The sequence below is a fragment of the Canis aureus genome, chromosome 19, assembly GCF_053574225.1.
Source record: "Canis aureus isolate CA01 chromosome 19, VMU_Caureus_v.1.0, whole genome shotgun sequence".
Taxonomy (NCBI): Eukaryota; Metazoa; Chordata; class Mammalia; order Carnivora; family Canidae; genus Canis; species Canis aureus.
In genome coordinates, this window is record NC_135629.1 from 48,478,688 (window position 1) to 48,550,776 (window position 72,089).

Sequence of the window (72,089 nt, forward strand, 5' to 3'; positions counted from 1 at the left end):
CAATCCATGAGCATGGAATATTTTTCCATCTCTTTGTGTCTTCCTCAATTCCTTTCAGAAGTGTTCTATAGTTTTGAGGGTATAGATCCTTTACATCTTTGGTTAGGTTTATTTCTAGGTATCTTATGCTTTTGGGTGCAATTGTAAATGGGATTGACTCCTTAATTTCTCTTTCTTCAGTCTCATTGTTAGTGTATAGAAATGCCACTGATTTCCGGGCATTGATTTTGTATCCTGCCACGCTACCGAATTGCTGTATGAGTTCTAGCAATCTTGGGGTGGAGACTTTTGGGTTTTCTATGTAGAGTATCATGTCATCGGCGAAGAGGGAGAGTTTGACTTCTTCTTTGCCAATTCGAATGCCTTTAATGTCTTTTTGTTGTCTGATTGCTGAGGCTAGGACTTCCAGTACTATGTTGAATAGCAATGGTGAGAGTGGACATCCCTGTCTTGTTCCTGATCTTAGGGGAAAGGCTCCCAGTGCTTCCCCATTGAGAATGATATTTGCTGTGGGCTTTTCGTAGATGGCTTTTAAGATGTTGAGGAATGTTCCCCCTATCCCTACACTCTGAAGAGTTTTGATCAGGAATGGATGCTGTATTTTGTCAAATGCTTTCTCTGCATCTAATGAGAGGATCATATGGTTCTTGGTTTTTCTCTTGCTGATATGATGAATCACATTGATTGTTTTATGGGTGTTGAACCAGCCTTGTGTCCCGGGGATAAATCCTACTTGGTCATGGTGAATAATTTTCTTAATGTATTGTTGGATCCTATTGGCTAGTATCTTGTTGAGAATTTTTGCATCCATGTTCATCAGGGATATTGGTCTGTAATCCTCATTTTGGTGGGGTCTTTGTCTGGTTTTGGAATTAAGGTGATGCTGGCCTCATAGAACGAATTTGGAAGTACTCCATCTCTTTCTATCTTTCCAAACAACTTTAGGAGAATAGGTATGGTCTCTTCTTTAAACATTTGATAAAATTCCCCTGGGAAGCCATCTGGCCCTGGACTCTTGTGTCTTGGGAGGTTTTTGATGACTGCTTCAATTTCTTCCCTGGTTATTGGCCTGTTCAGGTTTTCTATTTCTTCCTGTTCCAGTTTTGGTAGTTTGTGGCTTTCCAGGAATGCGTCCATTTCTTCAAGATTGCCTAATTTATTGGCGTATAGATGTTCATAATATGTTTTTAAAATCATTTGTATTTCCTTGGTGTTGGTAGTGACCTCTCCTTTCTTATTCATGATTTTATTAATTTGAGTCTTCTCTCTCTTCTTTTTAATAAGGTTGGCTAATGGTTTATCTATCTTATTAACTCTTTCAAAGAACCACCTCCTGGTTCTGTTGATCTGTTCCACAGTTCTTCTGGTCTCGATTTTGTTGAGTTCTGTTCGAATCTTTATTAACTCCCTTCTTCTCCTGAGTATAGGATCTATTTGCTGTTTTTTCTCTAGCTCCTTTATGTGTAAGGTTAGCTTTTGTATTTGAGTTCTTTCCAGTTTTTGAGTGGATGCTTGTATTGCGATGTATTTCCCCCTCAGGACTGCTTTTGCTGCATCCCAAAGATTTTGAACGGCTGTATCTTCATTCTCATCAGTTTCCATGAATCTTTTTAATTCTTCCTTAATTTCCTGGTTGACCCTTTCATCTTTTAGCAGGATGGTCCTTAACCTCCACGTGTTTGAGGTCCTTCCAAACTTCTTGTTGTGATTGAGTTCTAATTTCAAGGCATTATGGTCTGAGAATATGCAGGGGAGAATCCCAATCTTTTGGTATTGGTTCAGACCCGATTTGTGACCCAATATGTGGTCTATTCTGGAGAAAGTTCCATGTGCACTTGAGAAGAATGTGTATTCAGTTGAGTTTGGATGTAAAGTTCTGTAGATATCTGTGAAATCCATCTGGTCCAGTGTATCATTTAAAGCTCTCATTTCTTTGGAGATGTGTGCTTACAAGACCTATCGAGTATAGAAAGAGCTAGATTGAAGTCACCAAGTATAAGTGTATTATTATCTAAGTATTTCTTCACTTTGGTTATTAATTGATTTATATATTTGGCAGCTCTCACATTCGGGGCATATATATTGAGGATTGTTAAGTCCTCTTGTTGAATAGATCTTTTAAGTATGATATAGTGTCCCTCTTCATCTCTCACTACAGTCTTCGGGGTAAATTTTAGTTTATCTGATATAAGGATGGCTACCCCTGCTTTCTTTTGAGGACCATTTGAATGGTAAATGGTTCTCCAACCTTTTATTTTCAGGTTGTAGGTGTCCTTCTGTCTAAAATGAGTCTCTTGTAGACAGCAAATAGATGGGTCCTGCTTTTTTTTTTTTTGTATCCATGTTTTACTTTAATAGAAAACTGACCCATAATTCCATAGTATAATAAAACTCTTGTTCCAGGAAGATTTATCCTCAACCCTCACCAAGTCCCCAAGGCTTGCATTGCCTGCTAGAGACCTCCAGGCCTGTAGAATCAAAGTCTAACCCCTGGCCTGGCAGGTATAACCCCACTGCCTAGGTTGAGTTGATTGGAGTCGTTTTAACCTAAAAAAGAAAAGGCTAAATGTGGGTGACAAGATAATTTGTATTTTTACAGAAAACAGATTACAAGAGGTAGAAAAGCTAATATAAAATTAAAACAGATCGTTAACAAAAAACCTGATGGTTTCTTCAATCTTGGAAACTAAAAGCAAAAGGATATGTGGGTCTGTCCTTACAGTGAGGCCTTTCTGTGGTCTGTTCTAGTGCTAGAATATCAAGATAGTTTTCCATTAAACATTTTCTCCAGGAAGACAAATACAGCTTTCAACATTAGGGTTATACAGGAGATTGTAATTTTTTTTGTAGTTTGAAGACATAACCACTGTTACATTAGTAATGATGGAAAAGTAGACTTTTCTTATAAAAATCATAAAAGTTGGACAATTGCCAACTACCTGTTGGCTGAGAAGGGAAGCTAATCTGCGGACTAACTAACTTCCTTTCACTGGTGTTGTTTTCTACAGAAATAGAGAATAACACTTCCCACAGTGCCACTCCTCCTGCTTTTTTTTTTCCTCCTGCTTTTTTATCCAGTCTGAAACCCTGCGCCTTTTGATGGGGTCATTAAGCCCGTTCACGTTCAGAGTTACTATTGAGAGATATGAGTTTAGTGTCATCATGATATCTATTCAGTCCTTGTTTTTGTGGATTGTTCCACTGAACTTCTTCTTAAAGGGGAATTTTAAGAGTCCTCCTTAAAATTTCTTGCAGAGCTGGTTTGGAGGTCACATATTCTTTCAGTTCCTGCCTGTCTTGGAAGCTCTTTATCTCTCCTTCCATTTTGAATGAGAGCCTTGCTGGATAAAGTATTCTTGGTTGCATGTTCTTCTCATTTAGGACCTTGAATATATCCTGCCAGCCCTTTCTGGCCTGCCAGGTCTCTGTGGAGAGGTCCGCTGTTACCCTAATACTCCTCCCCATAAAAGTCAGGGATTTCTTGTCTCTTGCTGCTTTAAGGATCTTCTCTTTATCTTTGGAATTTGCAAGCTTCACTATTAAATGTCGAGGTGTTGAACGGTTTTTATTGATTTTAGGGGGGGATCTCTCTATTTCCTGGATCCTAATGCCTGTTTCCCTTCCCAGATTAGGAAAGTTTTCAGCTAGAATTTGTTCAAATACATATTCTGGCCCTCTGTCCCTTTCGGTGCCCTTGGGAACACCAATTAAACGTAAGTTTTTCTTCCTCAGGCTGTCGTTTATTTCCCTTAATCTATCTTCATGGTCTTTTAATTGTTTGTCTCTTTTTTCCTCAGTTTCCCTCTTTGCTATCAACTTGTCTTCTATGTCACTCACTTGTTCTTTCACCTCGTTAACCCTCGTCGTTAGGACTTCTAGTTTGGATTGCATCTCATTCAATTGATTTTTAATTTCTTCCTGATTAGCTCTAAATTCTGCAGTCATGAAGTCTCTTGAATCCTTTGTGCTTTTTTCTAGAGTCACCAGTAGATGTATAATAGTGCTTCTGAATTGGCTTTCTGACATTGAATTGTAATCCAGATTTTGTAACTCTGTGGGAGAGAGGACTGTTTCTGATTCTTTTGAGGTGAGGTTTTCCTTCTAGTCATTTTGCTCAGTGCAGAATGGCCAAAAGCAAGTTGTATTGGGAAAAGGAGAAAAAGAGAGGAGAGAAAGAAGGAAAGAAAAGAGAAAGAGGAAAAAAAAAGTAAGAAAAAAATGAAAAAAAAAAGAAGAAAAATAGAAAGAAAAAGAAAGAAAGGAAAAAAAGGGGTGGGGGAAGGAAACAAATCAAAGAGCAAAACAAAACAAAAAAAAGAACCACCAGGGAGTATCTTCTGATTCTGTGTACTTAAATGTGTGGGAAATATCAGAAAGGGAGACAGAACGTAAAGATTGCTAACTCTGGGAAACGAACTAGGGGTGGTAGAAGGGGAGGAGGGCGGGGGGTGGGAGTGAATGGGTGACGGGCACTGGGCGTTATTCTGTATGTTAGTAAATTGAACACCAATAAAAAATAAATTAAAAAACAAAACAAAACAAAACAAAACAAAACAAAACAAAGAACCACGGGGGAGTATCTTCTGATTCTGTGTACTTTAAGTCCTTTGGCTTCCCCTGGAAATTGTCCGTCTAGCTGGTCTTCTGGGGGAGGGGCCTGTTGTGCTGATTTTCAGGTGTTAGCAGTTGGGGAGCTGCTGTGCCCCTGCCTGGTGCAGGGCTCATTGGGGGTTGTTTACCCCGTGAGGCCCCAGGAGCAACAGCCCCAGTGGCGGGGCCAGCTCTGGAGCCCTGGATTCAGCCCCCGCAGTAACTCCGGAGCTCTCCTTCTGCAGGGCCTGGGTGCTCCGGGGCGGGGCCGCTGATCTGCTCAGCTCGGGGCAGGAGCGTCCTTGCTGTCCTGGGCCCTCCCGGCCTCTGCCTGTCCCGGGGGGAGGCCGGATCCTGGGCTGTGTCCCGGCGCCCTGTGCTCCGGGTCTGCGCTGTTGGATTCGCGCTCCCGGGCCGCGCAGCCCCCTCCGCGGAACCGCCGCCCAAGCCCCTCCGAGCTGCTCCTGGAACTGCGCAGCCCCCTCCGCACGGAGCCTCTTCCTCTGCCCGAGCCCCTCCGAGCTGCTCCCGCCCCGCAGCCCCCTCTGCGGAGCTGCCCCCGAGCCCCTCCCGGGGCGCAGGTGCCTGTTAGTGTCCCGGGAGCCCGAGGGCACCCCCTCCCTCCTTGGGACCTGCTCCAACTCCCTGCGAGCCCCTTTTCGCCCGGGAAGTTTTTTTTTTTTAATTTTTATTTATTTATGATAGTCACAGAGAGAGAGAGAGAGAGAGACAGAGACACAGGCAGAGGGAGAAGCAGGCTCCATGCACTGGAGCCCGACGTGGGATTCGATCCGGGTCTCCAGGATCGCACCCTGGGCCAAAGGCAGGCGCTAAACAGCTGCGCCACCCAGGGATCCCCCACCCGGGAAGGTTGGTGCAGCTCCTGCGTCTCCGGGACGGGGCTCTCCTGTCCTGGGGACACTCGCCCCGGCCTCAGCCCGGCTCCTCGCGGGCCCCCTCCCCCTTGGACGCCTTTTGTTTCTTTATTTCTTTTCCCCGTCTTCCTACCTTGATAGAAGCGCGAACTCTTCTCACTGTAGCATTCCAGCTGGTCTCTCTTTAAATCTCAGGCCGAATTCATAGATTTTCAGGGTAATTTGAAGGTTTTCTAGGTAATTTGGTTGGGACAGGTGATTTGGGGACCCTACTCTTCCGCCATCTTGCCCCTCCTCCGCTTTTGGGTTTTCTACGTGCAGTATCATGTCATCTGTGAAGAGGGAGAGTTTGGCTTCTTCTTTGCCAATTCGAATGCCTTTAGTGTCTGTTTGTTGTCTGATTGCTGAGGCTAGGACTTCCAGTACTATGTTGAACAGCAGTGGCGAGAGTGGACAACCCTGTCTTGTTCCTGATCTTAGGGGAAAGGCTCCCAGTGCTTCCCCATTGAGAATGATACTTGCTGTGGGCTTTTTTGTAGATGGCTTTGAAGATTCTGAGGAATGTTCCCTTTATCCCTACACTGTCAAGAGTTTTGATCAGGAATGGATGCTGTATTTTGTCAAATGCTTTCTCTGCATCTATTGAGAGGCTCATATGGTTCTTGTTTTTTCTCTTGCTGATATGATCTATCACAATGATTGCTTTAGAGTGTTGAACTATCCTTGCATCCTGGGGATAAATCCCACTTGGTCATGGTGAATAATCTTAATGTACTGTCAGATCCTATTGGCTAGTATCTTGTTGAGAATTTTTGCATCCATGTTCATCAGGGATATTGGTCTATAATTCTCCTTTTTGGTGGGGTCTTTGTCTGGTTTTGGAATTAAGGTGATGCTGGCCTCATAGAATGAGTTCGGAAGTATTCCTTCTCTTTTTATCTTTCCGAACAGCTTTAGTAGAATAGGTATGGTTTCTTCTTTAAACGTTTGATAGAATTCCCCTGGTAAAAGACATGAAGAGAAATCTCACAGAGGAAGACATAGACATGGCCAATAAGCATATGAGAAAATGCTCTGCATCACTTCCCATCAGGGAAATACAAATCAAAATCACAATGAGATACCACCTCACACCAGTGAGAATGGGGAAAATTAACAAGGAAGGAGCCACAAATGTTGGAGAGGATGCAGAGAAAAGGGAACCCTCTTACACTGTGTGGGAATGTGAACTGGTGCAGCCACTCTGGAAAACTGAATGGAGATTCCTCAAAGAGTTAAAAATAGATCTGCCCTACAACCCAGCAATTGCAATGTTGGGGATCTACCCCAAAGATTCAGATGCAATGAAATGCCGAGACACCTGCACCCCGATGTTTATAGCATCAATGTCCACAATAGCCAAACTGTGGAAGGAGCCTGGGTGTCCATTGAAAGATGAATGGATAAAGAAGATGTGGTTTATGTATACAATGGAATATTACTCAGCCGTTAGAATCGACAAATACCCACCATTTGCTTCAACGTGGATGGAACTGGAGGGTATTATGCTGAGTGAAGTAAGTCAATTGGAGAAGGACAAACATTGTATGTTCTCATTAATTTGGGGAATATAAAGAATAGTGAAAGGGAATATAAGGGAAGGGAGAAGAAATGTGTGGGAAATATCAGAAAGGGAGACAGAGCATAAAGACTCCTAACTCTAGGAAACGAACTAGGGGTAGTGGAAGGGGAGGAGGGCGGGGTGGGGGTGAAAGGGTGATGGGCACTGAGGGGGGCACTTGATGGGATGAGCACTGGGTGTTATTCTGTATGTTGGTAAATTGAACACCAATAAAAAATAAATTTATTATTAAAAAAATAAAATTTGAAAAAAAAAAAAAAAGAAAAAGAATTCCCCTGGGAAGCCATCTGGCCCTGGACTTTTGTGTCTTGGGAGGTTTTTGATTACTGCTTCAATTTCCTCCCTCATTTGGCCTGTTCAGGTTTTCTATTTCTTCCTGTTCCAGTTTTGGTAGTTTGTGGCTTTCCAGAAATGTGTCCATTTCTTCTAGATTGCCTAATTTATTGGCGTATAGCTGTTCATAGTAAGTTTTTAAAATCGTTTGTCTTTCATTGGTATTGGTGGTGATCTCTCCTTTCTCATTCATGATTTTATTAATTTGAGTCTTTTCTCTCTCTATTTATTAAGGCTGGCTAAAGGTTTATCTATCTTATTAATTCTTTCAAAGAACCAGCTCTGCCAAGAAATTCTTTGTGTCAAAATTCAACACTCTATTTTTAAAAATATTTTATTTATTTATTCATGAGAGAGAGAGAGAGAGAGAGAGAAGCAGAGTGAGAAGGGGTCTTGATCCCGGGTCTTCAGGACCACGTCCTGGGCTGAAGGTGGTGCTAAACTGCTGAGCCACTCCGACTGCACTCAACACTCTGTTTTTATGTTCATCAAAGTGTTTATTCATTTGTGTCCCCTCCAACTTTCAGGTTTCTTTGCAACACAATAGACGGGATTTAAATAAGTCTCTGTGTATATACATAAATGTGTGTGAATGTGTTTATTTGAGAAAAAGATGTATACAAATATACACACACATATACATACGCACATTCCTAACCTTGAACATTTCCTTTGGACTCAACAAAGTGCTTCTACATGTTTCATTTATTTCTTACAACGTCTTTCTGGAGTTAGGGTTCATTCCCCCACATCACCTTCAGAAATAAGGAAATTGAGGCTCAGGGTGATCACATTTTAACAATAATATAACAGAGTTAAAACTTACTGCAACCTTTTTTTGAACTCTACACAAATGCAGCCACGTAGTATGTTTATTTTTTTTAACATTTCACCTTTTAAGGCAAGTTTGTGAAAATAATTTAATACAATCAGATCCCTTTACGAACTTTCAGCTTAAAACATTTTTTTAACATAAGAACCATACACAAAATACGTTATACAAAAAGGTGTCTTAATTCCAAAAAAAAAGAGGAATGAAGGATTTTGACACCAGTTTACTGTTTAAAGGATGCTCTTCACCTGTGTTCAGTTCCAAGCACTAGTCATCACCTTTAGATCCAGTTTAAATAAAAAATTTTTATTGGAGTTCAGTTTGCCAACGTATAAGCATAACACCCAGTGCTCATCCCGCCAAGTGCTCCCCTCATTGCCCATCACCCAGTCACCCCAAACCCCCGCCCACTCCCCCTTCCACTACCCCTTGTTTATTTCTCAGAGTTAGGTGTCTCTTTAGAGCCAGTTTTGCTTAAATGGTTCACCACGTCAACCCAGTCCCATCTCTGGGCAAGTTCTCTTTTGTGATCTATCTGCTTTATCTGCCAGCTAACATTTCTGGGCTTTTGAAAGTTTTGTCTTTGTCCATGTTCTTACTTGATGGGGCTGTATTAGGAGTTTCAGTGGAGATGATACTGGTTATGAGTGTGGTAGAATTAATGGGATGGTGATTCTCCATGAACTGCTCTTTAGTGTCCTTGGCATATTCAAATAATGTGTAGGTCACAGCATCTCAAGAAACCCCCCCCTGCTTCCTGTAACTTGGCTGATTTGCTCTGCTTTACAGCTGATGATGTGGATGTTGCTAAAAGTGTTCACAGATATAATTGGAGGTGTTTGAGACTATGCTTCTGTCCAGGAAATCTCTATTAAGAAGACTGTGGGATCACCATTTTCATCTCTCCTGTATTGAAATGCAACTGGACTTAATTCTCAGAATCTTTCATCTCCTGCATAAACAGAAGGTCATACTTACAGTTCCATCTCTTGGTCTTCCTTGGCACTCACCATGTGGGTTATGAGATGCCTCCCAGGTGGCAAGGATGAAGTGAGAACAGTGGCCCTGAGGCTGAGTGTCCTCCTTCTGTGCTCTATATTGTGGGAGGTGCACCCCTCACAGTGCAGACAAGAGTCCTGTGTGCCCCTATCATATTATTTTTTGTATCCTTCCCATAATTCAGCAAACAGTATATTTTATTCTTTTTAAAGATTTATTTATTTTAGAGGGAGGGTGAGAGAGAAATCCTCCAAGCAGATTCCCTGTTCAGTGTAAGCCCTACAGGAAACTCTGTCCCAAGACCCTGAGATCATGAGCTGAGATGAAATCAAAAGTTGAATGCCTAACTCTGGGAAATGAACTAGGGGTGGTGGAAGGGGAGGAGGGCGGGGGATGGGGGTGAATGGGTGATGGGCACTGAGGGAGGCACTTGACCGGATGAGCACTGGGTGTTATTCTGTATGTTGGCAAATTGAACACCAATAAAAAATAAATTTATTATAAAACAAAACAAAACAAACAAAAGTTGAATGCTCAACTGACTGAGCCAGGGGTATTGTATACTTTAAAGGTGTGCAGGTTATTTGTATGCAATTATACTCCAATGAATCATATTCGTAAGGAGACATGGAAATTTCTAGGCAGAAGCAGGAAGAGGAAACAGAAAACATAATTATGCAAACACTTCTTCACCCTAATAGTAGACTCTCTTCCACATGGATGCCAGTTTTACATTATCAATAAAGAGATGTGCAGGATGAAAACATTAGTTTTCACATTAATAAATGTCTGACTTAAATTTTGCTTCATCTCTGACTCTATGGCCATATTATGCCAAATTATTTAGTGAAATTTGTCTTTCTGTGTAGAAAACAACTGGAGACATGTATTTGATTATCAGTTTTGCCAGTGACCATGGTAGGCAATGTGGTCACTGAGCCGAATAACAGAACAGGATCCTAATAAGGAAAAAAAAAACCAATGACTTGTTACAAAACACACTATATGTTAAAGTCTACATTTTCAGGGAAGAACAGATATTTAAAGGAATAATGGACACAAAAATGGTTACCTGAGGTGTCAGACTTTCCTTTCTTATGAAATTATAAGTGGATTTGCATGCCAAATGTGGATTTTTTTTCATAAAAGTAGTTTTACTTGTGATTTTTTTTGAAAACAAAAGAAAGCTTCCTTGGTATGATGTATTTCATTTCAGAAGAAATTATTCTTAAAACATCTGTAGAATCTCTTGGATAAATGGGAATTTCAAACATTTTTGTCCAAAATTGGGAAACAAATTGGGAGTGTAGGAAAACAACTAGGGAAAACACTGTGAGACACCAGAGAGCAGAAAGGTTAATACAGTCAGTTACTTAAGTTGTACAGAGAAGTTGATATCCCAGAAAGGGACATTCCGGAAAATCAAGAAAGGAATAAATTCTACTTCCATAATCTGATCAAAGAATTACCATGACTGGCTTTCAGGGTTTGAGTACCTGCTATTACGTGTATTTCTTCAGCCCCAGAGAAAAGGGCCCTTTTATACTTTGTTTTCCAAAGAATCTTTTCAGAGCCCTCTTTATGCCTTTATTTCTCAGGCTGTAGATGAAGGGGTTCAGCATGGGTGTGACCACTGTGTACATCACTGAGGCTGTTGCACTCAAGTGTGATGTCTGGGGAGCAGCAGAACTAAGGTACACTCCTAGGCTTGTACAGTAAAATAAGGAGACAACTGAGAGGTGAGATGCGCAAGTGGAAAATGCTTTATACTTGCCCTGAGCTGATGAGATCCCAAATATGGAGGAAATGATCTTAGAATAAGAGTAAAGGATCCCAGCAAGGGGACCACCACCCAGCAGCCCAGCTCCAAAATACATCACCATGTCATTAAGAAAGGTGTCAGAACAGGCAAGTTGGACCAACTGTTTAATTTCACAGAAAAAGTGGGGAATTTCCACCTCTGTACAGAAGGACAGCCGCAACACCACTGAGGTTTGTAACAAAGAATGCAGGGCACTCATGATCCAAGATACCAAAACCAGCAGTCCACAGATCTGGGGATTCATGATGACTGTGTAGTGCAGGGGGTGACAGATGGCCAAAAATCGGTCATAGGCCATCACGGTCAAGATGTAGTTGTCCAATCCTGCAAAGAGTAGGAAAAAATACATTTGGGTGATGCAGTCTGCATAGGTAATGACTTTTCTCTCTGTCTGTATATTCATCAGCATCTTGGGGATGGTGGTGGAGGTGAAACAAATGTCTACAAAGGACAGGTTGGCGAGGAAGAAATACATGGGTGTGTGGAGGTGGGAGTCAGAGCTGACAGCCAGGATGAGAAGCAGGTTTCCAAACACAGTGATCAGGTACATGGAGAGGAAAAACCCAAAGATGAGAGGCTGCAGTTCTGGTCCCTCTGAAAATCCCAGAAGAAGAAACTCTGAAACTTCTGTAAGGTTCCCTGGCTCCATGGGTGGGAGGTAACTATCAGGATATAGAAAAATAAATGACTAATTTCACACAAGCAAGTGTTAGTAACCTAGCATAAATGCTACCACTTGACCATATTTTAGAGTCAAGAAATTAATTTCAATATATGTGTGTGGTCTTGTCCCCATTAGGCCATCCCTTGCACCATTTCTCATCAGGAATTGTGTTTCTACCTCAGTCCTTTCCTCAAGTGTGTGTGTGTGTGTGTATATATATATATATGTATATATATATATATATATATACACATATATATATATACTCTTGTTTTATTGAGAATATTTTTCATTCCTTTATGGAATATGTACTGAGTATAGACCATGTTCCAGGCACTGTATAGACAATATATACAGGGTGCTGATAAACAATGTCCTTATAATCCTATGATGTAGATTGTAAGCAAATACAAAAAACAATTAAATGTCAGATGATGAGAGGAGCTGTGAAGACAAGGAAAGCAGGCTTAAAGGAGAGGGTTAACAGGCTTTCATTTCTTTTTACTGGATGTTCACACAAGATCTGCAAAGAAGGTGACGGGTGAATAAGACCTTGAGGGAGGTAGGGAAGGGGGTAGAATTTATCTCAGGAAGTGTGTGCCCAGCAGGGGCAATAGCCAGGGCCAATGCCCCGAGGAAGCTGCTTGATTCAGAAAACCAAGGCTCAAAAGAAAGCCAGGGTGTCGAGGGGAAGTAGCAAGAAGGAGTGTAATGAGAGGTGGTGGCAGTGTGTGTTGAGGAATGAAGCAGCCATCCACTATGGCTGAAAATTCAAGACACACGGAATCCCTCATTTTATTAGTTTTGCAGGACTTTCTTAATTTTGCTATAGAGATGTCCTGTGAGTTGAAATGGAAACCCCTGTTAGTAACTACTGTTGGTTGAGTTCTGGATTCTGTCAATTAGAGTCAGCCTAGGATATGTGAGCCCTGGTAACCTTGCTCTGAGGACTGCCATCAACACACACACACACACACACACACACACACACACACACACACACCATGACCCACTTATGGCCTCCTGTACTACTGACTGCCATGACTTTTTCAACCCCACCCACACTATATAGACCAGTAGTTGATACACATCAGTCTGGCCAGATTTTGTTATCTTTTCCCTAAAGAATGCAGAAATGGTACCCAGAAATTCTTATGGGCAAATAAACTTGAGGATGCCTATCAGTATGCTCTTTTTATGCCTAATACCAACTTAAAGAAACATGGGCAATCTTCTCAGTAAAGACAGAGAGAAAAGAGAGGAATGACATGGACATGAGAGGGAAGACAGATCCAATAGTGCAGGTGGCCCCTGAGAAACTGACCAAGAGGAAGAAAAAGCGTCTTTGGTTCTGGTGACACTTCTGACCTCCTTAGATCCCCTTGATGCCCAGCAAAAGTAATAAGGAGAAAAAGCCAAAGTAGTGATATTTTCATGGTGTGAAACACATAGATGGAATGCTATGAGAGAAAAATGAGCAAAAGATATAAACTAACACTTAACAATAGGAAATATACAAAGTAGAACAGCAGGTGAACTATTTTAATATCATGGAGGAGAAGGATTGCTTTGCTCATGGCCAGTGCATATTTATTTGACCAATTGCTGTTTATATGGCCTAGTGGGGAGGAGGTGAAGCAAGCCACTTCCTAATTTATCTTATGTGACATCTTTTCTTTGTTATTCTTGTTCTTTGAGGTTTGATCTTTTTGACAAGTCTTGGTTCCAGTCTTTGCCTCAGATTCAGCTCTCTACCTCCTGCACTCACCATGACAATCTATCCTCTTATGCAAGATTGCTTCTCTGTGTGATTTTTCCATAGGGACCTTACATGACATACATATTTATTTTATGGCACTTTGTATTTGCCATTACATGCAGTACCAAGTGAGCAGACATGTCATCTACATTGTTCACTTTTGTTTTTTCCCAAACTATGGGAGTATATGTGTCTTAAGTGCTTTTATATAAATACACTTAAGAAAATGAGATGCTATAGAACAAGAAGAATGGCAAGGAGATAAACCTGTTAACTACAGTAATTTTACACAACTGAATTAAAACTAAAAGGAACGTCAAAAACAAACTGAACATGACATACCACACACTCAATAATATCAACATCAATTAGTAGTGAAGACCTCGACATAAGAGAATATATCATAAAATGTATCTAGAACTTTCTGGCACATACTGATTGTTCTGTAATTATTTGTTGAATGAGTTAGGAATTAGGTCACAATAGACATGGATAGATGAGAAGGTTGTACTTCAATTAGAAAAGACTGGATTGTTGAATGAAAATGGGCACAAAGGGCTGTCCGGAAGGAAATGAGGTGGTTCCATATCTTATTCACTCTTAAGGAAAACAGAGGGATTAAAGATACCGGTGTAAAAGTAAATAAAATATTGTAAATGAACATATAAAAAAGTGTACATAAAAATCTATAGGTGGGCAAAACCATCATTATTAAGGTGAGAAAATCAGAAACAAAAAGGAAGACATATTTAACTTTATCAACTTAACATTTTTTAAAGATCAATAATACCAAACCAAAAATCGGTTTAATAATAACAATTTTGTAAAAATCATTTGAAATGTAGCTGTGAGAAACGGGCATGAAATATATGGACAACAATAATGATAATAATGGACAAATGAATGGGGATCTAATATATGAATCTTTCTCAAGGTGGTGATAGTTAGAAAAAACAAGTAAGATTTCTTTCTCATGCCCATCAGCTAAGAAAGCCAATGAAGAGTTGCCACGTTGATTGGGGCTGGAACTTCTAATCTGTCAGTGAAAGGGGTACTCTCTAATTTTGTTGGCAGAAATAGGAAATGTGGAATGCTAGGGAAACTATCTGAAGGCAGCTATAAATATTAAAAATACAGACACAACCTCCAGAAACAGATCCAATCACAAAAGTCCAAAAAACACTAAGGAATAACCAAGATATGAAAACAAGGCATAAACATGTATAAAGGGTAATTTATCACTGCTAAGGATGAAGCAATTTCTTTTTCATGTATAGCAAAGACTGACACATGAAGAATATTAAAATGTCTGCTCAACTCTTAGTAAGAAAAAAGAAAATGACAAAGCAACGCATGAGACAGAATGTGCAGTGTGGTGATTACAGTGAATAATAGCATCATAGATTGGAAAGTCACCAAGAGAGTAGAGTTTAAAAGATCTCATCATAAGGTAAGGACTTTGTGACAACGCATGGTAGCAAGTGTGGTGATCATTTTGTCATGTATACAAGTATGAAATCATTATGTTTTATATCCAAAACTAATAGGGATGTTATATGTCAATTGTACCACCACAACAAAAAATTCAGCAATTGAGAGCCCAATATCACTGACTAATAGATTTGACCACATGAAATTCATAACCTTTCACAAATTCCCCACAAATACATTTACACAGACATAAAATAACTAAATGGCCAACAGTTTGTATAAAAACTCCAATTCTTTGTTATAACGGATCACAGTTTTATTTTATTTATTTTTAAAAAGATTTTATTTTAAAGCAATCTCTATACACTGCATGAGACTCAAACTCACAACCTTGAGATCTAGAGTTGCATGCCTCATTGACCAAGTCAGCCAGGCACCCCAATTATCAAAATTTTAAAAAAGAAAAAAAAAAACCATGGAGTGACTTGGTGACAGGCACTGAGAGGGGCACTTGACGGGATGAGCACTGGGTATTATATGTTGGCAAATCAAACTCTAATTAAAAAAATATACAAAAAAGAGAAAAACACCCCACTGTTATAACACTATCCAAAAACAAAGGACATGCATAGAAAAATTTTTAAAAGAAGCTACCAAATGACCAACAAACCCACAAATACAGTCAGCCTCACAAGTTCTAAAATAATGCAAACTAAAGCTCATTAGCATACCCACTTTTATCTATTTCATATAGTTTTTTCATGTGAGTTCTCAGAATGAGAGAAGATAATGTGTGTATGTTTCACACACCACAATGGCAAGGATGTATTTGCAATCATGGCTTGGTCTGGATCTTTCTCATCTATGTGGAAGCATAGTTTAAGATGCCCTGTCTTAAAATAAAAGGACATGTCCTCACTTCACTGTATCTCTCTCCACAGCTAATATCCTATTTGTGGTTCCTGTTAATGAGAAAAATCCTTGCACTCTTTTACTGGGAGCATATTATGCCTCCCCATTCCTTTTAACTAAGCTTTCATTAATATGATCCAATTGTCAACATTGATACTGCACTTCTGATTGCAAGGTTTACTTTTATTTTCAGCATCCTAAATAAATACACTCATTTGCTGGTAAAGCCAGCAAACAACTGCAGTGATCTCTGCATTCTGGGCTATGCTGAATGGATTCTCAGTGGCCTCAGGTGCAAGTTCTTGCCTTCAGATGCCTCTGATCCTCTCCTGCAGTTTCTGTTGGGCTATTGAACTCACCTGCATGGGAACTCAGAGAGCAAGTTTTCCCTTTGCAAGTCACAATTCCTCCCTGGATAGTTGATGATGGAGATTAAACTCTGCCCCCGACAAGACAGCGGGAAGGTCTCATGCATTGGTCTCCTAGCCAGACTTATGACTACAAAAGCAACAATGATGTTCTGTCCAACCAAAATACACACTCTGAGATTCTGTAGCAGAAGAGGTATTTACAGTTCCCCACGTTGCTCATTAAGCACATTTCTCTCTTGGCGCTCCAGCCTTTAAATGCGTGATTTCTCCTGGGTATACTAGTCTGGACAGAATGGAAATATTCCTGGCTAATTCTCTGTTCCTAGGAGACCCCATTGTACATCAGGTGAATTCAGTTTTCATACTTTTTCTCCATTAATTATTCTCCTATTTTCAGAGGTCTAAACTTCTCAGCACTTGACCACAACCTTGATTTAAAGTTATATCCATGGCCAAGTTCAAAAAGGGTGTTGCCTGTGTTCTCCTCTAGGATTTGATGGAATCTTGTTTCACATTTAGATATTTCATCCATTTTGAGTTTATCTTTGTGTATGGTGAAAGAGAGTGGTCTAGTTTCATTCTTCTGCATGTGGATGTCCAATTTTCCCAGCACCATTTATTGAAGAGGCTGTCTTTTTTCCAGTGGGTAAGTCTTTCCTCCTTTGTTGAATATTAGTTGGCCATAAAGTTGAGGGTCTACTTCTGGATTCTCTATTCTGTTACATTTATCTATGTGTCTGTTTTTGTGCCAGTACCACACTATCTTGATGACCACAGCTTTGTAGTACAACCTGAAATCTGGCATTGTGATGCCCCCAGCTATGGTTTTCTTTTTTAAAATTCCCCTGGCTATTTGGGGTGGTTTCTGATTCCACACAAATCTTAAAATAATTTGTTCCAACTCCCTGAAGAAAGTCCATGATATTTTGATAAGGATTGCATTAAACGTGTAAATTGCCTTCTTGCAAGATACATCCATTAAGGCAAGAGAAACAAAAGCAAAAATGAACTATTGGGACTTCATCAAGATAAGAAGCTTTTGCACAGAAAAGATACAGTCAACAAAACTAAAAGCAACCTACAGAATGGGTGAAGATATTTGCAATGACCTAAGAGAAAGGGCTAGTATCCAAGATCTATAAAGAACTTACTAAACTCAACAGCAAAGAAACAAACAATCCAATCATGAAATGGGCAAAAGACATAAAGAGAAATCTCACAGAGGAAGACATAGACATGGCCAAGAAGCACATGAGAAAATGTTCTGCATCACTTGCCATCAGGGAAATACAAATCAAAACCACAATGAGATACCACCTCACACCAGTGAGAATGGGGAAAATTAACAAGGCAGGAAACCACAAATGTTGGAGAGGATGAGGAGAAAAGGGAACCCTCTTGCACTGTTGGTGGGAATGCGAACTGGTGCAGCCACTCTGGAAAACTGTGTGGAAGTTCCTCAAAGAGTTAAAAATAGATCTGCCAGATCTGTCAGAATGCTGAAATTAAAATTATGAAATTCTGACATGGTGGTTCTCAACTGGGATCATTGGCCATGTCTGAGGGGCTGCTACCAGACAGCTGTAACCCATAGGCCTGCACCCAGGAAAGTGACTATCCAGGCCTAGTGTCAATAGTGAGAAGGGGAGAAATAGGATTCTAGACCAGGTCTTCTCTACCTTCATTGTGCATACAAATCAGCAAAGTTTGTAGTTAAAATGCAAATTCTGACTCATCAGTTGTCCAGTGGGTCCAGAGACTCTGCACTTTTTAAAAAGTTTTAATTAACTAATTAGTTAGTTAATTTTTTTTATTTAGAGAGAGAGAGAAAGAGAACAAGAGCAGGAGAAGGCAGAGAAGGAGAGAGAGAGGGAGAAGGAGAATGTCAAGTTGACTTGGTGCTGAGGGCAGAGCCCAACATTGGGCTCCATCACATGACCTTAATCATGACCTGAGCAAAAACCAAGAGTAGATGTTTAAAGTATTGAGCTCTTCAGATGTCCTTGGAGACTCTGCATTGCTAATAAGCCCCCAGGTGGTGTTGATGCTACAGGTCCTGGTCTGGTGAACACAGTTTGAGAGCAAGGCTGTGGTTCTGTGTTAGAGTCACATGTAGGTAGTTTTAGGTTGTCTCCACCAGGAATCTTCCTTGTAGATATTTGAAAAAGAAGAGTTTTATACTCAATATTTGGGTGGTGAAAAATTCTGTGCTCAATTTTTTTTAATTAGAAGGGCTCTTGATGGACATCAAATAATTTATATGAAAAAGACTTTGTAGTAGGCACAAGAAGGGCCTCCAAAAGGTGTCATCCTGAAGAACCTTTGAAAATGTTAGCTTACTTAAGTGGGCAATTAAGACAGCAGATTGAATAAAGCTACTAGTCATTATCTTACAATAAGAAGATAATATGGATTATCCATATTGAACTAGTACAATCACAATGGTCCTCTAAATGTGGAAGAGTGAGGAAGAAGAATGGAGTCAGACATATGAAGCTACTGTTGTGCTGGTTTTGCAGATTGAGGAAAGGCCACGAGCCAAGGAATGTGGGGGGCACTGGACATAGGAGCAAGAAAGGGGATGCTCTCTTCCAGAGCATGCAGAAGGATCCTGACCCACAACCATCATTATTTTAGGCCAATGACACCTCTTTTATGCTTCTGATCTCTAGAACTTTCAGAGAATTATTTGTTTTGAATTGGGAGTATGGATATTTGTTACGAGAGTGAAAATAATCCAATACAGATATTTATCCAATAAGATGTTGTTCACAGGAACTGGGTTTAAGCCTCTCAAAGCATTCAGTTAACTTCTCTTTGGCCAAGACATTTTGTGTTGTAATTCCAAATTAAGGAGAGAAATTGGAGTTGATTTGGAGATATTCAGCCCTATTCGATGGTACAGAAAATTTCCTAGTGCATAAATGTAAATATGGCTTTAGTTTTGAGGCCTTTGGAGCATTAGGATAGGAATATAATTAATTCCTGAGTAATATTCCATTGTATATATATACCACATCTTCATTATCCATTCATCTTTTGATGGAAACCGAGGCTCCTTCCATAGTTTGGCAATTTGGACATTGCTGCTATAAACATTGGGGTGCAGGTGTCTCAGCTTTTCACTGCATCTGTGTCTTTGGGGTAAATCTCCAGTAGTGCAATTGCTGGGTCATAGGGTAGCTCTATTTTTACTCAGCCATTAGAAATGACGAGTACACATCATTTGCTTTGATGTGGATGGAACTGGAGGGTATTATGCTGAGTGAAGTAAGTTAATTCGAGAAGGACAATCATCATATGGTTTCACTCATATGGGGAATATAAAAAATAGTGAAACGGATTATAGGGGAAAGGAGAGAAAATGAGTGGGAAAAATCAGAGAGGGTGATAAACCATGAAAGACTCCTAACTCTGGGAAATGAACAAGGGGTAGTAGAAGGGGAGGTGAGCAGGGGGGTGGGGTGACTGGTTGACAGGCGCTGAGAGGGGCACTTGATAGGATGAGCACTATATGTTGGCAAATCGAACTCCAATAAAAAATATACAAAAAGGGGAAAGTAATTAATTATTAAAACTAACTCACCCTAAATTAAAAAAAATGATTTATTAATTTGAGAGAGAGAGGGGATGGTTAGAGGGAGAGAGAAACTCAAGCAGACTCCTCACTGAGTCTGGAGACTGATGTGGGGGTTGATCCCATGACCCTGTGACCTGGGCTGAAACTTAGAGTTAGATGCTCAACTGATTGCACCATCCAGGTACCCTGCTGTAAATTTTTTTTTATACAAATCACTCATTCTACTTTAAATATTTTTGTCTATCGTGGCCATTGCTGCTATAAACATCGGGGTGCAGGTGTCCCGGCGTTTCATTGCATTTGTATCTTTGGGGTAAATCCCCAACAGTGCAATTGCTGGGTCGTAGGGCAGGTATATTTTTAACTGTTTGAGGAACCTCCACACAGTTTTCCAGAGTGGAAGGAGCCTCGGTGTCCAACGAAAGATGAATGGATAAAGAAGATGTGGTTTATGTATACAATGGAATATTACTCAGCTATTAGAAATGACAAATACCCACCATTTGCTTCAACGTGGATGGAACTGGAGGGTATTATGCTGAGTGAAGTAAGTCAGTCGGAGAAGGACAAACATTATATGTTCTCATTCATTTGGGGAATATAAATAATAGTGAAAGGGAATATAAGGGAAGGGAGAAGAAATGTGTGGGAAATATCAGAAAGGGAGACAGAACGTAAAGACTGCTAACTCAGGGAAACGAACTAGGGGTGGTAGAAGGGGAGGAGGGCGGGGGGTGGGAGTGAATGGGTGACGGGCACTGGGTGTTATTCTGTATGTTAGTAAATTGAACACCAATAAAAAATAAATTAAAAAAATAAAAAAATAAAATAAAAAAAAAAAATAAAATAAAATAAAATAAAATTTAAAAGCAAAAAAAATTTTTTTTTGTCAAAATTTCTACATTTTTTCTATTTCACATTTATGGAAACATTCCTTTTCATTTCGTTTTCTGCAGCTTTCAACTTTTCTTTCAACAGGACAGATGGGATTATAATCCAGTGTGTGTATATGTGCACACATTTGTGTGAGCATATTTATTTGAAAGAAACATGTGCATGTGAACACATTCATGTACATACACACGTTCCTCACTCTCAAATGTTTTCTTTGGACTAAAAAAAGTGTATCCAACATTTTATTTATTTCTCACAACATTCATTTCAAGTTCTAAATTACCTTCAGTAATAAGGAAATGGATGTCCAGGTGAGTAATATTTTTAAAAATAACAGAAAAATATAAATAAAACTTCCTGGGCATTTTCTTAAAAATGGACCCATACAGTCCGTATGCATAATTCAACTATGGCACCAGTAATCCCCTTTGGAAAATTACACATTTCATATATGTGCAGTTTACTGTATGTAATTATGCTACAAAAATTAGTTAGAATTTAAAATTCTAATGGTTTATGACTCACATTGGATCAAAAGGACATGTAGCTGGGTCACACCTGATAGAGATGGGAGAAATGTCTTATCACTGGGAAAAGGCAAAGTGTGATATATGATATAGAAATAGCAAAATTAAATTAATGTGATTTATATTTGGTAACTTACTTTTTCAATAAGCTGTAAGATTAACCTCCATATATAAAGGAAATAAATATCATCTGTTAGTTGAAGAAAGACATGAACTACAGCCCCACACAGCGTCATGGGTGACCTTTAGGAACACAATGTAGGGACTGATAAGTAGTTCAGAATAGATCAGAACAACTCCCTACCAGACAATCTCATTCAATAATAAAGGTGTTATGTGAAGATACATGTTTTCAGAATAGCTGGTTATGCAGTCTTAGTGAACAGATACAATTATAAAAGCAACCAGAACTGAGAGAAATTATAAAAATCTGCTTTTCCCTATAGGGAAAAGCATTTGTACTGAAATTTGGGGACAGATTTCATGATTACTCTGCTATTGCAATTTATCAGACAGAGCAGAATATTAATAAAGTAAGTTAATTAAATGTATGGAGAAATTGAATTCAAACAAATGGAAATTCCAGGAAATAAATACAAGGAGCTGATTCTACTTCCCCAGTCTGATCAAAGAATGACAGTTCCTGGCTCTGACCCTATGAGCCCTGCAATCTTGGGCACATCTTCAGCCCCAGTATCACTGGAGCCCCAATGATTCTTTTCAGAGCTGTCTTTATGTCATTGTTTCTCAAGCTATAGATGAACGGGTTCAGCATGGGTGTGAACACTGTGTACATCACTGAGGCCACTGCACTTGCGTGGGAGTTCTGGGTAGCAGCAGAGCTAAGGTACACTCCTAGGCTAGTACAAAAAAATAAGGAGACAACTGAGAGATGAGATGCACAGGTGGAAAAAGCTTTATACTTGCCCTGAGCTGATGAGATTCTACAAATGGAGGAAACAATCTTAGAATACGAGTAAAGGATCCCAGTGAGGGGACCACCAGCCAGCAACATAGCTGCAAAATACATTACCACATTATTAAGAAAGGTGTCAGAACAGGCAAGTTGGATCATTTGATTGAGTTCACAGAAAAAGTGGGGGATTTCCACCTCTGTACAGAAGGACAGCCGCAACACCATTGAGGTTTGTAACAAGGAATGCAAGACACTCGTGGTCCAGGATACCAGAACCAGCAGTCCACAGAGCCTGGTGTTCATGATGGCCATGTAGTGTAGAGGTTGACAAATGGCCACAAACCTGTCATAAGCCATCACAGCCAGGAGATAGATGTCCAAACCTGAAAAGATTATGAAAAAATACATCTGTGTGATGCAGCCTGCATAGGTGATGACTTTGCTCTGAGTCTGAATGTTCCACAGCATCTTTGGGACAGTGGTGGAGGTGAAACAGATGTCCACCAAGGACAGGTTGGCAAGGAAGAAGTACATGGGGGTGTGGAGATGGGATTCAGAGCTGATGGCCAGGATGATGAGCAGGTTTCCAAACACAGTGATCAGGTACATGGATAGGAAAAGCCCAAATATGAGGGGCTGAAGTTCTGGTTCCTCTGAAAACCCTAGAAGAAGGAATTCTGACATTCGTGTAGCATTGGCTGGTTTCATGTGGTTGCACTGACTCCCAGGGAAGAAGAAAAAGAAATTAATTATTACATGAAGTGCGTGGCTCACATGGCTGAAATATGATAATTTCTATTTTACCATCGAGAAGTTAATTTCTGTATCTTGTGTAGGGACTGTCTCCTTGAAGAGATTCCCCCCCTTCGTTTTATCTCTGATTAGGCATTTGTTCTCATTACCCACCTTCCCCCACAGAGGTCATACATGCTACTGCTTTATTAGAAATATCTTTTGTACATTTGAGGAATATGTATTGAGGGTCAAACATTCTCCAGGCAATGTCTTGGTGATGAGTTTGGGATCCTGAAAATCAAAAGCCAGTATAATCCAATGATGGAAAGAGAATGGAAACATATAAAAATATTAATAATACATTAGCAGGTGTCAAGTGCTATGAAGAGAATTAGAGCAGGTATCAAGGAGAGAGTGGATATGAGTGTTATTTTGTAATTGGAGTTCAGGCAAGACCAGTAAACAAGGTGACCTTTGAACAGAGACCCCATAGAAGAGGGGGAAGGAGCCGTGAACATGTCTGGGGAACTGTGTGCTGGAAGAGGGAATGGCTTCTGTAGAGGTCCTGAGGATTATACTACTTTGAGCTACTCAAATCCACAAAAGGAAGCAAGCATGGGAAGGGGAATAAGTAGGAGAATGATGAGGGATGGTTTCAGGCAATTTTAAAGAAATAGATCACTTTGCTGCTGGTCATTCACTCACATTACACACTTTTTTTCTTTTTAATTTATTTTTTATTGGTGTTCAATTTACTAACATACAGAACATTACACACTTTTTGTATTTTATAATCTATTTGCAAAAAAGTCCTGGATTTTGAAATAGAGTCCCTCCTGAGTACCATCTGGTGATTGAGTTCTGGCCTATGTATTGTAAGAGTCACTTTGGAATATATTAGACTATGTATCCCTGCTCTGAAGACTGTTCTCACTCCACAAGGTACATGTATACATGCGCATGTGCTCTTGCATGCATGCATGTGTGCAGACATACACTCCAGATCATTGGTCCCTGGGCTGTGTTCTTACCATGACTCCTCACTCCTAGCCTCCATGATGAAGCTGGAGTGACAGTAACTCAGGCTGTTGGATTAGAGATCCTTCCCCCAAACAATGTAAAATACTACCTGACATTCAAATTAGCCAGCTTCCAATGGACAGACATATTTACCTATATAAATTTAAAACTTTTTATGGGCAATATAATAAACCAAAAGTCAATAAACAATAATCGGTCAACTGCATTTGAAATGCTGCTAGCAGGTGCCTGAGTGGCTCAGTGGGTTAAGCATCTGGCTTTGGCTCAGGTCATGATGCCAGGGTCCAGGGAGTTAGCCCCAGTTTTGGCTCCCTACTCCATGCGGAGTCTCCTTGTCCCTCTCCATCTACCCCTCCCTTCTGCTTGTACTCTCTCTTGCTCTCATGTGTGCTCTTTCTCTCAAATGAATAAATAAAACCCCTTTTAAAAAAGGAATGCTGCTAGCTGCAGAATAGGCATAGAATTTATGGAATACAATAATCAGGGGGCATCTAACAATGAACATGGTGACAAGTACATAAATATTTGCTCAAATTTAGTGGTGGTTCAAGAAGACAACAAAATGAGGGGGAAATATGAGAGAGGGTGACAGAACATGAGAGACTCCTAACTCTGGGAAACAAAGGGGTATTGGAAGAGGATATGGGCGGGGGGATGGGGTGACTGGGTGACGGGCACTGAGGGGGACACTTGACGGGATGAGCACTGGGTGTTATACTATATGTTGGCAAATTGAACTCCAATAAACATATACAAAAAAAGAGAAGACAACAACAAAAAAATCTCATTATTTTGGTTATTGATATAATTGGCTGCTTCCACATAAGGGGCATAAATATTCATAATTGTTAGGTATTCTTGTTGGACAGACTCTTTAAGTGTGATACAGTGTTCCCTCTTCATCTCTTATTAAGTCTTTGGCTTAAAATCCAATATGAGGATTGCTACCCTGGCTTTCTGTAGAGGACCATTTGCATGGTAAATGGTTCTCCTCCCACTTCATTTTCAGTATGAAGGTGCCCTTAGGTCTAAAATGAGTCTCTTGTAGACAGCATATAGATGAGTCTTGCTTTTTATCCAGTCCAATATCCTGTGTTTTTTTTATTGGATCATTTAGTCCATTCACGTTCAGAGTAACTATTGAAAGATATGGGTTTAGTGACATAGTATCATCTATACACTCCCTGTTTCTGCAGATTGTTTCCTTGGGATCCCTCTTTGCTTACAGGTTCCCCCTTAATATTTCTTACAGGCTGCTTTAGTGGTCACATATTCTTTCAATTTCTGCCTATACTAGAAGCTCTTTATCTCTCCTTCTATTCTGAATGACAGCTTTGCTGAATATAGTATTCTTGGCTGCATGTTTTTCTCATTTAGTACCCTGAATATATCCTGCCAGCTCTTTCTGGCCTGCCAGGTCTCTGTGGATAGGTCTGCTGTTAATCTGATATTTCTCCCCATATAAATTAGCAGCTCTCTTGTCTTGAGCTGCTTTTAGGATTCTCTCTGTATCTCTGAAATTTGTAAGCTTCACTATTATATGTTGGGGTGTTGATTGGGTTTTGTCTATTTTGGGGGGTCTTCTCTACCTCTTGGATATGAATGTTTGTTTCCTTCTCCAGATTAGGGAAGTTCTCAGTCATCATTTGTTCAAACATACTTTCTGGTCCTCTCTCCACATCCTCTGGAATCCCAATAAAATGAATATTATTCTTTCTCAAACTATCACTTAGTTCCTGCAGTCTCTCCTCATGGGCTTTTAGTTGTTTTCCTCTCTTTTCCTCAGCTTCCTTTCCCCCCCAACAACTTGTATTCCATGTCATTCACTCTCTTTGACTCATTAACCCTAGCTGTCAGAGCACCAAGTTTAGACTGCATCTCAGTTACAGTATTTCTAATTTAGGCCTGATTAGATCTCAATTCTGCAGTAAGAGAATCTCTAGACTCTTTTTTGCTTTTATCATGAGTCACCAGTAATTTTATAATTGTAATCCTGAATTCTATCTCTGGCATATTACTTAAAGCCATATACATTAGATCTGTTGAAGAGAGTATTACTTCTGGTTCTTTCTTTTCTGGTGAATTCTTCCTTCTAGTCATTTTTTCCAGTGAAGTATGGTTGTATGAGTGAGCAGAGTCAAAAATACCAACCATGAACTAAATAAAATACATCCTAGATAATTACAAAGAGGTCAGGGACCAAAAAATTAAAAAGAAAGAAAGAAAGAAAGGAAAAGACCATAAAAGTGAAAAACAAATTAAAAAAATAGTAAAAACCTTAAAGAAATTAGGAGGAAGTGGTGGGGGAAAGAGAATATAGTCTCACAGAGTTGACCAAGATGGTGATCCTCTTGGTTCTGAGTGTATTTTGGTCTGTATACTAGAGGGTGATAAATTACAATTTATATGAACAAGCAAAACTTATATAGAGAAACAACACAACTGCAAAAACAAAAACAAGAAGACAAAAATCAGAGAGGGTGACAAAGCATGAGAGACTCCTAACTCTGGGAAATGAACAAGGGGTAGTGGAAGGGGAGTTGAGCAAGGGGATGGGGTGACTGAGTGATGAGCACTGAGGAGAGCACTTGATGGGATGAGCACTGGGTACTATACTATATGTAGGCAAATCAAACTCCAATAAAAAAATAAAAAACCATATAAAGAGACCAAAAACAAAAACAAAACAATAAGACAAAAGAGGGGGGGCAGAATGGGAAGGAAGAGAGAATATAATTTCACAGTGTGGCCCAACACGACACTCCTCTTGGTTCTGAGTGTATTTTGGTCCATATGTTAGAAGGTATGCTGAGTGAAATAAGTCAATCAGAGAAATACCATTATCACATGGTTTTACTCATATGTGGAATAGTGAAAGGGACAATAAGGAAAAAGGAGGGAAATTGAGTGGGGGAAAATTAGAGAGGAAGACAAACCATGAGAAACTCCTAACTCTGGGGGAAAAATGAAGGGTTCCAGAAGGGGGAGTGGGTGGGGGGACGGGATAAATGATCGATGGGCATTATGGAGGGCACATGATGAGATGAGCACTAGGTGTTATGGTGTCAAATTGAATTTAAATAAAATATAAAATAACAACACAGGAAAAAAAGAAATCTCTTACACACCCATCAGCTTATGGGATAGTATAAAGATCTCTCATGCTGATTGGGGTGGATGTTTAAACAGGTAGCAAAATAAATTTCTCTAATTTTGTTGGCAGAAATGTAAACTGTTACAATGTTGGGAAAACAACCTAAAGATAGGTATAAGTATGAAAATACACATATTCTTCAGTTCATGGATTCTCAATCTCAGTACTATTGACATTCTGGTCCAGTCTGTTCTCTGTAGTGGTGTGTGTCCTGGGCTCTGTAGCTATTTTTAGAGCATCCCTGGCCTCTCCTGATACCTCTCATATGACTCCAAACTGTTCAGTGTCTCCTGGGGAACAAGATCTCCTCTGGTAGAGAACCAGATTTTTAACATAACAATCTCCAAATATTTTTGTAGGATTTTTATAATAGCAAGGTATTGAGAAAGAAAACACTTTCAAAGTGTGAGTGGCACAACCATGTTGTGAAATATTATGCAGATGTTGAAATAAAGACTCAGAACTACCCTAGTTGACTGAGGGAGGTGCATGAGGTATTACTGAGTAAGAAGGAAGAATGGAAACAGGTAGAAAATAAGACTTCATCAGAGCTTAAAGAGCATTCATGATGAATACAGGATACTACTCATCTGTTTATATGGTGTGTGAATGTGTATGTGTGCATCATCTGTGCTGATTTGAAAAGCACTAAGAACATAAGGAAGAAAGATTGTCAGGATGAATGAAATTAGGTCAAGTATAGTGGTTTCAAAACAACTGTGTGAAATCAAAGTATATGAAAATCTAAAACTGATGTATATAAAGCCATAAAAGAATAACTGAGTGTTATCAAGATGGGTCGCTAATTCCAGATTTAATGACCAAAGACTTGGAATAAAGGAACATGAGAGAATGACATTTACAACTGAGGAGGAGATAATTTCTAAGTGATAATGTTTTTCTTACATAAAGGTATATTGATTCAAATATGTTTATGGAAGGTAAAGGTGATTTCAGTCAAATGTAAAGAAGAGATGATGGTCAAAGATGATGTAACTTTTGGAAATAGATTTCATCACAAAGAGCCAAAAGGGCCCACAGGGAATGACAGAGATGTGAAAACAAGTGAGAAATATGTATAGAGATGATTTATTAGCACTCAATGTACAAAATACAATTTATTTTTATGTTTATCACAAGGATTGGCAAGTGAAGAATATTAGTGACAACTCAATTTTAAAGTGAAGATAATGAAATAAAAATGGTATTATGCTGAGTGAAATAAGTCAATCGGAGAAGGACAAACACTATATGGTCTCATTCATTTGGGGAATATAAAAAATAGTGAAAGGGAATAAAGGGGAAAGGAGAAAAAATGAGTGGGAAATATCAGAAAGGGAGACAGAACATGAAAGACTCCTAACTCTGGGAAACGAACTAGGGGTGATGGAAGGGGAGGTAGGAGGGGGTGGGGGTGACTGGGTGACGGTCACTGAGGTGGGCACTTGATGGGATAAGCACTGGGTGTTATTCTATATGTTGGCAAATTGAACACCAATAAAAAATAAATTTATTAAAAAAATCCAATGTAGAGAACACCATATAACCAAGTGACAGACTTGAGCCCATAGTACTAATAAACACAATTTCCTACATATATATTTACACATACACAATAGAACTCAATGCAAACAGCAAAGTTGGTAAAACAACAAAACCTTCTTCTAATGTTGTTTGAAAAAAATGCAATAAAAAATGAAAATAATACCTCCCTGGATCCACTGTACAAATGCAAAGACCTGATAGAGACAATGTATAATAGAGAAAACCAATGAGTAACTAATCTACAAATATTCAGCTTCCTGGTAATGAAATCATTGCAATCAATGCTCCTTAGCATAGCTTTCACCTGTCAGATAATTGTTTTTGTTTTTTTTTGTTTTTATTTTTTATTATTTATTTTTTATTTTTTATTGGTGTTCAATTTACTAACATACAGAATAACCCCCAGTGCCCGTCACCCATTCACTCCCACTCCCCGCCCTCCTCCCCTTCCAACACCCCTAGTTCGTTTCCCAGAGTTAGCAGTCTTTACGTGAATACCCTAAGTAATGGGGATGGTGTGAAATGGTGTATCTCATGAATTACGTTTATCTGCAAGCCATGAATCAGTCTAGGTTTTCTCATCATTATGCAAACAGAGTCCAATAAGCCCCTTTTTAAAGATGAAAAAGAAATTTTCATCTGATTTCACTGGTCATCCCTCCATCCCTAATATTTCTACTCCCTTTAATTGCTAAACTCACTGGTTATGTGCTACTTTTATTGGAAGTACTTTATGCCTCACACCCCCTTACTTCATTGTCAACAATCACCCATGTGCTGCTAGCTCTACATCCACTTCTTTCTTTAATATCATCAGTGAATCCATTAACCAACTCATCAGCAAGCAAATGAGCATAGAAATCTCTGGTTTTGGGCTAGGCTGGTGGCTGTCAGCTGACCTCATGTCGATGCACCTGGCTTGGATTGTCTCTGACCCTTTTCTGGAGGACTTGCTGGGCTCTGGGACTCACCTGCATGGGAACTCTGATGAAGTCTCCGTGTGGCAGTCTGAATTCCTCCTGGGTGGGAATGATGGTGACTAAATTCTGTCCCCACACAAGACAGCAGGAAAGAGGCTAGTGTTAGTCTCTCAGACAAGCTTAGGACTCGAGAGGCAACAACTAGGTCCCATCCAGCCCACGGTGGCACAGGCAGAGGGGCTGCCACTCGGGATATTTAGAGCTTCCTCTATTCATGAGGCAGTTTCCCTCCTGCTCCTCCAAGCTCTAAGTGCATGATTTCCCTGTGGGACACTGGTATACACAAAGGAAAGTTTTCCTGGAGATTGTGTGTTCCCAATAGACCAGGTTATAACCAAATGAATCCAAGTGAATTACTGCTTCCTTAGGATCTCTGCTGTTCCCAGAGTTTGGACCTCTCAGCACTATATCCCAACGCTGACTAACTTTTCCACAAAGTCTAGTACTGAGCAATCCTTCTGGATTAGATCTCTCAGGTCTCCAAAATGTTGACTTGTGGTGAGCATACAACCCTGCCACCAACAGAATACTGCTGTTTTCCTTTTCAACAAGGAGAACTAACTTTGTTGATATAAACCTTGAGCAAGACATACCTCAGCTTCATGACACATTTGCCAAACTATTGGGAATTTCATACTTGCATAATTAAGAGCTTTCATTTGGTCCCTCATTGTAAAGCATTTGTTAAAGATAAGAAAGATATTTAGATTTTTTGCACTATCTTATAAGCTTGGAATAGATAAGTAAATAGATTCTCCCCTGTTACTTACATAATTATTCAGGCCTTGTGAACATCTTTTTAGCTCAATGAAAATGATTTCAGAATCTGCCACCCCAAACTGTAAGAAAATGAATGTGTAACATAATCATTTTACATTAGCATTAGGATTTGAATACAAACATGTATCGATAAAATTTTCTCAGTTAACTGAGATTAAGCAATTGTAGGCAATTGTTCAGTCCTACCACAATTGGCCATATAGAGTTTCCTTCGCAAAGAATGCTTTCAGAACTCTCTTTATGTCTTTGTTTCTCAGGCTGTAGATGAAGGGGTTCAGCATGGGTGTGACCACGGTGTACATCACCGAGGCTACTGCACTTGCGTGGGAGCTCTGGGTAGCAGCAGAGCTAAGGTATACACCAAGCATTGTACAATAAAATAAGGAGACAACTGAGAGGTGAGACGCACAGGTGGAAAATGCTTTATACTTGCCCCGAGCTGATGAAATTCCATGTATGGAGGAAACAGTCTTAGAATAAGAGTAAATGATCCCAGCAAAAGGACTTCCACCCAGCAGGACAGCAGCAAAATACATCACCAAGTTATTAAGAAAGGTGTCAGTACAGGCAAGTTGGACTATCTCATTGAGTTCACAGAAAAAGTGAGGGATTTCCACCTGTGTACAGAAGGAAAGCCACAACATCATTAAACTTTGTAACAAGGGGGATCCCTGGGTGGCGCAGCGGTTTGGCCCCTGCCTTTGGCCCAAGGCGCGATCCTGGAGATCCGGGATCGAATCCCACGTCGGGCTCCCGGTGCATGGAGCCTGCTTCTCCCTCTGCCTGTGTCTCTGCCTCTCTCTCTCTCACTGTGTGCCTATCATGAATAAATAAAAATTAAAAAAAAACTTTGTAACAAGGAATTGAGGATACATATGATCCAGGACACCAGAACCAGCAGTCCACAGAGCTGGGGGTTCATGATGACTGTGTAGTGCAGGGGGTGGCAGATGGCCACATACCTGTCATAGGCCATCACACTCAGGAGAAAGACATCCTTTCTTTCAGTATGAAAGTATGAAAACAGTATGAAAAAATAAATCTGTGTGAGGCAACCTGCATAGGTTATGACTTTGCTCTCTGTATATTCATTAGCATCTTTAGGATGGTGGTGGAGGTAGAACAGATGTCTACAAAGGACAGGTTGGTGAGGAAGGAGTATTGGGGGTGTGGAGGTGGGGGTCAGAGCTCACAGCCAGGATAATGAGCAGGTTCCCAATTACAGTGATCAGGCACATGGAAAGGAAAAGGCTAAAAATGAGGGGCTGAAGTTCTGGTTCCTCTGAAAATCCCAGAAGAAAAAACTCTGAAATTTGTGTATTGTTGCTTGGTTTTATGTGGTAGAGGTGACTTCAAAGATAGAAGCAAATAGCATGATTAATTTTCACATATTTGTATTACTCACAGATTTGAATAGCTATCTTTTTAATTTTGTAGTCTAAATATTTTAGTATTTTGTGCAAGGATAATGTCCACACCAGGGGATTCTTTACTACCATAGTTATGGAAGTTTTGTTCCAATCACTTATGTTCCACCATTTCATATGGTGGAAGGTGATATGAAGAATGGAATATTATTCAGCCATTAGAAACGACAAATACCCACCATTTGGTTCAACGTGGATGGAACTGGAGGGTATTATGCTGAGTGAAATAAGTCAATCGGAGAAGGACAAACATTGTATGGTCTCATTCATTTGGAGAATATAAAAATTAGTGAAAGGGAATAAAGAGAAAAGAAGAGAAAATGAGTGAAAATATCAGTGAGGGTGACAAAACTTGAGAGACACCTAACTCTTGGAAACGAACAAGGGGTAGTGGAAAGGGAGGTGGGCGGGGGGTTGGGGTGACTAGGCGATGGGCCCTGAGGGGGGCACTTGGCGGTATGAGCACGGGGTGTAATGCTATATGTTGGCAAATTGAACCCCAATAAAAAAATTATTTTTTGTAAAAAAAAAAAAAAGAAAAAGAAAAGAGGGATAAAGCAGAGTGAATAGAGCATGCTATTTCATGGGTATGGAGGCCAATTCTGCAAACGATGTGACTTGGCTCATAGACCTCAAGTTAGAGAAGGAGGTAGATGAAGGATTTTTGGAGAAGTATGTTCTCAGCAGAGGGAGTGGCCAGTGCAAAGGCCCCGAGGAAGGTATTTGTCTCTAATGTTCAAGTTGAAGAAGCACAGCCAGTGCTGCAAGGGGAAGGAGCAGGAAGGAGGAGAGACATAGTCAGACATGCTGAGGAGAGAAGTTGCTTCTCTGTTCCCTCTGAAACCTCAAGGCACAGGGACTTATCTGTCCACATTGCCTCTCCCACTGTGTTCATCATATTGTGCAAAGGTATCCCAGGAATTGAACCAGATCCCCTTCTTAGTGGCCTCCTTCGATTGAGTCCTGGCCCCTGTATTGTGTCATCTTGGGATTTTTGAGTCCTGGCACCCTTATGTGGGGACTTCTCACACTCCACAAGTCACACACCCACAGGACACTATGGCCTCCTGTGTTGTGTTATTCCCCTGTCTTTCTCAGCCTCTGCCATCCTGGTGATGGCAGGAATGGATCCAACCCAAGTAGGTCAAGTCAGTGATCTTTCCCATGCAAAATACATAAATTCCAGTTCTTAAGCCTCCTAAGAAAAAATAATATATGTATATTAAGATATATAGTAATATATTTATTATAATATTATATTTATTAATATTAATATATTATAATATATTGTATTATAATAATATTATTATAATTTATAATATTAATATAATATTATAATATAAGATATATATAATTATTTATAATGTATATAAATACCCCCTCAAATGAGCAAAAGGATAAAGCAACACTTCACAAAAGAAAGTATACACAATTCAACAAAAGGTGGGCATTTTAAAATTTTTTTTAAAATTTTTATTTATTTATGATAGTCACAGAGAGAGAGAGAGGCAGAGACATAGGCAGAGGGAGAAGCAGGCTCCATGCACCGGGAGCCCAACGTGGGATTCGATCCCGGGTCTCCAGGATCGCGCCCTGGGCCAAAGGCAGGCGCTAAACCACTACGCCACCCAGGGATCCCAAGGTGGGCATTTTTATATCAAGCACAGGAGACTTATTTCTCCTCTACCTCCTTCATCATTATTTGGCCGGTTCATCTCTATGTGGTATGACAGGGTATGAGGTTAGCCCCTTTCTCCTTTCTCTTATGTGCCATCTTTTCATTAATATTCTTGGGCTTTGAATATTGATCTCTCCTTTGACAAACCCATGGGACACACTGTAATCCTCATTCTGGATTTCATCTAATATGTAATGGCATCTCTAGCTCATGCTCTATAAATCCTGTCTGCTCTGTGACAATTATATCCTTTTGTACTCAATAATTTGCTTCATATCATTCTGTCTGCAGACATCATATCACACATACATTTATTTCATACATCTCTGTCCTCACTCTTATGATACATGATTCAAAAGTGCAGGGACTTCAGCTTTTCACTTTTTTTTTCACCAAGTTATATGAATATATGTATTTAGTATATAAGATCCTATGAATACGAAAAGGTATAGAATGAAAAGAGTGAGAGGATCACAAAACCAGGTTAAAATGTAAAATCTGTAGTTTCAAAACAGCTGTCCCAGGCAAAATTGTATGAAAAACCAAAATGAACTGAAAAAGCATATAAAATAGCAAGCATTAATGATATCGACATGGATCAATAATAAAATTGTAAAAATCCTAGACACAAAAGGATATAATATATAATGTTTCTAGAATGCTCAGTTTTTATTTGTTAAATGAATTAGAAATTAGGTTTCAATGTATAAAGACATTGACCATATGGCAAGGTTGTATTTCAATTTCATTGGAAAAGGTTCAATTGCTAAATAAATGATGACTAAAAGCGGTATCTGTCTGAAAGAATATGAAATCTGTCCACTGCCTAAGATCCTCAAAAAACCAGAGGGCTTATGATCTTAAAATAAGTGCAACCATATAATACAGCAAAATATCAAGAAAAATACATATAAAATTTACAGTTGGGCAACACCACCAAATAAAGCAAGAAACTCAGAAGTAGGTAGGTAGACATATTTACATAAAATGTAAAGTATTTATGTCAAAATATGTTCCAAAAGTCAATTGAGAAACAATTATCTGAGGAAATCATTTGAAATGGTGATATTTTAAAAATAAAAGAGAAAATATCAGAAAGGGAGACAGAACATAAAGACTCCTGACTCTGGGAAATGAACTAGGGGTGGTGGAAGGGGAGGTGGGAGGGGGTGGAGGTGAAAGGGTGACGGGCACTGAGGGGGGCACTTGACGGGATGAGCACTGGGTGTTATTCTGTATGTTGGCAAATTGAACACCAATAAAAAATAATTTTATTATTAAAAAAATAAAAAAATAAACATAGAGGAGAAACTAATAAATACCAGAGGAAGGTGAGAGGGGGATGGGGAAATGGGGGATGGGGATGATGGAGGGCACCGGAGATGAGTACCAGGCATTGTATCCAAGGGTTGAATCACTATCTTGTACACCTGAAACTAATATTATACTGTGTTAACAAACAGGAATTCAAGTAAAACTTTAAAATAACAACAACAAAAAAAGAGAACAACATATGGGCATATAATTATAAAGGCCAATCAGAATGGCCATCAAATATATGAGGTTTGCTGAACCTGAGGGATAATTTAAGAAGAAATGTCTCTTTCACTCAGCAGCCTGCTGAAGAAACTTACAGAGCTTTTACATTCTTTGTGGTTGGAACTTTTGAACTTGTCACCAATGGGTTACCTGAATTTTCTGGCAGGACAGTAAGTGTTACAAGGTTGAAGGTAGAACCTGAAGGCTTCTGTGTTCCAAATACTGATAGTCTTTAACTCAAAATTTCTCTGTCTCTGCACCAAGGACATTCTGGCCAGAGGCTGCCCTGGGGTGGGGTGTGTCCAGTGCATGATAGGGTGTTAAGAGCATCCCTGGTCTCCACCAACCCCTCTCCAGTGTGGGAGGCAAAGCTGGCTCCAGACAAGTGATCAATAACACCCAGGGGACAAAATCACAACTGATTAGTTCCATACATTCAGTTTAACAATCTCAGCATACCTTTTCTAGCATTGTTATAATAGAAGTTTAATGATAAAGAGTATCACAGACTTTCAAAAGTGTGAGAAGCTTTCACTCTGTGAAACTGATACTTGCACTGTTTTAATACATTAAGTACTTAATCAAGCAAACCACCAAACACAGTGATCACTGGTTCTGGGCTAAGTTGAATTGGCTCTCAGATGAAGATGGGTCAATGTTTTTGGCTTCCATTCTCTCTGACCCTGACATCCACAGCCCACTGATGTGTTGGGCTTACCTCGCTGGAGGTCTAACAGAAAGGTCACCTTGTAGAAGTCTGACTTCCTCCATGGACAGTAGATGATAGGGACTAAAGCTCTGTCCTCAGCCAAGGCAGCAGGAAGGAGTAAAACATTGGCCCCCAGCCAGAAGTAGGATTTGGAACAAAGAGACAAGAAGCATAGCCCTTTCTGTCCAATGTTGCAGGAACTGAAGGACTAGAGATGAGGAGATATTTACAGCTCCCTGTGTCTGCTCATCAGGTGCACTTACCTCTTGTGACTCCAACCTCTAAGCACATGATTCCCAAGTGGAAAAGTCCTCTGGACAGGAAGGATATTTTTCTAATGAATTTCAGTTCCCAAACGACTAGGTTAGAGGTCAAGTGAAACCAGTTTTTTTTTTAATGTCCTTTTGCCTCACCTTGCCCCCTTCCTGAAGTGTGAATCTTCTAGCACCTTATCTCATCTCTGAGATAAAATTGTCTCCAAGTCTAAGACCCAGGAACTCACCTGGATTAGGTCTCTTTATCTTCAAAGCATTGACATGTGGTGGGGACCCAGCCCTGCTATCTCCTGGCAGTCTATTCTTCTTTTCAAGAAGATGAAGAAGTAGGTTATTCTGATAATAAACCTCGGGCACCACACACATTGGTTCAAGACATGTTTGCCATAACAGTTAAGAATTTCTTAGTTTATACAAGAGCTGTCACTTATTCCTTTGTCATAAAATAGTTGATAATTATAACACATGTGTTTAGATCTTTTTATGTACTCTAACTTGAGTATAACATCTCATAGGGATTGATTTAATTTTTATAAACATCTCATCCCTGAGAAAGTATATTATGAACTCCAATCTACATTGTAGACATGGTTCTTGTCTCTGTCTACTGATTTGTCCACATTTGATATCTGAGTTTGTGGTGGGCCTTGAGTGTCATTCTGTCAGGATGTTACTAGTTCTCAAGCTCTGGGGCAGTGGTTCTCAAACAAATGAATTTGCCCCTGAGGATGTCTGAGAATGTCTGAAGGTATATTGCTGAACACCTATAATCCAATCCAAAAGCACCCCTCGAGTTCTATCCTGTCACACATGTCAACCATCAAAGGTGTGAAACCCACCTAGACCAGCATCTATGTGCCTGTGAATCCACATGGATTCCACTACAAATGCATAATCTGATCACAGGTCCTGAGTGGCCCAGAGATTTAGCATTTCTCACAAGCTCCCAGGAGATGTTGGTGTGTGGGTCCTGGTGTGTGGACCATTCTTTGATTAGCAAGGCTGTGATCTTGTGTTAGAGATAGGTTTAAGTCTTCTGCACCAAATATTGTCAGTGCATGAAATTTTGAAGGAAATGTGTATTCACTCATTCTTCAGGCTGTGTAAAGTCTGTGTTTATTGCTTTCATATGTAACCAAAATAATATATTTATGGAAAATACTTTGTAGTAGCCAGAATAAGGCCTTCCCAAATATGTCCATGTCATATTATCCAGTCTTTAATGTGTTATTTGTTGTAGCAAAGAAGGATTCAGGTAGCACATTGAACAGGATTGCTAATCAGCTGCCATTAAGATAAGAGATTAAATATGATTGTCCAGGGGACACCTGGGTGGCTCAGTGGTTGAGCGTGAGCCCTTCAGTCCAGGGCATGATCCTGGAGTCCCAGGGTGGAGTCCCACATTGGGGTTCCTGCATGGAGCCTGCTTCTCCCTCTGCCTATGTCTCTGCCTCTCTCTCTGTGTGTCTCTCATGAATAAATAAATAAAATCTTTTTTTAAAGATATGATTGTCCAGGTGGGATGAAGTTAATCATAACAGTCCTCTGGATGTTCAGGAGGGAGATGAAAGAGTTAGTGTTGGAGAGTGATGGGAAATGCTATACTGTTGGCTCTGAAGGCGGAGGCAGAGCCATGAGCCCAGGAATGTAGGCAGCCAGCAATAGAGCCTGGAATTGGAAAGGAAACAGATTTTCCCATGAGCCTCTAGAAAGTACTCAACCTCGCAGACATATTGCTATTAGCCTGATGAGAGTCCTTCCAAGTTTCTTCTCCAGAGCTATAAGGGCATGTATATATATGTCTGTGTTAATCAACTAATATGGGTCTACTTTATAGCAGCATGAGGAATCTCATATGGGCGTAGTCAATATAATTATTTGAGGAAACTTAGTTTAAGCCTTCCAATTACTCATAGCTTCCTTTGGATAAGGGCAATTGCAATGAAAGAACCCACATTAAGGGGCACCTGGCTGGCTCAGTTGAATAAGCATCTGCCTTTGGCTCAGGTGCCCCACATCCAACTCCTTGCTCAGCAGGGAGTCTGCTTCTCCTTCTTCCTCTACCTCTCCTTCTGCTTATACTTTCTCTCTCTCTTTCTGTTGCCCTCTTAAATAAAATATTTTTTAAAAGACCCCACATTAAGTAGAAAAAAAAATCAAATCTATTTGGCGATATTCTTCTGCATCATTTGGTTTGGCAAATTCCTCCCAGCTTAAATGTGAGTGTGGTCTGACTCTGAGGCCTTTCAGGCAGTGACATAGGAAAGGAACTCATGGTCCAAAATAAAATCATCCGTTATAATTTACAGTTTTGTGTCTATATTTCTGCATCCTTTTATATCATGTTGACTCAACATTCCTTCTTTCTATAATAACTACACTTGAATGTTTTCTTTGGAGTAAAAAATTAATTTCCACAGATTTCATTCTTTACTTATGATATTCATATGAAATTATGTTGAACATTTCATAGCCTTCATGAATAAGGAAAGAGGCTCAGCAATTTGAAGTTTTTAGCAATTACCTAACAGAGAAGTTAGAGGTTTTTTTAAATTTATTTTTTATTGGTGTTCAATTTGCCAACATATAGAATAATACCCAGTGCTCATTCCATCAAGTGTCCCCATCAGTGCCCATCATCCAGTAACCCCCACCCCCCGTCCACTGTTCCTTACACCACCCCTAGTTCCTTTCCCAGAGTTAGGAGTCTCTCATGTTCTGGCTCCCTTTCTGATATTTCCCACTCATTTTCTCTCCTTTCCCCTTTATTCCCTTTCACTATCTTTTATAATCCCCAAATGAATGATACCATATAATGTTTGCCCTCTCCGATTGACTTATTTCACTCAGCATAATACTCTCCAGTTCCATCCACGTCGAAGCAAATGGTGGGTACTTGTCATTTCTTTTTCTTTTTATAAATTTATTCTTTATTGGTGTTCAATTTGCGAACATATAGAATAACACCCAGTGCTCATCCCGTCAAGTGCCCACCTCAGTGCCTGTCACCCAGTCACCCCCGCCCCCCATCCTCCTCCCCTTCCACCATCCCTAGTTCGTTTCTCAGAGTTAGGAGTCTTCATGTTCTGTCTCCCTTTCTGATATTTCCCACACATTTCTTCTCCCTTCCCTTCTATTCCCTTTCACTACTTTTTATATTTCCCAAATGAATGAGACCATATAATGTTTGTCCTTCATCGATTGACTTATTTCACTCAGCATAATACCCTCCAGTTCCATCCACGTTGAAGCAAATGGTGGGTATTCGTCATTTCTTTTTTTTTTTTTATATTTAATGTACTTTTTATTTTTTATTTTTTTATTTTTTATTTTTTTTTCATTTTTTTTTATTGGTGTTCAATTTACTAACATACAGAATAACCCCCAGTGCCCGTCACCCATTCACTCCCACCCCCCGCCCTCCTCCCCTTCTACCACCCCTAGTTCGTTTCCCAGAGTTAGCAGTCTTTACGTTCTGTCTCCCTTTCTGATATTTCCCACACATTTCTTCTCCCTTCCCTTATTTTCCCTTTCACTATTATTTATATTCCCCAAATGAATGAGAACATATAATGTTTGTCCTTCTCCGACTGACTTACTTCACTCAGCATAATACCCTCCAGTTCCATCCACGTTGAAGCAAATGGTGGGTATTTGTCATTTCTAATAGCTGAGTAATATTCCATTGTATACATAAACCACATCTTCTTTATCCATTCATCTTTCGTTGGACACCGAGGCTCCTTCCACAGTTTGGCTATCGTGGCCATTGCTGCTATAAACATCGGGGTGCAGGTGTCCCGGCGTTTCATTGCATTTGTATCTTTGGGGTAAATCCCCAACAGTGCAATTGCTGGGTCGTAGGGCAGGTATATTTTTAACTGTTTGAGGAACCTCCACACAGTTTTCCAGAGTGGCTGCACCAGTTCACATTCCCACCAACAGTGTATGAGGGTTCCCTTTTCTCCGCATCCTCTCCAACATTTGTTGTTTCCTGCCTTGTTAATTTTCCCCATTCTCACTGGTGTGAGGTGGTATCTCATTGTAGTTTTGATTTGTATTTCCCTGATGGCAAGTGATGCAGAGCATTTTCTCATATGCATGTTGGCCATGTCTATGTCTTCCTCTGTGAGATTTCTGTTCATGTCTTTTGCCCATTTCATGATTGGATTGTTTGTTTCTTTGGTGTTGAGTTTAATAAGTTCTTTATAGATCTTGGAAACTAGCCCTTTATCTGATATGTCATTTGCAAATATCTTCTCCCATTCTGTAGGTTGTCTTTGAGTTTTGTTGACTGTATCCTTTGCTGTGCAAAAGCTTCTTATCTTGATGAAGTCCCAATAGTTCATTTTTGCTTTTGTTTCTTTTGCCTTCGTGGATGTATCTTGCAAGAAGTTACTATGGCCGAGTTTAAAAAGGGTGTTGCCTGTGTTCTCCTCTAGGATTTTGATGGAATCTTGTCTCACATTTAGATCTTTCATCCATTTTGAGTTTATCTTTGTGTATGGTGAAAGAGAGTGGTCTAGTTTCATTCTTCTGCATGTGGATGTCCAATTTTCCCAGCACCATTTATTGAAGAGACTGTCTTTCTTCCAATGGATAGTCTTTCCTCCTTTATCGAATATTAGTTGCCCATAAAGTTCAGGGTCCACTTCTGGATTCTCTATTCTGTTCCACTGATCTATGTGTCTGTTTTTGTGCCAGTACCACACTGTCTTGATGACCACAGCTTTGTAGTACAACCTGAAATCTGGCATTGTGATGCCCCCAGATATGGTTTTCTTTTTTAAAATTCCCCTGGCTATTCGGGGTCTTTTCTGATTCCACACAAATCTTAAAATAATTTGTTCTAACTCTCTGAAGAAAGTCCATGGTATTTTAATAGGGATTGCATTAAACGTGTATATTGCCCTGGGTAACATTGACATTTTCACAATATTAATTCTGCCAATCCATGAGCATGGAATATTTTTCCATCTCTTTGTGTCTTCCTCAATTTCTTTCAGAAGTGTTCTATAGTTTTGAGGGTATAGATCCTTTACATCTTTGGTGAGGTTTATTCCTAGGTATCTTATGCTTTTGGGTGCAATTGTAAATGGGATTGACTCCTTAATTTCTCTTTCTTCAGTCTCATTGTTAGTGTATAGAAATGCCACTGACTTCTGGGCATTGATTTTGTATCCTGCCACGCTACCGAATTGCTGTATGAGTTCTAGCAATCTTGGGGTGGAGACTTTTGGGTTTTCTATGTAGAGTATCATGTCATCGGCGAAGAGGGAGAGTTTGACTTCTTCTTTGCCAATTTGAATGCCTTTAATGTCTTTTTGTTGTCTGATTGCTGAGGCTAGGACTTCCAGTACTATGTTGAACAGCAGTGGTGAGAGTGGACATCCCTGTCTTGTTCCTGATCTTAGGGGAAAGGCTCCCAGTGCTTCCCCATTGAGAATGATATTTGCTGTGGGCTTTTCATAGATGGCTTTTAAGATGTCGAGGAATGTTCCCTCTATCCCTACACTCTGAAGAGTTTTGATCAGGAATGGATGCTGTATTTTGTCAAATGCTTTCTCTGCATCCAATGAGAGGATCATATGGTTCTTGGTTTTTCTCTTGCTGATATGATGAATCACATTGATTGTTTTACGGGTGTTGAACCAGCCTTGTGTCCCAGGGATAAATCCTACTTGGTCATGGTGAATAATTTTCTTAATGTACTGTTGGATCCTATTGGCCAGTATCTTGTTGAGAATTTTTGCATCCATGTTCATCAGGGATATTGGTCTGTAATTCTCCTTTTTGGCGGGGTCTTTGTCTGGCTTTGGAATTAAGGTGATGCTGGCTTCATAGAACGAATTTGGAAGTACTCCATCTCTTTCTATCTTTCCAAACAGCTTTAGGAGAATAGGTATGATTTCTTCTTTAAACGTTTGATAAAATTCTCCTGGGAAGCCATCTGGCCCTGGACTCTTGTGTCTTGGGAGGTTTTTGATGACTGCTTCAATTTCCTCCCTGGTTATTGGCCTGTTCAGGTTTTCTATTTCTTCCTGTTCCAGTTTTGGTAGTTTGTGGCTTTCCAGGAATGCGTCCATTTCTTCTAGATTGCCTAATTTATTGGCGTATAGCTGTTCATAATATGTTTTTAAAATCGTTTGTATTTCCTTGGTGTTGGTAGTGATCTCTCCTTTCTCATTCATGATTTTATTAATTTGAGTCTTCTCTCTCTTCTTTTTAATAAGGCTGGCTAATGGTTTATCTATCTTATTAATTCTTTCAAAGAACCAACTCCTGGTTCTGTTGATCTGTTCCACAGTTCTTCTGGTCTCGATTTCGTTGAGTTCTGCTCGAATCTTTATTAACTCCCTTCTTCTCTTGGGTGTAGGATCTATTTGCTGTTTTTTCTCTAGCTCCTTTATGTGTAAGGTTAGCTTTTGTATTTGAGTTCTTTCCAGTTTTTGAATGGATGCTTGTATTGCGATGTATTTCCCCCTTAGGACTGCTTTTGCTGCATCCCAAAGATTTTGAACGGTTGTATCTTCATTCTCATTAGTTTCCATGAATCTTTTTAATTCTTCCTTAATTTCCTGGTTGACCCTTTTATCTTTTAGCAGGATGGTCCTTAACCTCCATGTGTTTGAGGTCCTTCCAAACTTCTTGTTGTGATTTAGTTCTAATTTCAAGGCATTATGGTCCGAGAATATGCAGGGGACAATCCCAATCTTTTGGTATCGGTTCAGACCCGATTTGTGACCCAATATGTGGTCTATTCTGGAGAAAGTTCCATGTGCGCTTGAGAAGAATGTGTATTCAGTTGAGTTTGGATGTAAAGTTCTGTAGATATCTGTGAAATCCATCTGGTCCAGTGTATCATTTAAAGCTCTCGTTTCTTTGGAGATGTTTTGCTTAGAAGACCTATCGAGTATAGAAAGAGCTAGATTGAAGTCACCAAGTATAAGTGTATTATTATCTAAGTATTTCTTCACTTTGGTTAATAATTGATTTATATATTTGGCAGCTCCCACATTCGGAGCATATATATTGAGGATTGTTAAGTCCTCTTGTTGAATAGATCCTTTAAGTATGATATAGTGTCCCTCTTCATCTCTCACTACAGTCTTTGGGGTAAATTTTAGTTTATCTGATATAAGGATGGCTACCCCTGCTTTCTTTTGAGGACCATTCGATGGGTAAATGGTTCTCCAACCTTTTGTTTTCAGGCTGTAGGTGTCCTTCTGTCTAAAATGAGTCTCTTGTAGACAGCAAATAGATGGGTCCTGCTTTTTTATCCAGTCTGAAACCCTGCGCCTTTTGATGGGGTCATTAAGCCCGTTCACATTCAGAGTTACTATTGAGAGATATGAGTTTAGTGTCATCATGATATCTATTCAGTCTTTGTTTTTGTGGACTGTTCCACTGAACTTCTTCTTAAAGGGGAATTTTAAGAGGCCCCCTTAAAATTTCTTGCAGAGCTGGTTTGGAGGTCACATATTCTTTTAGTTGCTGCCTGTCTTGGAAGCTCTTTATCTCTCCTTCCATTTTGAATGAGAGCCTTGCTGGATAAAGTATTCTTGGTTGCATGTTCTTCTCCTTTAGGACCCTGAATATATCCTGCCAGCCCTTTCTGGCCTGCCAGGTCTCTGTGGAGAGGTCTGCTGTTACCCTAATACTCCTCCCGATAAAAGTCAGGGATTTCTTGTCTCTTGCTGCTTTAAGGATCTTCTCTTTATCTTTGGAATTTGCAAGCTTCACAATTAAATGTCGAGGTGTTGAACGGTTTTTATTGATTTTAGGGGGGGATCTCTCTATTTCCTGGATCTGAATGCCTGTTTCCCTTCCCAGATTAGGAAAGTTTTCAGCTAGAATTTGTTCAAATACATATTCTGGCCCTCTGTCCCTTTCGGCGCCCTCGGGAACCCCAATTAAACGTAGGTTTTTCTTCCTCAGGCTGTCGTTTATTTCCCTTAATCTATCTTCATGGTCTTTTAATTGTTTGTCTCTTTTTTCCTCAGTTTCCCTCTTTGCTATCAACTTGTCTTCTAGGTCACTCACTCGTTCTTCCACCTCGTTAACCCTCGTCGTTAGGACTTCTAGTTTGGATTGCATCTCATTCAATTGATTTTTAATTTCTGCCTGATTAGCTCTAAATTCTGCAGTCATGAAGTCTCTTGAGTCCTTTATACTTTTTTCTAGAGCCACCAGTAGGTGTATAATAGTGCTTCTGAATTGGCTTTCTGACATTGAATTGTAATCCAGATTTTGTAACTCTGTGGGAGAGAGGACTGTTTCTGATTCTTTCTTTTGAGGTGAGGTTTTCCTTCTAGTCATTTTGCTCAGTGCAGAGTGGCCAAAAGCAAGTTGTATTGGGAAAAAGAGAAAAAGAGAGGAGAGAAAGAAGGAAAGAAAAGAGAAAGAGAAAAAAAAAGGGAAGAAAAAGAAAAAAAAAACGAAAAAAAACGAAAAAAAAAAGAAGAAAAAGAAAGAAAAAGAAGGAGAAAAAAAGGGGGTGGGGGAAGGAAACAAATCAAAAAGCAAAACAAAAACAAAAACAAAAACAAAAACAAAAACAAACAAACAAAAAAAGAACCACCGAGGAGTATCTTCTGATTCTGTGTTCTTTAAGTCCCTTGGCTTCTCCTGGAAGTTGTCAGTCTAGCTGGTGTTCTGGGGGAGGGGCCTGTTGTGCTGATTTTCAGGTGTTAGCAGTTGGGGGAGCTGCTGTGCCCCCGCCTGGTGCAGGGCTCGGTGGGGGTTGTTTACCCCGTGAGGCCGCAGGAGGAACAGCCCCAGTGGCGGGGCAGCTCTGGAAACCTGGATTCAGCTCCGGCAGGAACTCCGTCTGCAGGGCCTGGAGGCTCCGGGCGGGGCCGCTGATCTGCTCAGCTGGGGCAGGAGCGTCCTCGCTGTCCTGGGCCCTCCCGGCCTCTGCCTGTCCTGGGGGAGGCGGGATCCTGGGCTGTGTCCCGGCGCCCTGTGCTCCGGAGCCTGCGCTGTTGGATTCGCGCTCCCGGGCCGCGCAGCCCCCTCCGCGGAGCCGCCGCCCGAGCCCCTCTGAGCTGCTCCGGGTCCCGCCCGCGCTGCAGCCCTTAGGGAGCTCGGCGCACTCTCCCGGGGCGCAGGTCCCTATTAGTGTCCCCGGGAGCCCGAGGGCATCCCCGCCCTCCTGGGTCCTGCTCCAACTCCCCGCGAGCCCCTTTCCGCCCGGGAAGGTCGGTGCAGCTCCTGCGTCTCCGGGACGGGGCTCTCCTGTCCTGGGGACACTCGCCCCGGCCTCAGCCCGGCTCCTCGCGGGGCCCCTCCCCCTTGGAGGCCTTTGTTTCTTTATTTCTTTTTCCCCGTCTTCCTACCTTGATAGAAGCGCGAACTCTTCTCACTGTAGCATTCCAGCTGGTCTCTCTTTACATCTCAGGCCGAATTCATAGATTTTCAGGATAATTTGAAGGTTTTCTAGGTAGTTTGGTGGAGACAGGTGATTTGGGGACCCTACTCTTCCGCCATCTTGCTCCTCCCCCTTCGTATTTGTCATTTCTAATGGCTGAGTAATATTCCATTGTATACATAAACCACATCTTCTTTATCCATTCATCTTTCGGTGGACACCGAGGCTCCTTCCACAGTTTGGCTATTGTGGACATTGCCGCTATAAACATTGGGGTGCAGGTGACCCGGCATTTCATTGCATCTGTATCTTTGGGGGTAGATCTTACACCCAGCAGAAGAAGAGAGTTAATAACGATTCGAGCAGAACTCAACGAAATCGAGACCAGAACTGTGGAACAGATCAACAAAACCAGGAGTTGGTACTTGAATGAATTAATAAGATAGATAAACCATTAGCCAGCCTTATTAAAAAGAAGAGAGAGAAGACTCAAATTAATAAAATCATGAATGAGAAAGGAGAGATCACTACCAACACAAAACTGGAACAGGAAGAAATAGAAAACCTGAACAGGCCAATAACTAGGGAGGAAATTGAAGCAGTCATCCAAAACCTCCCAAGACACAAAAGTCCAGGGCCAGATGGCTTCCCTGGGGAATTCTATCAAACGTTTAAAGAAGAAACCATACTTATTCTACTAAATCTGTTTGGAAAGATAGAAAGAGATGGGGTACTTCCAAATTCATTCTATGAGGCCAGCATCACCTTAATTCCAAAACCAGACAAAGACCCCACCAAAAAGGAGAATTATAGATCAATATCCCTGATGAACATGGATGCAAAAATTCTCAACAAGATACTAGCCAATAGGATCCAACAATACATTAAGAAAATTATTCACCATGACCAAGTAGGATTTATTCTCGGGACACAAGGCTGGTTCAACACTCGTAAAACAATCAATGTGATTGATCATATCAGCAAGAGAAAAAACAAGAACCATATGATCCTCTTAATAGATGCAGAGAAAGCATTTGACAAAATACAGCATCCATTCCTGATCAAAACTCTTCAGAGTGTAGGGATAGAGGAAACATTCCTCAGCATCTTAAAAGCCATCTACAAAAAGCCCACAACAAATATCATTCTCAATGGGGAAGCACTGGGAGCCTTTCCTCTAAGATCAGGAACAAGACAGGGATGTCCACTCTCACCACTGCTATTGAACATAGTACTAGAAGTCCTAGCCTCAGCAATCAGACAACAAAAAGACACTAAAGGCATTCAAATTGGCAAAGAAGTAGTCAAACTCTCCCTTTTCGCCGATGACATGATACTCTACATAGAAAACCCAAAAGGAAAAAAAAGAAAAAAAAGAAAAAAAAAGAAAACCCAAAAGCCTCCACCCCAAGTTTGCTAGAACTCATACATCAATTTGGCAGTGTGGCAGGATACAAAATCAATGCCCAGAAATCAGTGGAATTTCTATACACTATCAATGAGACTGAAGAAAGAGAAATTAAGGAGTCAATCCCATTTACAATTGCACCCAAAAGCATAAGATACTTAGGAATAAACCTAACCAAAGAGGTAAAGGATCTATACCCTAAAAGCTATAGTATTTGTCATTTCTAATAGCCGAGTAATATTCCATTGTATACATAGACCACATCTTCTTTATCCATTCATCTTTTGATGGACACCAAGGCTCCAGGGCAATTTACACGTTTAATGCAATCCCTATCAAAATACCATGGACTTTCTTCAGAGAGTTGGAACAAATCATCTTAAGGTTTGTGTGGAATCAGAAAAGACCCCAAATAGCCAGGGGAATATTCAATAAAGACAACCATAGCTGAGGGCATCACAATTCCAAATTTCAAGTTATACTACAGAGCTGTGGTTATCAAGACAGTGTGGTACTGGCACAAAAACAGACACATAGATCAATGGAACAGAATAGGGAATCCAGAAGTGGCCCCTCAACTTTATGGTCAACTAATATTCGACAAAGGAGGAAAGACTATCCACTGGAAAAAAGACAGTCTCTTTAATAGATGGTGCTGGGAATGAAACTAGACCACTCTCTTGCACCATACACAAATATAAACTCAAAATGGGTGAAAGATCTTAATGTGAGACAAAAGTCCATCAAAATCCTAGAGGAGAACACAGGCAACAGTCTTTTTTAGAACTTGGCCACAGCAACTTCTTGCAAGATTCACCCATGAAGGCAAGAGAAAGAAAAGCAAAAATGAACTATTGGGACTTCATCAAGATAAGAGGGCTTTACTTTCACATTAACCCAAATGTTCATTCTTTTCATTCTTATCCTCTCCCATTTTCTCTCAAGTTTACTGTGTCATGAAAGATCACACACAGATAACGAGTCTGTGTGTGCATATGAGCACCCATGTTTACTTGAGACAAAAATGTATATAAACACACACATATCATACCTCTCACCATTGAACAATTTCTTAGGGATCTAAAAAATATGACCACCCAATTTTGTGTTCCCCACATATTACCCCTGAAATTACCTTTATTATCCTATGTTATCTTCAGAAATAAGAAAATTGAGGCTCAAGGGCATTAAATTTTAATAAGTTACAGAACAAAGTAGTTAAGCATATTGTATACTTTCTAGAATCACATAGAAATGGAATAATTCTAAATATGCTCCAAATTTTGTACAACTTTTTGAATGCAGCAAAATGCAACTTTATTTATTTTTATTTATTTATTTATTTTTAATTTTTATTTATTTATGATAGTCACACAGAGAGAGAGAGAGAGAGAGAGGCAGAGACAGAGGCAGAGGGAGAAGCAGGCTCCATGCACCGGGAGCCCGATGTGGGATTCGATCCCGGGTCTCCAGGATCTCGCCCTGGGCCAAAGGCAGGCGCTAAACCGCTGCGCCACCCAGGGATCCCCTATTTATTTTTATTGAAGTTTAGTTGACACACAATGTTACATTAGTTTCCTTTACAACATAGTGATTCAACCAACAACTCTTTATGTTATGCTGTGCTCATCACAGGTGTCAAAATACACACTTTGAGTAGGTGCAGTTTGTTAAATAAAAATATTAAATGTAATTATATATTAGTTATATAGCTGAAAGGAAAAAGTGTAGTGGAGCAGGCTGTGGGTAGGATCTAGAGCACTGGTATAGCTTATTCACATCAACCAGGGATGGTAGATATACCTCCTAACTAGAAAGAGAGCACAGTGTCTATATGGATATAGGACCAATGAAATTAAATTAAGCAATGTTTGATATACCTACTCTAAATCACTATCAGGTACTGATTTTATTTTCAAAGTATTCTTTCCTAAAGAATAAACTAAGTCCATTGTGAGTAGAAGAAGGAAATAATAAGGACCAGAGCAGATTGGGAAGAGGCAAGATGGAAGAAGAGTAGGGATTCTCATTTCATCTGGTACCTTAGTTTAGCTAGATAACTCAAATCATCCTGAATACCTATGAATGCAACCTGAGATGTAAGAAAAGAATGGCTGGAATTATACAAATAGAAAAGTGACCACTTTTTTCATGGTAGGAGTGCAGAGAAGAGATACAGAAAGGATATATAAGAAGATAAATGGTGGTGGTGCAGATCCTGCATAAGCCGGCTACTGGACAGTGTTACAGCCCTGGAGCTCAAAATTGGGACCTTTATAATCTGCTGTAGTGAAAGACTTCCCTGCCTGAAAGGTGCTCGATAGTGAAGTGGGGCAGGATCCCAGATGGGACAGTGAGGTCTCAAGATTCCCAGAGTCACAGAAAGAATAAGGGTGCTTGAACCTACAGGATGCCCAAACATTGGAGCAGGGAAACTGGTTTAAATCAGAGAGGGTGGGAAGGGGCTCTCAGCTCGGTGTACCATGAAATGCAAACCATGAAATGTGTCTCTCATGAATAAATAAATAAAACCCTAAAAAAATAATCAGACTAATATTAAAAATGCTGTAAGTGAGATGCAGTATAAATTGGATGCTCCAACAGCTAGGGTAAATGAGGTGGAAGAGAGAATAAGTGACATAGACAAGTTGATGGAAAGGAAGGAAGCTGAGGAAAAAAGAGAAAACCAATGGCCTATGAGGAGGGGCTCTGAAAAATTACTGATGCTATGAAAAGAACCCACATCATATTTATTGGAGTGCCTGAGAATGAAGAGAAAGAGACAGAGAGCCAGAAGGCCTATTTAAGCAAATATTAACTGAGAACTTTCCTAATCTGGGAAAGGAAATAGGCATTCATAGCCAAGAGGTAGAGGGGATTCCTCCCAAAATCAGTAAAAATAGATCAACACCCTGACATATACTAGTGAAGCTTGCAAATTCCAGAGATAAAGAGAAAAGCAGCTTGAGACAAGAAGTTATTAACCTACAGGCATAGGAACATTAGACTGACAGTGGACCTATCCACAGAGACCTGGCAGGCCAGAAAGGGCTGGTATGATATATTTAGGATACTAAATGAGAAAAACCTGTACCCAAGAATACTTTTTAAAATACATTTATGCTGAGTGAAATAAGTCAATTGGAAAAGGACAAACATTATATGGTCTCATTCATTTGGGGAATATAAAAATTAGTGAAAGGGAATAAAGAGAAAGGAGAGAAAATGAGTGAAAATATCAGTGTGGGTGACAAAACCCTGAGAGACAGGTCACTGAGAGACAGCTAACTCTGGGAAATGAACAAGGGGTAATGGAAGGGGAGGTGGGCGGAGGGTTGGGGTGACTGGGTGGTGGGCACTGAGGGGGGCACTTGGCGGGATGAGCACTGGGTGTTATGCTATATGTTGGCAAATTGAACTCCAATAAAAAATAAAAAAATAAAATACATTTAATTTTTTTTACATTTTTAAAAAATTTAAATTCAATTTGCCAACATATAGTATAACTCCCAGTGCTCATCCCATCATAGCCAAGAATACTTTATCCAGCAAGACTTTCATTCAGAATGGAAGGAGAGATAAAGAGCTTCCAGAGAAGACAGAAACTGAAAGAATATGTGACCATGAAGCCAGCCTTGCAAGAAATATTAAGGAATATTCTGTAAGCAAAGAGGGAACCCAAGAGTAATGTAAACTAGAAAGAAACAATCTACAGAAACAGGGACTTTACAAGTAATACAATGGCACTAAATACATATCTTTCAATAGTTACTATGAATGTAAATGGGCTTAATGCTTCAGTCAAAAGACACAAGGTATCAGATTGATTAAAAAAACAAGACTCATCCATATGCTGTCTACAAAAGAGTCATTTTAGACCTAAAGACACCTGAAGACTGAAAATGAGGGGATGGAAAACTATTTACCACTCAAATGGATCTCAAAAGAAAGCTGTGGTAGCAATCCTCATATTGGGTAAATTAGATTTCAAACCAAAGACTGTAGTAAGAGATGAAGAGGGACACTATAGCATACATAAAGTGTATATCCAAAAGAAGATCTAAAAGTTATAAATATTTATGCTCCTAATTGGAGAACAGCCAATTATATCAACCAATTAATAACCAAAGTAAAGAAACACAGAGATAAAAACATTCATAGTAGGGGACTTCAACACACCACTCATAGCAATGGACAGATAATCTAAGCAGAAGATCAACAAAGAAACAAAGATGAATGGATAAAGAAGATGTGGTTTATGTATACAATGGAATATTACTCAGCCATTAGAAACGACAAATACCCACCATTTGCTTCAACGTGGGTGGAACTGGAAGGTATTATGCTGAGTGAAGTAAGTCAATCGGAGAAGGACAAACATTGTATGTTCTCATTCATTTGGGGAATATAAATAATAGTGAAAGGGAATATAAGGGAAGGGAGAAGAAATGTGTGGGAAATATCAGAAAGGGAGACAGAACATAAAGATTCCTAAGTCTGGGAAACAAACTAGGAGTGATGGAAGGGGAGGAAGGCGGGGGGTGGGGGTGAATGGGTGATGGGCACTGAGGGGGGCACTTGACAGGATGAGCACTGAGTGTTATTCTGTATGTTGGTAAATTGAACACCAATAAAAAATAAATTTATTATTAAAAAAAAGAAAAGAAACAAAGGCCTTGAATGACACACCGCACCAGATGGACCTCAGAGTTATATACAGAACATTCCAATCAAAAGAAACAGAATACACATTCTTCTCAACTGCACATGGGACATTCTCCAGGGTAGACCACATCCTGGTTCATAAATAGGTCTCAGTCAATATCAAAAGATTGTGATTATTCTCTGAATATTTTCAGACCACAATTCTTTGAAACTTGAACTCAATCACAAAAGGAAATTTGGAAGGAACTCAAACACTTGGAGGTAAAAGAGCATCCTACTAAATAATGAATGGCTCAACCAGGAGATGAATGGAGAATTAAAGATTTACACGAACTCACAAAAATGAAAGCAGAATTGTCCAAAGCCTTTGGTATACAGCAAAGGCAATCTTAAGAGGGAAGTACATTTCAATACAGCCCTCTCTCAAAAAATTAGAAAAATTTCAAATACCTTCCACCTAATGGAGCCTGAGAAAGAACAGCAAATAATGCCTAAACCAAGCTGATGAAGAGAAATAGTAAAGATTAGGGCAAAACTCACTGAAATAGAAAGAAGAACAGTAGAAAAGATGAATGAAACTAGGAGCTGGTTCTTTGACTCCACTTCAAAATTGCTAAAACTCATACAGCAATTCAGCAATGTGGCCGGATACAAAATAAATGCACAGAAATAAGTTGCATTTCTATATACTAACAATGAGACTGAAGAAAGAGAAATTAAGGAATAAATCCCATTTACAATTGCACCCAAAACCATAAGATATCTTGGAATACACTTAACTGAAGAAGTAAACAATCTGTGCTCTAAAACCCACAGAACACTTATGAAAGAAATTGAGGAAGACACAAAGAGATGGAAAAACATTCCATCCTCACGCACCAGAAGAATAAATATTGTGGAAATATCTATGGTACCCAGAGAAATCTACATATTCAATGCAATGCCTATCAAAATACCATAGACATTTTTCACAAAGTTGGAAGAAATAATCCCAAGATTTCTATGGAACCAAAAAAGACCCCAAATATCAGACGAATGTTGAAAAAGAAAACCAAAGCTGAGGACATCACAGCTCCTGATTTCAAGCTATAGTACAAAGCTGTGATCATCAAGACAGTATGGTACTGGCACAAAAACAGACAATAGATCAATGGAACAGAATAGAGAACCCAGATATGGACCCTCAACTCTATGGTCAACTCATCTTTGACAAAGCAGGAAAGAATATCCACTGGAAGAAAAACAGTCTCTTTAATAAATGGTGCTGGGAAAAGTGGACAACTACATGCAGAAGAATGAAACTAGACCATTCCTTTAGAAAATACATAGAGATAAACTCAAAATGGATGAAAGACCTATATGTGAGATAGGAATCCATCAAAATACTATTAGAGAACATAGGCAGCAACATTTTTGACGTTGGCTACAGCAACTTCTTGCAAACATGTCTCTAAAGGCAAGGGGAAAAAAACAAAAATAAACTATTGGGCTTTCATCAAAACAAAAGCTTCTATACAGTAATGGGAACAGTTAACAGAACTAAAAGGTAACCTATGGAATGGTAGAAGATATTTTCAAATGACATCAGATAAAGGGCTAGTATCTAAGATCTATAAAGAATGCATCAAACTGAACATCTAAAAATAAACAATCCAGTCAAGAAATGGGCAAAAGACATGAACAGACATTTATCCAAAGAAGACCTACACATGGCCAACAGGCATATGAAAAAATACTCCACATCACTTGTCAGTAGGGAAATACAAATCAGACCACTATGAGATAGCATCTCACACCAGTCAGAATAGCTAAAATTAACAAGACAGGAAACAACAAATGTTGGTGAGGATGTGGAGAAAGGGGAACCCTCTTTCACTGTTGGTGGGAATGCAAGCTGGTACAGCCACTGTAGAAAACAGTATGGAGTTTCCTCAAGAAGTTAAAAATAGAGCTACCCTATGTCCCAGCAATTGCACTACCCGAATGATACAGATGTAGTAAAACGAAGGGTCATCTGCACTCCAATGTTCGTAGCAGCAATGTCCACATTAACCAAACTGTGGAAGGAGCTGAGATATCCTTCGGGAGATGAATGTATAAAGAAGATATAGTATATATATATCCAGTGGTATATCAATCAGTCACCAGAAAGGTTGAATACCTACTGCTTACATTGATGTAGATAAAACTGGAGGATATAATGCTAAGTGAGATATGTCAATCAGAAAAAAACTATTATGATATAGTTTCACCCATATGTGGAATATAAGAAATAGTGCAGAGAACAATATGGGAAGGGAGGGAGAAACTAATGGTAAAAAATCAGAGAGGAGACAAATCATGAGAGCCTTTTAACTCTGGGAAACAAACTGGGTTATTGAAGGGGAGGCGGGTGGAGGTTGGGGTAACTGGGTGATGAGCATTAAAGGGTGCTCAATAGTGAAAACAGAGCTTTTCCTTAATGTCAGGAGCAAGACAAAGATGTCCACTCTCACCGCTTTTATTCAACTTAGTACTGGAAGTCCTAGCCACAGCAATCAGACAAGAAAAAGAAACAAGGGGCATCTTTATTGGGAAAGAAAAACTTACTGTCACTGTTGATGACATGGTATTATGTATAGAAAATACTAAAGATTCTATCAAGAAACTACTAGAAATAACAAATAATTTCAGTAAAGTGCAAGTTACAAAATCAGTGACATTTCTACACATTAACGATGAAATATCAGAAAAAAATTAGAAACACCATTACAATTGCACCAAAACCAATAAAATACATACAAATAAATTTAACCAAAAAGGTGAAATACCTATACTCCAAAATAGAAAACAATGGTGAAATAAATTGAAGATGATATGAACAAATGAAAGGATATACAGCGTTCATGGATTGGGAGAATGAATATTGTGAAAATGTCCATATTACCCAAATCAATCTACTTACTTATTTTTTTTTAATTTTTTTATTTATTTACTTATGATAGTCACAGAGAGAGAGAGAGGCAGAGACACAGGCAGAGGGAGAAGCAGGCTCCATGCATCAGGAGCCTGATATGGGATTCGATCCCGGGTCTCCAGGATCGCACCCTGGGCCAAAGGCAGGCGCCAAACCGCTGCGCCACCCAGGGATCCCTCAATCTACTTACTTAAATCAATCTCTAGCAAAATGCCAATAGTGGTTTTCACAAAACTAGAACAAGTAATACTAAAACTTGTATTGAACCATGGAAGACCCTGAAAGGCCAAAGCAATTCTGAGAAAGAAGAATAGAGTTGGAGGTATCACAACATCATGTTTCAAGATATACTACAAAGCTGTAGTAATCAAAATAGTATGGTACTGGCACATAAATAGATACAAAGGCCAATGGAACAGATTAGTGACCCCAGATATAAACCATGATTATATGGTGAATTAATCTATGACAAAAGAGCAAGAGTATGAGGAAAAGGCACTCTTTTCATGAAGTGGTGTTGGGTAAATTGGACACTACATGTAAAAAATGGAATTGCACCATGCTCTAATTACATATACAAAAATAAGCTCAAAATGGATAGGGAAAGACCTAAATATAACAGTCCTTGAAGAGAGCACAGGCAGTAATTTCTCTGACTTCAGACAGCAAGATTTTTCTAGATAAGTCTCCCAAGGTTAGAGAAACAAAAGCAAAAATAAACTATTGGCATAACATTAAAATTAAAAGCCTTTACACCGTAAAGGAAATAATCAATAACACAAAAAGACAACTTAATGAATGGGGGAAGATATTACACATGATATATCTGATAAGGGGTTAATATCTAAAATACTTAAGGAACTCCTACAACTCAACATAAACCCCCCCAATATCCCAGTTAAAAATGGTCAGGGCATCTGAATAGAGGTTTCTTTAAAAGAGACATATAGGGATGCCTGGGTGGCTCAGTGTTTGAGCGTCCGCCTTCGGCCCAGGGCATGATCCTGGAGTCCTGGGATCAAGTCCCATATCAGGCTCCCTGCAGGGAGCCTGCTTCTCCCTTTGCCTGTGTCTCTGCCTCTCTCTCTGTGTCTCTCATGAATAAATGAATAAAATATTAAACAAAAATAAAAGAGACATACAGATTACCCAACAGGCACATGAAAAGCTGTTCAATATCACTTATCATCAGGGGCGTTCAAATCAAAACCACAATGATATATCACCTCATACATATCAGAATGGTTATATAAAAAACCCAAGAAACAAGTGTTGGTGAGGATGTGGAGAAAAGGGAACCCTACTGCACCATTGGTGGGAATGCAAACTGATATGGCCGCAGTGAGAAACATTGTGGAGGTTCCTCAAAAACTTATAAATAGCACTACTGTATGACCCAATAATTCCACTACTGTTTTCAAAGAAAACAAAAAAATATTAAAAGATGTACACACCTTATGTTTATTGCAGCATTATTTACAATAGCCAACACATGGAAGCAACCTAAGTATCTATCAATTATAGATAAAAGGATAAGGAAAATGTGGTGTACACACACACACACACAAATGAATATTTCTCAGTCATAAAAAAGGATGAGCTCATGCCATTTAAGACAACATGGATGGACCTAGAGGATATTATGCTAAGTGAAATAAATTGGACTGAGAAAGATAAATACCATATGATTCCACTCATAAGTGAAATCTAAAAAAAATGAGTGAACAAAAAGCAAAATCAGACTTATAAATACAAAGAACAAACTGATGGTTACTAGAGAGGAGAAGTGTGCAGGGATTAGCTGAGTGAGTGAAGGGGTGAGGGTACAGGCTTCCAGGCATGGAATGAATATCTTGAGAATAAAAGGCACAGTATCCAGAATAGAGTCAATGACATTGTAATAGTGATGTATCAGGACAGATGGTAGCTACACTTGTGGTGAACATAGTGCAGTGTATAAACTTGTCAAATCACTATGTGGCACACTTGAGACTAAGGTAACAATATGTGTCAACTACATTCATATAAACAAAACAACAATAAGAAAATGCAGAAAGTACTCTTTCCCATGAGAAAAGAATGCTCTGAATAGCCCACCTAGGAATATAGCCAGAAAAAAATACCCCTGTGTGTTTAAAGATGTGAATGCATTTACCCCAGATGAAAAACCTGAATAACTGGATTTGGGGAGCATGTATGAAGAAGAAAATTCTACCTTTATAGCCAAAAAAATTACCATCCACCAAATGTAATGGTTCACACATTTTCTTCAGAATCTGTCTGAAGTGTTGAAAATAGAAGTCGGAACAAAGTTCCAGGGAGGATCCTAGTTGGGATGGATGTGGTCAGGTGACATAGCTATATCTCTGAGTCAGACACTGGAGACTGTCAGTCACAGCAGCCCAGAGGTCACAGAGTGGTCTATTGATGTGCCTGCATTGAGAAGTTATATACGTTGGAGAGATGTCCACTCAAGGGGGAGATGAACCCATTTGTAGAAAAGGAATATTCACCTGGCTCCCAAGGTGGACGCATGGGGACTGAAATGACAGAAAATTTTACTTTATTTATTGTCCCTTGGGTCAGGAGAGCTGAATTCCTTAGAGAATTGAGCAACTTGAAGTGAAATTACTTAATAAGGAGCTCTGAGCATTCAGCCTCTGAATCCCCCTCTGCAGAGCTCACCTGCTGCTCATCAACCAGAGGTTAGGAGCATCCTCTCTGTGCCTTCCTGAGATGTTCAATCACTCCAAAAAACCAGCCTGGCCCCCATTTCTTGTCCTTTCTACATCAATTGTCCTTGGCAGGAAGGACCAGTAGAGCCACATCCATTGAATGAGGCCTTGGGGGAGGACAAAGTGGTCCAGTAAGTACTTCGGGAAAATGATGCAGAAGGAAGGAAAGCTTTTTATTAATCATGTCGTCTATGGAAACAGTCAGGTTGATGAAATAGTAAAGTGGGATTGATTTCAAATCCTGAAAATTTCATGTCTGCAGAGGATTCCTGCTCCTCATTCCTTCTCAACTCTTGCTTCTCTTCTCAAAGCATCATTGCGGGGCTCCCCCTCCTCCTACAGAAGGAACCAACCCTCCCTTATGTTTTTCACCTCTCGGGTTCTGCTTTATTTCAACATTAGCCTTTCCTCTTATTTGTGAAAAACTGACTGCCTGAGATAGCCCAGCAGAGTGAAAAGATCCTTGACTTGGAGTCAGGCAGATGTGAATTTCAAATGCCCCTTTCCATCTGGTCCTTGATGAACCATGGAAATGTTTCTTCTATTACATGTTTCTTCTATTCTTTTTTTCCCATCAGCGCAAGAGTGAGTATAAGATGGTCTCAGAGAATGCTTATGGGAGGGCAGATGTGTGGATTGAAGTGTCCAGGACATGGTGCTATTTATTTACTCATTCATTCTTTTACATGACATGTTTCAAAAGAATTTTAAGGTGCCTACACAAACTTGGAAAAACAAAAACAATTTAAATGTATACTTAAAAGAAAAATATTGTGGTCAAGAGAAAGGACACATAAAGCCAGGTGAATAACTACATGAGAAAATCAAATGTCTACCATGAAATGCTACCTAGTTACCACAATTGGGCCCCTGATATGAATCTGTGAATTCCAGTGAAGGCAAAAGACTCTGTGCGTTAGGATGAAATTTGACTACACAGATGGAAAAAACTACAAAGAAAACATGTCCCTATTCAATTAGGGATTAATTTGTCTCTGCCATCAAAAAGGAGCTTAATGTCTCTATGCCGACATGAAGGACAAGGGTTTATTCCATCTTTGCTTCCACATGTACAGTGTGTGGTTTTCCAAGATACGTCATCTGTGGGAGTCCCAGTATCATGTGTGAATTCTAGACAAGGAGGAGATAGGAAAGGGAAAGTCTTCTCAAGAGCATTTCAGTATTCCCATTCAGTAACTTCTTATACTTCCCACCAACTGTCCATGATTGAAAAAGAAGGCAGGAAATATAGTATCTTAGCTAGGCATATGATAACCTTCAAATTTAATCAGGTCATGATAACAGGAAGAGGAGAATGGATTTGTTATGTAGGCCATCTCGGGCCCAATGATCAATTACAAGAGTCACAGTATCCATAACACTATTACAAACAATTGTTTGATAGAAGCATGACTCTTCCTGACATTAAGGCAAGAAGACATTTCTCTCCCCAATTCTCAGGAAAAATGACACCCATCCAGGATGTGATAATTATGTTTGCAGGTTACAAACTGCAGGGCCCAGAGATCTGTCTTGTCAAATTCACATAAGGCCAGGATGCAAAATTACAACAGCTCCAGAAAATATTTATTTGAATATAAAAGTAGGATCAGATCGTGACTTGTTGTTTGGAGCCACCAAATTAATGTTAATACAGCTAAACAAGATGCCAACATTAGTCTTTATGATTCATGAATCTTAATACTCTTGAAACACAGATGGGCTAGGTACCTTTAAATTTGGTCAAGGCTTACTGCTGATTTTTTTCAGAATGCTTTATTTTAATATTTGAGCCATGATAATATGCTCCTGCCTCACCTCTCCCACAATGTGGCTCTTACCCCTTGTGTGATGCCTCTAGCCTACATTAAGAAACATTTCAAGTATCTTAAAATGTATTCTGGATTCTTAGAAGGGAATTGGCTGCACACATTTCTCCCATCACACAGTATGACTTTTCTGACAATTGGGGATTTCACTGTTTTTGTTTTGTTTTGTTTTTTGTTTTTTTTTTTTGTTTTGTTTTTTGCCTACTCAGGCATTAATGAGCAAGGGAAACCCCCATGATCATCTCACAATGTGGATTCTGATTCAGCAGGTCCAAATGCAGCCTGGGGCTCTATTCAAAGAAGCCCTGGGCAATGCTGCTCCTGCTGGTACACAGACCACACTCTGAGTACCTAAGCTATAAGGGGAACAACTGCTGTGGAACTGGGATTACATTTTCCAGAGAGCAGTGGCAGCAGACGGAAGGATGGAAGCATTTCATTATATACATATATTTTTTTTCTTTCTTTTATTGGAGTTCAATTTGCCAACATATAGCATAACCGTGCTCATCCCATCAAGTGCCCCCCTCAGTGCCGGTCACCCAGTCACTTCCACCCCCCGCCCACCTCCATTTCCACCACCCCTTGTTCGTTTCCCAGAGTTAGGAGTCTCTCATGTTCTGTATCCCTTTCTGATATTTCCCACTCATTTTTTCTCCTTTCCCCTTTATTCCCTTCCACTATTTTTTATATTCCCCAAATGAATGAGACCATATAATGTTTGTCCTTCTCCGATGGACTTATTTCACTCAGCATAATACCCTCCAGTTCCATCCATGTTGAAGCAAATGGTGGGTATTTGTCATTTCTAATGGCTGAGTAATATTCCATTGTATACATAAACCACATCTTCTTTATCCATTCATCTTTTGATGGACACCGAGGCTCCTTCCACAGTTTGGCTATTGTGGATATTGCTGCTAGAAACATCGGGGTGCAGGTGTCCCGGCGTTTCATTGCATCTGTTTCTTTGGGGTAAGTCCCCAGCAGTGCAATTGCTGGGTCGTAGGGCAGGTCTATTTTTAACTCTTTGAGGAACCTCCACACAGTTTTCCAGAGTGGCTGCACCAGTTCACATTCCCACCAACAGTGTAAGAGGGTTCCCTTTTCTCCGCATCCTCTCCAACATTTGTGGTTTCCTGCCTTGTTGATTTTCCCCATTCTCAGTGGTGTGAAGTGGTATCTCATCGTGGTTTTGATTTGTATTTCCCTGATGGCAAGTAATGCGGAGCATTTTCTCATGTGCGTGTTGGCCATGTCTATGTCTTCCTCTGTGAGATTTATCTTCATGTCTTTTGCCCATTTCATGATTGGATTGTTTGTTTCTTTGGTGTTGAGTTTAATAAGTTCTTTATAGATCTTGTAAACTAGCCCTTTATCTGATATGTCATTTGCAAATGTCTTCTCCCATTCTGTAGGTTGTCTTTTAGTTTTGTTGACTGTATCCTTTGCTGTGCAAAAGCTTCTTATCTTGATGAAGTCCCAATAGTTCGTTTTTGCTTTTGTTTCTTTTGCCATTGTGGATGTATCTTGCAGGAAGTTGCTGTGGCCAAGTTCAAAAAGGGTGTTGCCTGTGTTCTCCTCTAGGATTTTGATGGAATCTTGTCTCACATTTAGATCTTTCATATATTTTGAGTTTATCTTCGTGTATGGTGCAAGAGAGTGGTCTAGGTTCATTCTTCTGCAGTGGATAGTCTTTCCTCCTTTATCGAATATTAGTTGACCATAAAGTTGAGGGTCCACTTCTGGGTTCTCTATTCTGTTCCATTGATCTACGTGTCTGTTTTTGTGTCAGTACCACACTGTCTTGATGACCACAGCTTTGAGTACAACATGAATGCCCGGAAGTCAGTGGCATTTCTATGCACTAACAATGAGACTGAAGAAAGAGAAATTAAGGAGTCAATCCCATTTACAATTGCACCCAAAAGCATAAGATACCTAGCAATAAACCTAACCAAAGAGGTAAAGGATCTATACCCTAAAAACTATAGAACACTTCTGAAAGAAATTGAGGAAGACACAAAGAGATGGAAAAATATCCCATGCTCATGGATTGGCAGAATTAATATTGTGAAAATGTCAATGTTACCCAGGGCAATTTACACGTTTAATGCAATCCCTATCAAAATACCATGGACTTTATTCAGAGATTTAGAACAAATTATTTTAAGATTTGTGTGGAATCAGAAAAGACCCCGAAGAGCCAGGGGAATTTTAAAAAAGAAAACCATAGCTGGGGGGCATCACAATGCCAGATTTCATCCTATTTTTTCAAGCAGATTAAGAAAAAATAAAGCAGATTCAAAGACAAGGTATTAATTCTTCTTTAAATGTTCAGGAGAATTCTGCTGGGTGGCCATCTGGCCCTGGACTCTTGTTTGTTGGGAGAAGTTTTGATTACTGCTTTAATTTTTTTGTTAGTTATGGGTCTGTTCAGATCAAGAAAACTAGAAGCTGGTTCTTTGAAAGAATTAGTAAGATCATTAAACCACTATCCAGACTTATCAAAAAGAGAAAAGTCCCAAAGAAATAAAATCATGAATGTAAGAGGAGAGATCACAACCAACACTGATGAAATACAAACAAGTATAAGAAAATATTATTAGTGACTATATGCCAACATTTTAGGCAACCTTGAAGAAATGGATCCATTCATAGAAACATATAAACTACAAAAATCAAAATAGGAAGAAGCAAATGTTTTTAAAAATAGAACTTTATCAGACTTTTTGATCATGGACAGAGCCTAGATTTGTTTTCCAATATTGATTCTCTGCTTTTCCTAGCAGCAGGACAACTGATTTAATAGGGGTTTCAATATACTCAGATTAAAATATCCATATAGGGGTGATCATGTTCCTTAGCTTACTGTTGCTGTGGTAACTAGTAACCACAGACTTAGTGAGTTCAAAGATCACAAAGATATTACCTTATGGTTCTGGAGATCAGAAGTCCAAAATGGATCTCCCTGTAATAAAAATCAAATTGTCTGCATGGCTGTATTTCTGGAGACTCTAAGGTATAATCCATTTTCTTGCATTTTCCAGGATCTAGAGATCATCTCCATCCCTTGTCCTGCCCTCCATCTTCAATGCCTGCCATGGTTGGCTGAGTTTTTCCTCATGTCTCATCTCTTGGACTCTTATTTCTGCTCCCATTTTCCATTCACAGACCCTTGTAATTCTAGCTTCCTTGAGATAACCCCAGATAACCTCTGTTTTATGGTTGGATGATTATGAAACCTAATTCCTTCAATAATTCCGTTTCTCTTTTAATATAACATTTTCACAGGTTCTGAGGATTGGGATGCAGGTATTTTTGGAAGGCTATTATTCTGCCTAACATACCATGAGACAGAAATATGCCCAAATATATGTGAAATGAAATCTGTTAGTGGAACTTCAAGGAAAACATATTTTCTTAATGAAAAAAGAAAAATATCCTCAAAATGATCTAAAATAGATCCTACCCCTCCTGCAATATGAGTTTTCTCACATCTTTCCCCAAAGAGCACCACTTTTGACAGTAACTCATGGCTGAGAGTACTATCATGGAAAACAAGGGATCCATCAAGCCCACGTTGCACAATAAATACTCAATATTGAACACACTGAAGAGAGTAAGATTAAAAATTGCACTAACCACATACCCTCTATCCCAAGGCAACACACTCAGTGCCACAGGAGATTGTCTCCACCAGGGACTTTTCCCAGGGATGAATGTGAGTGTGCAAGTGAGAGCCTATCTTCCCCAGCTGTGCAGGATGCTGCCACTGACAACCACTTCATTCCCAACCTACTCAGAAAACTGTCCCAGAGGCAGAGGGATCCTGGACTCACTTCCTATCCCAAGAGATGATTTTGGGTGTCATCAGGAGCTTTGGAAATGTGGAACTTAGGTGGTCACCATAGTCCCTATGACGGAATACCTGTTCAGTGCCAGGGAATTTCCTGTGAGCTCTAAAATATTATTAAGATCTCAGACCAAATCCTTGGATGGAATTTCTCCAGTTTACAGATAAGGGTACAAAGACTTTGCAAGTTCATTTCCTGTACTGAGGAAAAAGAAACACCTGTAAATTTGTTTGACCACCTAAAGTCAGATCTGAGGTGGGTGAGGGGATTCTGGGAGAAGAAGAACACACCTGACATTGACACTAGCCCACAGTCTTATCATACAAATATGTGTACAGACCAAGAGAATAAATTGCTTTTGGCTGGTTTATTATTCTGGGCATCAAGGTGCTATAACTGGGGCCAGAGTGTTGCCAGAATCAAGGACGTTTGCTCATCTTCACCATTTCTAGGGGCTACCTGAGCTTATTAGATCTTTCCCCACACTTCTTCCTCAAAATTCTTGGATTTAATTTTTATGTTTCTCTAAGTATTGACACAAAATGGTCCTATTAATTTGGAGACCCAAAGATCATATGCTCATAGGAGACTGAACTGGAATTTGGATGCAGTTTTACATTTGTAGGGGAAAGACAATCAGATGTTGACAGCTGGCCTTGTGTCATTGTTTGGCTAATTATTGTGGCTGGAGGTGAGAATAGCCTAAAGTGACATGGTCCCAAGAGGCCGTAGTATGTGTTTGTGTCTATGTGTGTGTGTAACAAGAGCAGTTCTCAAGGCAGGTGTTCCAGAACTTATTGCTCCAATATGTGACCATGAAAATACAGGTGCCAGATTACTACCCAACATATGAAAGAAAGAAGGGGCCTCATTTTATTCAAATATTCCTTGGGAACGAAATTGACAAAGTGCAGGGAACACCATGTGAAGGAGGGACTACTTGTGTCTTGAAGTTTCATCAGTATGAGGGACGCCACTCTGATCCTCAATGTCCTATGCCACCACCTCTCATCACTCTCTCCTGCTCATTCCCCTCAACACACTGGATTTTATCAGCCTTGATTTTTACTTCATTTTATTATTTATTTATATAAAGATTTTATTTATTTTATTTGAGAGAGAGAGAGAGAGAGAGCACAAGCAGGGGGAGGGGGAAGAGTGAGAGGAAGAAGCAGATCCTTTGCTGAGAAGGGAGCCAGAAGGAGGGTCAGTCCCAGGATCATGACTTGAGCCAAAGGCAGACACTTAACCGACTGAGCCACACAGGCACCCTGAGCCTTGAGTTTAAAAACAATAAATAAACAAATGAAAAGCAGAATCATGGAGGGGAGTAGGAGATACAGGCTTCCAGTTAAGGAATGAATGAGACCCTGGAATAAAATGCACACCCTAGTGAGTATAGTTAGTGATATCGTTATAATATTGTGTGGTGACAGACGGTAGTTCCACATGTGGTGAGCATGGGGTAATTTTTAAACTTGTTTAATCACTACTTTGTACACCCAAAACTAATGTAATGTTGTGTGTCAACCACACTCAGGTGTTAAAAATTAATTTAAAAAATCCCATTTTCTCACAGCGTTGGTACTGGTTGTTTTCCCTGTTGGGCACACATTTCCCCATGTAACCTTGTGACTCCTTCTGAGTCCTCTGTGTAAATGCCTGCTGGCCTACCCAAGCAACCAGTAAAAAATAGCACCTCCATCCACTCTTTCCTTTTTTATTATTATATGTATATATATTTTGGAGTTCAATTTGCCAACATATAGCATAACACCCACTGCTCATCCCACAAAGTGGTCCCCTAGTGCCCATCACCCAGTCACCCCAACCCGCCACCCACATCTTTTTCCACCACCCATTGTTCATTTCCCAGGGTTAGGTGTCTCTCATGTTTTGTCATCCTCACTGATATTTTCACTCAGTTTCTCTTCTTTCCTCTCCATTCCCTTTCACTATTTTTTATATTCCCCAAATGAATGAGACCATATAATGTCTGTCCATTTCTGATTGACTTATTTCACTTAGCATAATACCCTGCAGTTCCATCCATATCAAAGCAAATGGTAGGTATTTGTCATGTCTAATGGCTGAGTAATATTCCATTGTATACATTTACCACATCTTCTTTATACATTCATCTTTCGATGGACACCAAGACTCCTTCCATAGTTTGGCTATTGTAGACATTGCTACTATAAACATTGGGGTGCAGGTGTTCCGGCGTTTCACTGCATCTGTATCTTTGGGGTAAATCCCCAGCAGTGCAATTGCTGGGTCGTAGAGCAGTTCTATTTTTAACCCTTTGAGGAACCTCCACACAGTTTTCCAGATTGGCTGCACCAGTTCACATTCCCACCAACAGTGCAAGAGGGTTCCCCTTTCTCCACATCCTCTCCAACATTTGTTGGAAAGAAAGTCTTGTTGATTTTTCCCATTCTCACTGGTGTGAGGTGGTATCTCATTGTGGTTTTGATTTGTATTTCCCTGATGGCAAGTGATGCGGAGCATTTTCTCATGTGCTTGTTGGACAGGTCTATGTCTTTTTTTTTTATTTTACAGCCATTTATTGTGCTCCAGTGAAATAGAAAAAGAAAGTGCTCGCGTTAACAAACGCCACTGTCACATCGACATACGCCAGCTGCTGCAAACCAAACCATGTGTGTCCGCTGGGTCTCTGGGCGTGCAGTTTGCTCCCACTGTGGGAATGGGGTGGGGGCAGGCCAAGCCTGGGCTCTGGGGGTTCTGCTTGGAGGGCCATGTATATGTCTTTTCTGTGAAATTTCTGTTCATGTCTTTTGCCCATTTTTTCATGATTAGATTGTTTGTTTCTTTGCTGTTGAGTTTAATAAGTTCTTTATAGATCTTGCACACTAGCCCTTTATCTGATATGTCATTTGCAAATATCTTCTCCCATTCTGTAGGTTGTCTTAGTTTTGCTGACTGTTTCTTTTGCTGTGCAGAAGCTTTTTATCTTAATGAAGTCCCAATAATTCATTTTTGCTTTTGTTTCTCTTGCCTTCATGGATGTATCTTGCAAGAAGTTACTGTGGCCAAGTTCAAAAAGGGTGTTGCCTGTATTCTCCTCTAGGATTTTGATGGAATCTTGTCTCACATTTAGATCTTTCATCCATTTTGAGTTTGTCTTTGTGTACGGTGTAAGAGAATGGTCTAGTTTCATTCTTCTGAATGTAGCTGTCCAATTTTCCCAGCACCATTTATTGAAGAGACTTTTTTTCCAGTGGATAGTCTTTCTTCCTTTGTCGAATATTATTTGACAGTAGAGTTAAGGGTCCACTTCTGAATTCTCTATTCTGTTCCATTGATCTATGTGTCTGTTTTTGTGCCAGTACCGCACTGTCTTGATGATAACAGCTTTGTAGTACAACCTGAAATCTGGCATTGTGATGCCCCCAGCTATGGTTTTCCTTTTCAATATTTGCCTGGCTATTCGGGTTCTTTTCTGATTCCACACAAATCTTAAGATGATTTGTTCCAACTCTCTGAGGAAAGTCATGGTATTTTGATAGTTGTATTAAATGTGTGAATTGCCCTGGGTAACATTGACATTTCACAATATTAATTCTTCAAACTATGAGCACAGACTATTTTTCCATCTCTTTGTGTCTTCCTCAATTTCTTTCATAAGCGTTCTGTAGTTTTTAGGGTATAGATTCTTTACCCCTTTTTTTAAGTTTATACCTAGGTATCTTAAGCTTTTGGGTGCAATTGTAAATGGGATTGCCTCCTTAACTTCTCTTTCTTCAGTCTCATTGTTAGTGTATAGAAATGCCACTGACTTCTGGGCATTGGTTTTGTATCCTGCCACACTGCCAAATTGCTGTATGAGTTCTAGCAAACTTGGGGTGAGGTCTTTTGGGTTTTCTATGTAGAGTATCATGTCATTGGCGAAGAGGGAGAGTTTGACTTCTGTGCAAATTTGAATGCCTTTTATTTCTTTTTTTTCCTGATTGCTGAGGCTAAGACTTCTAGTACTATGTTGAATAGCAGTGGTAAGAGTGGACATCCCTGTCTTGTTCCTGATCTTAGGGGAAAGGCTCCCAGTTGTTCCCCACTGAGAATGATATTTGCTGTGGACTTTTCGTAGATAGCTTTTAAGATGCTGAGGAATGTTCCCTCTATCCTTACACTCTGAAGAGTTTTGATCAGGAATGGATGCTGTATTTTTCTTTATTGTTCATGTGTTTTATTATATATATATATATATATATACACATATATATATACACACACACTTATATCTCTTAGTTATATATATTGAAGTTGAATAAGAATCATGGATTAGGGATAATCAAAATTATTTTGAAGTGTCTGGTATCTCTGATATTTAGATCACTTATTTACGTGTTTCTTTCTTTTTTAATAATAAATTTATTTTTTATTGGTGTTCAATTTATCAACATACAGAATAACACCCAGTGCTCATCCCGTCAAGTGCGCCCCTCAGTGCCCATCACCCATTCACCCCCACCCCCCGCCCTCCTCCCCTTCCACCACCCCTAGTTCGTTTCCCAGTTAGGAGTCTTTATGTTCTGTCTCCCTTTCTGATATTTCCCACACACTTCTTCTCCCTTCCCTTATATTCCCTTTCACTATTATTTATATTCCCCAAATGAATGAGAACATATAATGTTTGTCCTTCTCCGATTGACTTACTTCACTCAGCATAATATCCTCCAGTTCCATCCACGTTGAAGCAAGTGGTGAGTATTTGTCATTTCTAATGGCTGAGTAATATTCCATTGTATACATAAACCACATCTTCTTTATCCATTCATCTTTAGATGGACACTGAGACTACTTCCACAGTTTGGCTATTGTGGACATTGCTGCTATACACATCGGGGTGCAGGTGTCCCGGCGTTTCATTGCATCTGTATCTTTGGGGTAAATCCCCAGCAGTGCAATTGCTGGGTTGTAGGGCAGTTCTATTTTTAACCATTTGAGGAACCTCTACACAGTTTTCCAGAGTGGCTGCACCAGTTCACATTCCCACCAACAGTGCAAGAGGGTTCCCCTTTCTCCACATCCTCTCCAACATTTGTTGGAAAGAAAGTCTTGTTGATTTTCCCCATTTTCACTGGTGTGAGGTGGTATCTCATTGTGGTTTTGATTTGTATTTCCCTGATGGCAAGTGATGCGAAGCATTTTCTCATGTGCTTGTTGGGCATGTCTATGTCTTTTTTTTTAATTTTACAGTCATTTATTGTGCTCCAATGAAATAGAAAAAGAAAGTGCTCACGTTAACAACCGCCACTGTCACATCCACATATGCCAGTTGCTGCAAACCAAACCATGTGTGTCCGCATGTTGTATCTTCATTCTCATTTGTTTCCATGAATCTTTTTAATTCTCCCTTAATTTCCTGGTTGACCCTTTCATCTTTTAGCAGGATAGTCCTTAACCTCCACATGTTTGAAGTCCTTCCATACTTCTTGTGATTTAGTTCTAATTTCAAGGCATTATGGTCTGAGAATATGCAGGGGATGATCCCAATCTTTTGGTATCGGTTCAGACCCAATTTGTGACCCAGTATGTGGTCTATTCTGGAGAAAGTTCCATGTGCACTTGAGAAGAATGTGTATGCAGTTGAGTTTGGATGTAAAGTTCTGTAAATATCTGTGAAATCCATCTGGTCCAGTGTATCATTTAAAGCTCTTGTTTCTTTGGAGATGTTGTGCTTAGATGATCTATCGATTGTAGAAACACTATATTCAAGTCACCCAGTAGAATTGTATTATTATCTAAGTATGTCTTAACTTTGGTTATTAATTGATTGATATACTTGGCAGCTACCACATTCGGGACATAAATATTCATGATTTTTAGGTGCTCTTGTTGGATGGATCCTTTAAGTATGATATAGTTTCCCTCTTCATCTCTTAACTACAGTCTTTGGGATAAACTTTAATTTACCTGATATGAGGATGGCTACCCCTGCTTTCTTTGGAGGACCATTTAAATGGTAAATGGTTCTCCAACTTTTTATTTTCAGGCTGTAGGTGTCCTTGTGTCTAAAATGAGTCTCTTGTAGACAGCAAATCAATGGGTCTTGCTTTTTTATCCAGTCAGAAACCCTGCATCTTTTGATGGGGTCATTAAGCCCATTCACGTTCAGAGTTACTATTGAAAGATATGAATTTAATGTCATCATGATACCTATTCAGTCCCTGTTTTTGTGGATTGTTTCCTTGGACTTCCTCTTTCTTTTACAGAGTCCCCCTTAATATTTCTTGCAGAGCTGGTTTGGTGGTCACATATTATTTCAGTTTCTCTATTTGGAAGCTCTTTATCTCTCTTTCTATTCTGAATGAGAGCCTTGCTGGATAAAGTATTCTTGGCTGCATGTTCGTCTCATTTAAGACCCTGAATATATCCTGCCAGCCCTTTCTGGCCTGCCAGGTCTCTGTGGAGAGGTCTGCTGTTATTCTAATGCTTCTCTCCATAAAGGTTATGGTTCTCTTGTCTTTTGCTGCTTTAAGGATCTTCTCTTTGTCTTTGGAATTTGCAAGCTTCTCTATTGAATTCCGAAGTGTTGATCGATTTTTATTGATTTTCTGGGGGGATCTGAATGCCTGTTTCCCTTCCCAAGTTAGGGAAGTTCAGCTGGGATTTGTTCAAATACAGTTTCTGGACCTCTGTCCCTTTCGGAGCCCTCAGGAACCCCAATTAAACGTTCATTTTTCCTTCTGAGGCTGTCCTTTATTTCCCTTAATCTATCTTCATGATCTTTTAATTGTTTTTCTCTTCTTTCCTCAGTTTCCCTCCTTGACATCAACTTGTCTTCTATGTCACTCACTCGTTCTTCTACTTCTTTAATCATCATCGTTAGGGCCTCCATTTTGGATTGTATCTCATTTAATTGATTTTTAATTTTTGCCTGATTAGATCTAAATTCTGCAGTCATGAAGTCTCTTGAATCCTTTATGCTTTTTGTCTAGAGCCACCAGTAGCTTTATAATTGTGCTTCTGAATTGGCTTTCTGACATTGAATTGTAATCCAATTTTTGTAACTGTGGGAGAGAGGACTGCTTCTGATTCTTTTTTTTTTTGTGGTGAGTTTTTACTTCTAGTCATTTTGCTCTATGCAGAGTGGCCAGAAACAAGTTGTACTGGAAAAGGGAGAAAAAGAGAGAGAAAGAAAAGAGGGGCGGAGTGGGGGGGGTGGAAACAGAAAACAAAAAACAAAGGAGAGTATCCTCTGATTCTATACACTGTAAATCCCTCGACTTCCCCTGGAACTTTCCAGTGCTGCTTGGTATAACTTGATTTTCCCCTGTCCTTCTAGTTGGTCTTCTGGGTGAAGGGCCTGCTCTGCTGATTCTCAGGTTTGTGTACCTGGCAGAGCTGTCTAGCCCCCTGCCAGGTGCACGGCTCAGTGGGAGCTGTTCATCCTGTGAGGCCCCTGTTCAGTTTCAGGTACAAGGTGACACAAGGAGGAACAACAGTGGTGGCGGCCAGCTGCCCAGCTCTTGAGTGTGCTCCTGCAGTAACTACCGCAGCTCCAAGTCCGCGGGGGTCTGGATGCTCCAGGTGCGTGTGGCGCTGATCTGCACAGCTCATTTTCTCTCCTTTCCCCTGTCCATCAAAAGGTGAATGGATAAAGAACCTGTGGTCTATGTATACAATGGAATATTACCCAGCCATTAGAAACGACAAATACCCACCATCTGCTTCAACGTGGATGGAACTGGAGGGTATTATGCTGAGTGAAATCAGTCAGAGAAGGACAAACATTATATGTTCTCATTCATTTGGGGAATATAAAAAATAGTGGAAGGAATAAAGGGGAAAGGAGAGAAAATGAGTGGGAAATATCAGAGAGGGTGACAGAACATGAGAGAGACCTAACTCTGGGAAATGAACAAGGGGTGGTGGAAAGGGAGGTGGGCGGGGGGGGGTGGGGTTGACTGGGTGACAGGCACTGAAGGGGACACTTGACGGGATGAGCACTGGGTGATATGCTATATGTTGGCAAATTGAACACCAATAAAAAAATAAAATAAATTAAATTAAAAATAAATAAATAAAAATTCTCTGAGAAAAAAATCTGAAAAAAAAAAAAAACTAGTTTCCTTATTTGTTGCTATTATTCACCTAGGTGTCCAGAATGCCTACCATAGCCACTGGCAAACACTTAATAAAAAACAAAAAGTCCCATTGTAGTCTACATGGGAAGACGAATTTGAAGAAATAGATTGACTTAATATGATCTTAGTGTCAGAGATGACTGAAAATATGATAATGCATTTTCTTTGTGTAAATACCCAGAAGTAGGATCCCTGGATCATAGGGTAGTTCTATTTTTAATTTTTGAGAACTGCCATACTGTTTTCTCAGTGCTTGCACCAGTTTGCATTCTCACCAATAGTGAAAGAGGATTCCCCTTTCTCCACATCCTCACCAACATACATTGTTTCCAGTGTGGTTAATTTAGGTATTCTGATAGGCATGGGGTGATTATCTCATTTGCCAGCATATAGTATAACTCCCAGTGCTCATCCCATCAAGTGCCCTCCTCAGTGCCATCACCCAGTTACCCCATCCCCTCCCCCACCTCCTCTGCAACCATTTGTTTGTTTCCCAGACTTAGGAGTTTTTCATGGTTTGTCTCTATTTTTTCCCACTGAGTTCCCCTATTTTCCCTTATAATCCTTTCACTATTTCTTATATTACACATATGAGGGAAACCATATGATGATTGTCCTTCTCCAATTGACTTATTTCATTCAGCATAATACCCTGTAGTTCCATCCATGTCAAAGCAAATGTTGGGTATTTGTCTCTTCTGATGGCTGAGTATTATTCCGTTGTATATATTCACCACATCCCTGATTATGAAAAGCTGCTGAGCATCTTTTCATGTGTCTGTTGGTCATCTGGATGTCTTCTTTGGATAGCCATTTGTGTCTTCTGGCTATTTTTAAAATTGAATTTTTTTTATTGATTTTTTTGGTATTGACTTGCATAAGTTATTTATATATTTTAGATATTAACCCCATATTGGTTAATATCCAAAATTTTAATAATATCCAAACCAATGATATTGGTTATATCATTTGGAAGTATCTTCTCCCATTAAATACATTGTGTTTTTGTTTTGTTGATTGTTTCCTTTGCTGTGCAGAAGCTTTTTATTTTGATGTAAACATTTAGAACATAAATAGATGTGGAGGGTATAATGCTAAGTGAAATCAATCAGTCAGAGAAAGACAAATGCCATGTTTGACTCATATGTGGATTTTAAGAAACAAAACAA

The 72,089-nt window shown here is 39.7% G+C and overlaps 1 protein-coding gene and 3 pseudogenes across 1 annotated transcript; all 4 read right to left on the minus strand.

The window, feature by feature from the left end:
- Positions 1 to 8,684: 8,684 nt before the first annotated feature.
- Positions 8,685 to 9,264, minus strand: LOC144291112 (RWD domain-containing protein 4-like; annotated as a pseudogene).
- Positions 9,265 to 10,752: 1,488 nt separating this feature from the next.
- LOC144291113 (olfactory receptor-like protein OLF4) lies at positions 10,753 to 11,721 on the minus strand. The gene has a single exon (XM_077860847.1). It carries the CDS (start codon positions 11,719 to 11,721, stop codon positions 10,753 to 10,755), a length of 969 nt encoding a protein of 322 aa, XP_077716973.1.
- A 10,284-nt stretch (positions 11,722 to 22,005) lies between these two features.
- LOC144289330 (olfactory receptor-like protein OLF4) lies at positions 22,006 to 22,834 on the minus strand (annotated as a pseudogene).
- A 7,709-nt stretch (positions 22,835 to 30,543) lies between these two features.
- LOC144291114 (olfactory receptor 7A17-like) lies at positions 30,544 to 35,776 on the minus strand (annotated as a pseudogene).
- Positions 35,777 to 72,089: the final 36,313 nt, after the last annotated feature.

Excerpts from the sequence above, each read along its gene's own strand:
- LOC144291113 (XM_077860847.1), bottom strand. The coding sequence starts at position 11,721 with ATGGAGCCAGGGAACCTTACAGAAGTTTCAGAGTTTCTTCTTCTGGGA.